The sequence below is a fragment of the Lampris incognitus genome, chromosome 8 (genome assembly GCF_029633865.1).
Source record: "Lampris incognitus isolate fLamInc1 chromosome 8, fLamInc1.hap2, whole genome shotgun sequence".
Taxonomy (NCBI): domain Eukaryota; kingdom Metazoa; phylum Chordata; class Actinopteri; order Lampriformes; family Lampridae; genus Lampris; species Lampris incognitus.
In genome coordinates this window covers 2,070,412-2,139,206 of record NC_079218.1, presented here as the reverse complement: position 1 = coordinate 2,139,206, position 68,795 = coordinate 2,070,412, and the positions used below count along the sequence as shown (strand labels likewise).

The 68,795-nt window shown below is 45.9% G+C and overlaps 2 protein-coding genes across 2 annotated transcripts; both read right to left on the bottom strand.

Annotated features, from left to right (window-relative positions):
• Nucleotides 1–8,675: 8,675 nt before the first annotated feature.
• On the bottom strand, nucleotides 8,676–33,778 carry vps11 (VPS11 core subunit of CORVET and HOPS complexes). The gene is made up of 16 exons (XM_056284862.1): nucleotides 33,621–33,778; nucleotides 30,474–30,622; nucleotides 30,026–30,161; nucleotides 29,742–29,905; nucleotides 29,118–29,365; nucleotides 27,197–27,398; nucleotides 26,875–27,026; nucleotides 25,002–25,188; nucleotides 24,480–24,623; nucleotides 21,368–21,565; nucleotides 16,844–17,005; nucleotides 15,545–15,678; nucleotides 12,243–12,445; nucleotides 11,809–11,980; nucleotides 11,180–11,402; nucleotides 8,676–9,349 (listed from the first exon to the last, which is right to left on the bottom strand). The coding sequence occupies exons 1-16, from the start codon at nucleotides 33,760–33,762 to the stop codon at nucleotides 9,185–9,187; spliced, it is 2,781 nt and encodes a 926-aa protein (XP_056140837.1). The 5' UTR covers nucleotides 33,763–33,778; the 3' UTR covers nucleotides 8,676–9,184.
• Nucleotides 33,779–41,102: 7,324 nt separating this feature from the next.
• LOC130116701 (HMG box transcription factor BBX) lies at nucleotides 41,103–56,596 on the bottom strand. The gene is made up of 14 exons (XM_056284706.1): nucleotides 56,417–56,596; nucleotides 55,986–56,234; nucleotides 55,003–55,207; nucleotides 54,828–54,895; nucleotides 53,560–53,637; nucleotides 53,123–53,200; nucleotides 52,439–52,504; nucleotides 51,446–52,313; nucleotides 50,346–50,478; nucleotides 45,531–45,682; nucleotides 45,236–45,325; nucleotides 44,025–44,222; nucleotides 43,699–43,891; nucleotides 41,103–41,829 (listed from the first exon to the last, which is right to left on the bottom strand). The coding sequence occupies exons 1-14, from the start codon at nucleotides 56,591–56,593 to the stop codon at nucleotides 41,751–41,753; spliced, it is 2,634 nt and encodes an 877-aa protein (XP_056140681.1). The 5' UTR covers nucleotides 56,594–56,596; the 3' UTR covers nucleotides 41,103–41,750.
• Nucleotides 56,597–68,795: the final 12,199 nt, after the last annotated feature.

Here is a 68,795-nt window from a genome sequence, read left to right as displayed (position 1 = left end):
TAGTAGCAGCAGTAGCAGTAGTAGCAGTAGCAGTAGTAGCAGCAGTGGTAGTAGCAGTAGCAGTAGTAGTAGCAGTAGCAGTAGTAGTAGTAGCAGTAGCAGTAGTAGCAGCAGTAGTAGTAGCAGTAGTAGCAGTAGCAGTAGTAGCAGCAGTAGCAGTAGTAGTAGTGGCAGTAGTAGTAGTAGCAGCAGTAGCAGTAGTAGCAGTAGCAGTAGTAGCAGCAGTGGTAGTAGCAGTAGCAGTAGTAGTAGCAGTAGCAGTAGTAGTAGTAGCAGTAGCAGTAGTAGCAGCAGTAGTAGTAGCAGTAGTAGCAGTAGCAGTAGTAGCAGCAGTAGCAGTAGCAGTAGTAGCAGTAGCAGTAGTAGCAGCAGTAGCAGTAGTAGTAGTTGTTGTAGGGTAATGTTATGCAGCCAACAGCGCCCCCTGGGGGCACTGATTGATGTATACTTGCCTTGTGTAACATGCCTCAGTTGCGTTATGGGCACAGCCGGTGAATACATGTTACTAAGCGACACAGCCCGACTCTGTCTGTTATTTATAAGCACCTACACCTGCAACATGGTGTCAGAAGCTGTATTGGAACCCAACGTGAGTTTTACGTTGCCTGTTGCTTGAACAGCGAGCGTTTATTTGTTTTACTAAGCGTAGCTAGAGTTTTAGTTAGCCTGCTAGCATTAGCATCGAGCCAAGACAATGGCTTCCAATATTCCGCCGCCGGAGCCCATGAAGATGACTGGGGATCTTCACAGCAACGGGGCTAGCTTTCCATCAGAGTCTGAGGATTATGTGCTTGCGACCGGGATCGACAAGGCAGAGAAGCCGGTGCAGGCAGCGACGCTCCGGAGGCTAATGGGGAAGGAAGCCTCCATGTTTACCTGCACAACCTGGGACTCACAGCGGAAGAGCAGAAAGATGCTGGAGCGATACTCGACAAACTGGGGGAATAATACCTCACACCTACCAAAAACCTCATCTTTGAGAGGTATGTTTTTGGCAACCTTAAACAAGAGGAAGGAGAACCTGTGGATGCTTTTGTCACGAGACTGAGAGAAAAGGCTGCCACGTGTGAATATGGAGCTATAAGAGACGAGCTTATAAGGGACAGGCTTGTTCTTGGAACAACTGATGAGGGCGCCAGATGACGCATGCTAAGAGAAAAGGAGGTGAAGTTGGAGGGAGCTATTGACATTTGCCGTGCAGCGGAGGTGTTGGACAATAAGTTAAAATCCATGTCACTTAGCAGCTCTGTGCCTGGGGAGAGCATCAATGTAGCACATGGACAGCGACCAGGACGGAGACCTACCAGCAGGCCATCCGAGCCCACCAACACATCTGCACAGCCACACAGAGGCACAGGTGAATGCAAGTACTGTGGCACACCGCACAGACGGGGGCGAGACCTGTGCCCCGCATTTGGAAAGTCATGTCGCTTGTGTGGCACTGCTAATCACTTTGCCAAAGTATGCATGAAAAGAGGCCAGCAAGCACGTCAGTTGAACGCTGTGGATGACCCGCCGCTAGGGGGAGCCGGAGGACAGCGACCGCGATGAGAGGGATGTGTACACGGCTGAGAGCGTGGGGGCTGTGAACACTCAAATGAAAAAGTGGTTTGTAAAGCTGCCACTGCACAGAGGGGTCCAGAGGTGCCAGCTTGACTCTGGAGCCACCTGCAACGTGATGAGCTTGAAAGACAAGATGAGACTCTGGCGCCTAGAGTGCCTCTTCAGAAAAGTCTCACCAGGCTGAGACTCTACAACAGTGAGTGGATGAGCTCAATGGGCGTGTACAGCACACAGTGTGTCATCAGGGGCAAGACGCACAGACTGGACTTTGAGGTCGTGCGCACCAGCCAGAAGCCCTTGCTTTCAGGGGAGACATGCGAGAGACTTGGCTTGATACGCTTCACCATTCCCGAAGAGCTGAATAAAGTGGAGCACTGCAAGACAGGTGAGCTAACCAAAGGCTGTCTCATTAACACTTACAATGACGTGTTCACCAGCCCAGTCGAGTCACTGCCGGGTGATGTTCACTTCGAGTTGGATAGCACTGTGGCCCCTGTCCAGTGCGCACCAAGAAATGTCCCGGTGGCCCTCAAGGCAGCTGTTAAGGCGCAGCTGGACCAATATGAAAAGGATGGACACTTAACCACAGTCACTCAGCCCACAGACTGGATTAGCAATCTGGTCATAGTGAAGAAGCCGGACAAATTGAGGCTTTGCATCGACCACAAGCCCCTTAGATGATGTGCTGTACAAGCTGCCTAAGGCACATATCTTAACCCTGGTGGATGCGCGCGACGCATTCTTGCAGTGCCGCCTGGATGAGGAGAGCAGCCTGATGACAACTTTCTGGACGCCGTGGGGTAGGAAGCGATGGCTGAAGCTCCCTTTCGGCGTGTCAGTTGCACCAGAGCTGTACCAGAGGAAACAACATGAGCTGCTGGCCGGTTTGAAAGGAATTGAGCCCATAGCCGATGACATCCTCATAGTCGGCTGAGGGGACACGGAGGAGGAGGCCGTTCGCAACCACGACGCAAACCTCATTGCTCTGATGGACAGATGCAGGGAAGTGAAGCTGAGGCTGAGCATAAAAAGCTACAGTTTCGTGTGAGGGAGGTCCGCTTCCATGGCCACATACTGTCGGCAGAGGGCCTCAAAGCTGATCCCGAGAAGGTCAGGGCAGTCCTGGACATGCCAAACCCCACGGATGCAAAAGGCGTTCAGCGGTGTGTTGGCTTCATTAACTGTTTATCGAGGTTTATGCCCCGCTTGTCAGAGGTGTGTGAACCGCTGAGAAGGTTGCTGGACAAAGATGTGCTGTGGCACTGGTTGCCCAAACATGATGCTGCTATGAAGGAAATCAAGATGCTGGTCATGGCGCTGCCAGTACTACGTTACTATGATGTCAGCAAGCCAGTCACCATACAGAGCGACTCCAGTCAGACCGGTTTGGGCTGCTGCCTGCTTCAGGGGGGACAGCCGGTCACGTTCGCCTCCCGTGCGCTGAACCCGATGGAGCAAAACTATGCACAGATTGAGAAGGAGTGCCTGAGCATCGTATTCGCTTGTCAATGCTTCCACTACTACCTATATGGGAGGGTGATGTGACTTTGGAGACCGACCACCGCCCGCTGGTGTTAATCTTCACTAAGCCCCTTCTCAGTGCACCAAAGCGCCTTCAAAGCATGCTCCTCACACTTCAGAACTACTGCCTCACGGTGATGTACAAGCCAGGCCCTGAAATGTACATCAGTGACACGCTTAGCAGAGCCACCACCCCGCCACAGAGAACGGACACTCAGTACAGACGTGAAATGGTCTGCAGCATGCAGCAGGTGCAGTACGACACGGCAGCCATTCAGCAAGCAGACTATCTAAACGTCACCAGCCAACGCCTCGCACAGATTCGAAAACACACAGAGGAGGATGTGTGTCTTCAAACACTCAAGTCGGTCGTGCTGGAGGGATGGCCAGAACGTAAAGAGGAGAGCCCCATAGCCGTCAGAGAATACTGGGCCATCAGAGATGAAATAAGCCCACAGGACGATGTGCTTTTTAGGAGCCAGCGTGTCATCATTCCGAAAGCTATGCGTCCTGAGATGCTGAAACGGATCCACTACAACCACGGGGAGGGGGGGGGGTGAGGCTTGTTATAGACAGGCCCGGGATACTCTCTACTGGCCAAATATGCAGGGGGGAATCAAAGACTATGTGCAGCAGTGCTCAGTGTGTAACGAGTATGCACACGAGCAACAGAAAGAGACTATGATGTCACACCCGCTCCCCACACGTCCCTGGCAGCTGGTGAGCATGGACTTGTTCAGCTACGCAAGGCAGGACTTCCTGCTCATGGTGTTTCACTATTCAGACTTCTGGGAGATTGATCTACTCCCAGACCTGTCGGCAGAAACGACCATCCGAAGGTGCAAGGCGCAGTTTGCACAGTACGGTATCCCTGACCGGGTCATTTCCGACTGCGGAGATCAGTTTGATTGTGGAGAGTTTCGGGCATTTGCGAGGGAGTGGGGCTTCGAACATGTCATGTCCTCCCCGAGACACCCAAAAGCTAACGGCAAAGCAGAGTCTGCAGTGAAGATTGTGAAAGGCCTATGCAGAAAAGCAGACCGGGCCGACGAGGACCCCTGGAAGGCTTTTCTACACTGGAGAAACACGCCCACTGAGGACATGCGCTGCAGCCCAGCACAACGGCTGATGTCACGGAGGCTGAGAACTCTTCTCCCTGTGGCCGACCAGCTGCTAGCACCTCGGATCATCACTGGGGTCACAGACAAGCTGAGGGTGAAGCATCAGGCAGCGAAGCTGACATATGACAGAACTGCGAGGGATCTGCCAGAGCTAAACGTCGGCCAGCCTGTCAGGATGAAACCAATCCCAGGTGACAGGACGGGCCGATGGAGGAGAGGTGTCTGCCTGCAGCAGGTGGGACCGCGGTCCTATCTCGTCAACGTGGAGGGAATCACGTACCGTCGTAACAGGGTTGATCTGCGACCAGCAGAGGGCGCCCCTCCACAGCCGTCAGCCCACACGGAACGGCCACCGGAGCAGCCTGTGGGCGCGTGTGCAGCTGAAGGGGGCCATGTGGGCGGGGGCAGCATGGAGGAAGTCGTCAGCAGCCCTGTAATGTCTCCAAGGTCGTCAGCCCCGAGGTCGCCGCCATCTCCCCCACAGGCTGTGACCACACCATGCCGTGAGTTAGAGGGCCGGGCCTTCTCCCGGAGCGGGAGGCAAATTAAGCCTCCAGAAAGACTTGACCTCTAGGTCATACACTGTACTGAGATTGACACACACACGCTCACACGCACACACACACACACACACACACACACACACACACTGGACTGTGGACATAAAAAAAAAAAAAAAAAAAAAAACTGTGAGTCCGCGGTGGCGTAGCGGTCTAAGCATCGGCTTGGTGTCGATGCAGTTGCCCACTGGGGACTGGGGTTCGCGCCCCGGTCTCGTCAGATCCGACTATGGCCGGACTCGATGAAGCAGCAATCATTGGCAACGCTGTCTTCGGGAGGGGGGGCGGAGTCGGCTTGTGTTCGTCATGTGAATGCGTCTCTGTGTATGTCGGAAAAACAGTGGTTCGGCTTGGATTCGCCTTGTCACGAAAGTGGGGAGGCGTCTCCTTCGAGACTGCCGGCCGGAGAGACGCAGTTGGCGAACGCATGCAGTGCGAGGGTGGGTGTTTGAATTAAAATAGGGATCAATTGGCCACTAAATTGGGAGAAAAAAGGGAAAAAATCAGAAATAAAAAAAAAAAAAAAAACTGTGATGTTCACTTCTAATGTTCTTCTTCAGTGGTCTTGTGGATGTTCTGATGCTGCCATTTTGTTGTTATTGTTCTGCAAAGGTTCTGGTTGATATTGACTTGCTGTTCCTTCTTGATGCACTATTTCCATTGCACTATTTTAATATTGGGATATGAGCACTAATGTTCTAATGGCTAATGCTATCCATTATATTGTTTGGTATTGTATTCTACGAAAGGAAGGGAGATGTTGAAGGGTAATGTTATGCAGCCAACAGCTCCCCCTGGGGGCACTGACTGATGTATACTTGCCCTGTGTAACATGCCTCAGTTGCGTCATGGGCACAGCCGGTGAATACACGTTACTAAGAGACACAGCCCGACTCTGTCTGCTATTTATATGCACCTACACTTGCAACAGTAGTAGCAGTAGCAGTAGTAGTAGTAGCAGTAGCAGTAGCAGTAGTAGCAGTAGTAGTAGTAGCAGTAGCAGTAGTAGCAGTAGTAGCAGTAGCAGCAGTAGCAGTAGTAGTAGCAGCAGTAGTAGTAGCAGCAGTAGCAGTAGTAGCAGTAGCAGCAGTAGCAGCAGCAGTAGCAGTAGCAGCAGTAGCAGCAGTAGCAGTAGTAGCAGTAGCAGTAGTAGTAGCAGTAGTAGCAGTAGTAGCAGTAGCAGCAGTAGCAGTAGCAGTAGTAGCAGTAGTAGCAGTAGCAGTAGTAGTAGCAGTAGCAGCAGTAGCAGCAGTAGCAGCAGTAGCAGTAGTAGTAGTAGCAGTAGCAGCAGTAGTAGCAGTAGTAGCAGCAGTAGCAGTAGCAGTAGTAGCAGTAGCAGTAGTAGCAGTAGTAGTAGAAGTAGTAGCAGTAGTAGTAGCAGTAGTAGCAGCAGTAGCAGTAGTAGCAGTAGTAGTAGTAGCAGTAGTAGCAGTAGTAGTAGCAGTAGTATTAGTAGCAGTAATTGTAGCAGTAGTAGCAGTAGTAGCAATTAGTAGTAGTAGCAGTAGCAGCAGTAGCAGTAGTAGTAGCAGTAGCAGCAGTAGTAGTAGTAGTAGTAGTAGTAGTAGCAGTAGTAGTAGTAGCAGCAGTAGCAGTAGCAGCAGTAGTAGTAGCAGCAGTAGCAGCAGTAGCAGCAGTAGTAGTAGCAGTAGCAGTAGCAGTAGCAGTAGCAGTAGTAGCAGCAGTAGCAGTAGCAGCAGTAACAGTAGCAGTAGTAGTAGTAGCAGTAACAGCAGCAGTAGTAGTAGTAGCAGTAGTAGTAGCAGTAGTAGTAGCAGTAGCAGTAGCAGTAGCAGCAGTAGCAGTAGCAGTAGAAGCAGTAGCAGTAGTAGTAGCAGTAGCAGTAGTGAAAATGAATCTGGTAAGTAAATATAAATTAAGAAAGGAAAATGAAATAGAGGGGTGTCTGTTTTTATAACCCAGCATTTTCCAGTCATCTATGTTTTTTAGGTGTTTGCAGTCGTCTTCATATACACCACAGTAAGAATTTATATACACAACCGCCCTCGTCTAGTGAGGATGCAAAAAGACAGTTGCTCGCTTGTCTTGAGCCTGCCTGCTTGTGTACGACCACAGCAGTCTTGTGGTGCAGTAACTTGGAGCAGACAGCTCTGTGTCAGCGGCTTTATCATCGGTGTGGACAGTTTAGATAGGAGCCGGCACATGGCTTACTGCCAGGCCATCTCCACCTGCAGCCCACCCATGTGCTTGCAATGTACTCACACAACTCTTTCACCTTAAATGAGGCTCAGAGGTTTTTGTTGTGTGTAGTGACCTCTTCAGTCTGAACTGACTGCAGGTATCCCCACCCTTGTAAACGATACAGTTCGGGTGTCATGCAACTGTATTGTTACACATGCGAGCACTAAAAGTCTTCAGATGGTTCAGAATGCCGCAGCTAGAATCCTAACTAAAACTAGAAAGTTTGACCCAATTACACCAATTCTTGCCTCCCTTCATCGTCTTCCTATCCATGTTATTTCAGACTTCAAGGTGCTTCTGCTGACTCGTAAAATGGGCTGGTCCCATCTTACCTGTCTGAGCTCCTTAAACCGTACATCCCATCTCCAGCTCTTCGCTCTCAAAATCCAGGGCTCCTGTGTGAACCCAAAGTTAAAGAGAAGTCAGCTGGTGGCAGCAGGGCCTTTTCCTATCGGGCCCCGTTCTTGTGGAATAACCTGCCTGCTGCCATCAGACCGTCAGAGTCTGTTGAGTCCTTTAAATCCAAACTTAATACTCACCTTTTTGTCTCAGCTTACAATTAGTTGCCTTTAAGTTGAGTGCTTCACAACCTGGACTGCATGGTGGGTTGGTTTCTGTCTCAATGAATTTACCAACCACTGTTCTGCCGATGAGATGATAGAGCATAGATGATAGAGTATACATTATAGAGTGTAGATGATAGAGTATACATTATAGAGCGTAGATGATAGAGTATACATTATAGAGTGTAGATGATAGAGTATACATTATAGAGTATAGGTGATAGAGTATAGATGATAGAGTATACATTACAGAGTATAGGTGATAGAGTATAGATTATAGAGTATCGATTATGACTATTGCAGACTGTTCTCTTCTCTCACGTCTTTTCTCTCTCTCTCTGAATTTCTTCTCCTTTCTCTTCTTGTGTGTGTGAATGGTGTGATGGGAGTCACCCTTGTGTGCAGGTAGTCTGTCCTCCTCCCAGGTCTCTGTGGTCACCACCTGGACACTGCTTGGTATCCCCCTCATCACATTCTTTATGTCTTATAAATCCATATCATTTTGTTATCCTGTTTCAACATTGTGTCCTTCTGTCACTCTGACGTGTGACTAATGTCTTTTCTCGTCTCTTCTCCCGTGTTTACGAGGGTCTAAGGACAGGACGTTGTGTTGCTGTAAAGCCCACTGAGACAAATTTTTAATTTGTAATATTGGGCTATACAAATAAAACTGACTTGACTTGAATTACTGAACTTTTGTAAAATACAAATGGTGCAAGGACCCAAAATGTGTGTCCATCTCCCCTGCTTGCACTGCCATCCTCACCGCCGGTTCCTACAACTCAGCTAAATGATAAGAAACTAGTTGATGTCAGGGTTAGAAGAGCGCATTTCATTTAAATAACGCCAGTTTGGGGATTTAGTCACTCACAGTCACTCTTGTGGTTACAAGAGGAATAAATCAGCAATCGGCACAGAAAGCTACCGTGCAGGTCACCTGCGGCCACGACACGGGGGCTTTCTTTAACCAACTCCCAAATGATTTCTCTCATCTCACTGCATTCCCATTTTACTTTATCTTTAAGGGGCCCAATCATTTTTACTGTATTAACGTATACTTTCTTTGGGAGACTTGTTAGATGTTTAAATATGAAATAATGTACATTTTCAAGTATATTTAATCATGAAGACACCGTGTTTTTATCTTGAGACAATGCTCACAATAACAAAAATCTGCCACTCGTGAACAGAGAAAGATTGAAGTTATGACAAATTTATTCCACAAATTAGTTTGACAGGCAGTGAACAGTAATTGTTGCACTGTGATAACTTTGGAGTTTTTAAAGGCTTGTAATGCAGGTGTATTACATGACGAGAGCACAGAGGAATCAGAGCAGTATGAAGTCAAACACGCTGAACCAAAACTTCTTAAAAGGCTGGATTTCTTTCCAGGCTCGTGGACATAATATACATGTCAATACTAAGTACATTTCACACAAGCCCCAAATGACCCTGTGCTTGCAACAGGAACATTACAGGAAACTGTGTGACCAAGTCCATCACAGGTTCTGCAGCAAGCAACTGTGTTCTCTGCTGAATAAGGTGACGTCCTGTGCCGAAAACCTCACAGCCAAAGCTAACTCAACTGGGTGAAGCTAAACAAAACAGCTGGCCAGTGAGGATTCTGACCATACTCCGTGTACAACCAGAGTTTCTAGCTGTTTCTCTTGGTGTGGATGAGAAGGTCTCTCTGGAGGTCTGATTCAAGACTCCCGACATTCTTGCTCCCCGGGGGGTCTGTGACCAGAGTCAGCTTGTTGAACACTCCTCGACCAAAGTAATCAGCCACCACTGAGAACCCGTCATTGGAGCTGCGTAACTGAAACCAAAACAAGAGATTTTGAAATTGTTCAAATATTATTTTTTCTTTGGTACTGTAATGCTATTATCCTGTCAGAAACCAATAAAGAGCAAAGCAAATTTAACTAACTAGCAGCAAGGAAAATAATCTGTGGACAACCTGAGTTAAATATTCAGCAACAGAAGCATATGCATCATATTTGTAGTAATTCCATCATTGCATGCTTTTTTACAGCCTAATTTCATCGATTCATTGAATAATAAAACTTGTTTTCAAGTTCAAATTTATGTTTCAATTACCTCTCCACCGCCAGGAGATGTCGACAACATGCAAATTTATGGATTGCACGTTTAAAGCTGAAATCCGCAATTTTTCTCCATCCATCCATCCATTATCCAAGCTGCTTATCTGAATTCGCGTCGCGGGGATGCTGGAGCCTATCCCAGCAGTCACTAGGCAGCAAGCGGGCAGACACCCTGGACAGGCCGCCAGGCCATCACAGGGCTCACCCATTCACACCTAGGGACAATTTAGTACGGCCGATTCACCTGACCTACGTCTTTGGACTGTGAGAGGAAACCGGAGCACCCAGAGGAAAACCACGCAGACACGGGGAGAACATGCAAACTCCACACAGAGGACGACCTGGGACGACCCCCACAGTTGGACAACCCCAGTGTTCGAACCCAGGACCTTCTTGCTGTGAGGCGACCGCGCTAACCACTGCACCACCGTGCTGCTGTGAGGCGACTGCACTAACCACTGCGCCAGTATTTTGGGGCGTCTGGGTGGTGTAGCGGTCTATTCCATTGCGTACCACCACGGGGATCACCAGTTCAAATCCCCGTGTTACCTCCAGCTTGGTCGGGCGTCCCTACAGACACAATTAGCTGTGTCTGTGGGTGGGAAGCCGGATGTGGGTATGTGTCCTGGTCACTGTACTAGCGCCTCCTCTGGTCAGTCGGGGCGCCTGTTCGGGGGGAGGGGGGACTGGGGGGAATAGCGTGATCCTCCCATGCGCTATGTGCCCCTGGTGAAACTCCTCACTGTCAGGTGAAAAGAAGCGGCTGGTGACTCCACATGTATGGAGGAGACATGTGGTAGTCAGCAGCCCTCCCCGGATCGGCAGAGGGGGTGGAGCAGAGACCGGGACGGCTTGGAAGAGTGGGATAATTGGCTGGAAACAATTTCGGAGAAAAGGGGGGAAATTCCGGGGGAAAAAATTGTTATTTTACCCACCTGGCCCACGGTTAGATGAGTAAGTCAGGTTACATGATAATGAACTGGCGTCTTTACCACGGTCGGAGACACTCTCCAGTCTCCGTATACCGCTGGTTACCTTTTTTTACTGGGTCGCACAAACACTGGTGCAATGGCACACATGTTGCTTATCTGTTAGAAAAAACTGCCAACAGGGAAAAAAGACTGAAACATGATGCCGATGTGGTGATGCTTCTGTCGGACAGACGATCGATATTACTGTAGAACAGTGTTGCGATATAGTTTGATGGAGTGTGTAGTACATTCAGCTATGTGACAATGGCTGCAACACCTTGTTTGTAGTTTGAAAAATCAGTTGCAACAGGTCCATTTCTCGCCATCTCCAACACTAAACAATATGGGACCAGTGTTCTACTGTAATATGAATGAATGCTTGTCCAACAGAATCTCCACTCATGTCTCAGATGGATACAGTAATGACTTATAATGGAGAAAAATCGCAGATTTCAGCTTTAATGTCCATGCCAACCTCTGACTGCTGCAGAAATCCAGTCAGGGGGTGATGAATGAAACTGTGATAATTTTTGTGTTTCATTTACTTGCTTGTCCTCAGAGCAGCTTGGTTACCTGTCTGGTAAAGTGGTCGTGCAGGTCACGTTTCTGGTCCTGGGCACGCAGCATATCCATAACTTTGCGGTTCTCCGGGGTACAGGTGGGACACTCCGCCTCACTCTCGGCGTAGCTCTCGAAACAGTGCTGGTGGAACGAGTGACTGCACAGGAAATGGACGGAGGGCAGCTCGAGGGGGCTGTTGCACATATTACACTTGGTCTTCTGGAAAATCTTGGCACTGTGGGCAAATATGGGGGTAGAAAATTAGGCCGACCAACCACAGCACTTGTTCTCCGACTGGGAATGCCATGACCAGTTTGGGTGGATTTGTAAACTACAATTTACTTTAATGAAATGCTGCATGTGAGTATGCCTTGTAAAAAAACAATACACTTGCATCCTTTCTTTCTAGTATTTTTATTCCCTCATTCATCACCCCAGAAATGGTGCAATTATACCTAGAGAGAACAAGATTTACACTACTGTTTGGGGGCTTGAGTTTTATAATTCTCGGGACTGGGTGCTTGTGAAAAGATGGGGGGGGGGGTAGTCCCTGATTTAGCAATGACTGTGAGGTTTGTGGTTAAATCTCACATATATATAAAAATGTAAATGCCTGAAAATCCAATTCCAGTGTTACCCACTTGCTCCTGAGCTCCTGGATCTCGGCACGGAGGTGGGCTGTTTCTTCACGGTACTGGCGGATCTTGCGCTCATCGTCCTCGATCTGCTGGCTCTCCCTCTGCAGCTTGTTGATTAGGTAGTCCTTGATGACAGACAGCGTAGCCGTCGAGTTGTGTGCCAGAGTCTGCACCACTGTGGCCGTAAAACAGACATGTCCACAGCACGCAGTGCCTTTTATTCACACGCTGGCAGTGCCCCACATCAGCTTAGTACGTTGGGTACAGTTAAACCAAGTAATCGTCAGTATGAAGAGCATAAACAGTGCAAGTGGTGTCTGATATAAACAAAATAAGAGCTTTAATTTATAACACACGGTGTATAAGAAACAAACAACTGAACATTAGAAGAAAAACCACGGGGAATATGGAGATGAAATAAAGGACCACAAACTCACCAAGTAAAGGAGGCATCAGGTTGTTCTGGTCAATGTGCTGCAGGACTTGGCTGATATAAGCCTTGCAGTCCTCTTCTTTCCTGGCGAAGTACCCCAGAGCCTGCTCCCAGAGACACACCTCCTGGTCTCCGTAGCGCTTACAGGCCTCCACCACTTTGCCATACTCCTCGTTCTGCATGTGGTAGTGCATAATCTGCTGGTACCTCCAGATATTCAGAAAGAGATATCTAGTTTACAACTATACTCAAATCAGGGTATTCTAAATAAAATAAATATAAATAAATTGACTTAAAACTATGATAAAACTGCTAACCCTAGGAATCAATTTTGTCAAATAATAAATGTGATTATACATTTTTCGGTTTGTAGATTTTGGCCTGGATTAGTGGGATAATCTTATGACAAAAAGATAAATTTCCATCGTCAGACCTTGTATCTTATGAATCTCTTCATATCACTGACACACCAGGGGGGCCTTGAAATACGGTACTGTGAAATCAGTCTATCAAGTAAAATGTTTCTGAGAAAACAACCAAATCACGGGCCTTTACAACAGCAGCTGAATAATACTTGCTAGCACTTGTGCTCTGATGTGCTATCTCTGTGCAAAATATTTACCAATCAGCATTCGGTTCATTTCAGTTACATGTAAACATCAGGTGCTCCGTTTACACACAGCGTACAATACTCATCCATCCATCCATCCGTTATCCTAACCGCTTATCCTGCTCTCAGGGTCGCTGGGATGCTGGAGCCTATCCCAGCAGTCATTGGCCCGCACACACACACACACACACACACACACACACACACACACACACACACACACACACACACACACAGGGCAATTCAGTACAGCTGATTCACCTGACCTATATGTCTTTGGACTGTGGGAGGAAACCGGAGCCCCCGGAGGAAACCCACACAGACACAGGGAGAACATGCAAATTCCACACAGAGGATGACCCGGGATGATCCCCAAGGTCTGACTACCCCGGGGCTCGAACCCAGGACCTTCTTGCTGTGAGGCAACCGTGCTAACCACTGTGTCACCGTGTAGAATCTTTTTTTTCTTGGGGGGATTTTTGTCCATCCATTTTTCTCCCCAATTGTACTTGGCCAATTACCCCCCTCTTCTGAGCCGTCCAGGTCTCTGCTTCACCCCCTCTGCTGATCCGGGGAGGGCTGCAGACTACCACATGCCTCCTCCCATACATGTGGAGTCACCAGCCGCTTCTTTTCACCTGACAGTGAGGAGTTTCACCAGGGGGATGTAGCGCATGGGAGGGTCACACTATTCCCCCCAGTTCCCCCTTCCCCCTGAACAGATGCCCCGACCGACCAGAGGAGGCGGTAGTGCAGCGACCAGGACACATACCCACATCCAGCTTCCCACCCGCAGACACGGCCAATTGTGTCTGTAGGGACGCCCGACCAAGCCAGAGGTAACACGGGGATTCGAACTGGCGATCCCCATGTTGGTAGGCAACGTAATATACCGCTATGCCACCCGGACGCCCTGTAGAATAAGTCTTTATCATTACGTGCTTAACCTACAAAGTCAACAGAAATACCACTAAAACCCACTTGCCGAGTATTGTGCCAGCGTGTTCGAGGTGCATCAGAACACATGCACTTTCTCGTCTACAGCATCTGCAACAATACAAAGGAGCAATATACAGTATACTGCACTTAGAAAAGCAGCTCATGTCCGACAGTGGCAGTAATGCAATGCCACAGTGGCTTACATGCCACTCTTGTACCACCATTCAATCATCCTCCTGTTTTTGTGTGTGACCGTCAAAGACCATAACAGTAATGCACTCAGATTAGTAGTACTGACCCACAGACACACACAGGAGACTCTCAAGACACACACTGTGAAAATAAAATATGTATGAGATTACCTTGATCGAGAGAATGAGGCCTTTTATCTGCCCACAAAAAGAATACGGCACTGACCATCGCTCACAATTACCCCCAAAACCTGCTCTAAGACAGGACAAACCCATCCTGACTCTTGAGAAAGTCAAAATGAAATCAAATCGTGACCTCAACTGGATGCCAAGTCACGCTATGAGTCGTAAGTCTGATTTAACCGATGGTATGTTGAAAGTGGACCAGTGACACAGGGGTTAAAGTAAAAAAAAAAAATCCTGAGCCTGAACTTTTCCTGTGTGTGTGTGTGTGTGTGTGTGTGTGTGTGGGGGGGGGGGTGTTGTCGTCCTGTGGCGTGGACACATTCGCAGGGTAAAAAAAACAACAACATTATATGGAAATGAACGATTGCAGATTACGGTGGGCCTTTTGAAACTGCAATAACAAGAAAGGTCAGTAGGTAGCAACAGTACTCCACCTCACTACTTTGTCCATGTTCTGGTCGGTGGCTTCGTCGACATTTAAGGAAAACATGCCGTTTGTTAGCTTTTCCGAAATATGTCTTTTAAACTCTGGTGTTATGCCGTGTGTGTTCAAATAGCTGGCATGCTGATTAGATATTGACAGTTTTGTCAAAGCAATTTTGTCTTCAGCTATTTTTTTGAATAAATTCGCCGGGGGTTGGGCGAGCTTGAAAGACAGATGGTGCTCTGCGATGAACGCGCACACGGGTATTTTCAAGTCCCACACACGGTCAGTTATTGAGGCCGGTACATCAGCTGTGGTTGTTGCTCCCGGTAACCGTGTTGTGGAGCACGAGCAGCTGCTCTATGAGCGGGGTCTGACTCATGACGCGGTAGCACTTTCCCCCCGCTAGTTGCATATGCTAGCTTTGTCGAGCACAAAGTGCAGAAGCGAGCATCTGCTTCTCTTAACTTCTTAACCCAGCTACCAAAAGGCTTACCACCGTCCTTCCCTCTCTCTTCTATCCACGGCCAGCGCCATTTATTTCTTAATCCTTGATCAACTAGGAGGGCATCTTCCCCAGGATTCATGAACTTACTCTCCATCCTACTCTCCTTCGACGTGACGTCTCTCTACTCGGGCATCTATGCAGCATAGGACTCGGTTGAAGCACATTTTTCCAAGACCCGCCCCGTTCTACTTCCGATTGGCTAATAATGTTAGTTTGAGAGCGGGAGAGTTGTGCTCCTCTCATATCATTGGCAGACGAACTCATAAACTCGAAAGTGATGGTGATGATATCAAGACGTTTTTTTTCCCGTAGTGAAACGCCGCACGCCGGAAATCCGGCACGGTGCCGGAATACTTTAAGCCCTGAGTGACATCATTAAACACCTCAAAAACAACTTGTAATGTTCTTTAAAATCGTATTAAAGTGATGCTGAATGAAGCATACTCACAGTTTGCCCTTCTCATAGAGATAGAGGACCCCCTCTTTGAAGTTGTGCATCTGGCAGAGAACTAGGGCCTTATCGAAGACCGTGTTATCGCTCCTCAACAGCGACAGCGCTGCCCCCTGCAGGACCTTCTTTCTCTGCCAAACAAACAAGAATGAGCTCCCTTAGGACTAAAGATGATAAAACAATATGTCCATCCATCCATCCATAATCCAAACCGCTTATCCTGCTCTCAGGGTCACGGGGATGCTGGAGCCTATCCCAGCAGTCACTGGGCGGCAGGTGGGGAGACACCCTAGACAGGCCACCAGGCCATCACAGGGCCCACACACACACACACACACACACACACACACACACACACACACACACACACACACACACACACACACATACACACCTAGGGACAATTTAGTACGGCCCAGTCACCTGACCTACATGTGTTTGGACTGTGGGAGGAAACCGGAGCCCCCGGAGGAAACCCACGCACACACAGGGAGAACATGCAAACTCCACACAGAGGACGACCCGGGACGACCCCCAAGGTTGGACAAACCCCAGGGCTCGAACCCAGAACCTTCTTACTGTGAGGCGACCGCGCTAACCACTGCGCCACCGTGCTCCCCATAAAAATATATGTAAAGTAATATATACACAATAAAATTAAAGCACAAAACATCAGTCTCCCAATTAAATATCTTGGACAAATAGTTTTATGAGACAAACTTTGCAGTAAAAATCATAAGGCTATGATAAATACAAGAACTCTAGCCCCACTGAATACCCTGGGGCATGCTAATACTGTGTGGCTGGATGTAGTGATGATATCGCTAAGTCTTTGTATTATCAAACTCTTTCAAACTGTAGTTAGCTGATCCTACAGAGAAAGACACAGTGTGACTGGCAGACTTGGAGCAAAGGGAAGAATTGGATCCAGGCACAACACACAGAAGCAGCCAGGACAGATCAGGGGTGGGTCAACACTTCGTCCTAGAGCTCCTGCCTGTTCTTCCTGAACTCTCCTGTCCCTCCAGCTCCAGAGATATTACAAGTTACTTTAGCCAAGGGACAGGGAACCTCTTTCTGATACACAATGTACATCTTTAACTGTGATGCTCTGTTGATTGATTGATTGATTGGTTGGTTGACTGATTGATTCGCTTGTCCATAGGCTGAAAGAGGGTGGGCTCTCTATTTGACTTTATGGCCAAACAGCATTACGCCATGTTGTGTTCTACATGGAGTCAAGACATGGTTCAGCACTGTGTTGGGGGGGGGGGTTGTGCAGCATGTTGTACCAACCTCAGGGTTCTGCTCATGTGCCCAGTCCTGCAGCCGAAGTTCCAGCAGTGTGTCGTAAACACCCTGAGGAGAGATGGGATCCACCTCGATCATGTGCTCCAGGAATGCCTTTAGCTCTCGGGGGTTGTTGGCAAATATAGGGATGAACTCCTCAGAGTTGGCCTGAAATCAAAGGGGATATTGACAGATCATTAATTCCCCCTATAGAGGGGAAACCAGAGGTGATTTCACACGGTGCTGCCACTGATTAAAAAGGAAATTGGATATTAAGCAACTTGTTCCACTGCCCTGCTGACAATACTGACCAGTGACAGCACTAGTTTAGAGTATCTGAGGAGGAGACAGTTTTAAAAATGCATATTAATGAAATCAGATCACAGTCCTGCAATGACTCATCTTGTACTCTTTTGTTGAAGTAAATCACCAAATCCAATCTGCGCTACCTCAACGCCAATGCACGACCTCAAGATCATCGAGACACGTGAGACACCACTAAGCGCAGCTTGACTGAGGTACCGTTTACTAGTTATTTACAAGTACATTACAGTTTTGAGCACAAATCATGTAATTAGTAAAATCACTTTCATTGTCCCTTTTGAAAAGGTCCCATTCAAGTGCTCTTGAACTTACGAAAGAAATCAATATACTGACGAGTTACACTTGTACAGCAGCATCCTAACAATGAAAAAAAATGTGTGTGTGTGTATATATATATATGCCAATGCTTTGCTGATTCTTTGTTGTACCACATTAGCAGCTGATCAGTGCGTGACGCACGAAACAGGCCTGTACTGCAATGTATTAAACTTTTTTTTCCTGCATCAGTATTGATATTCCACTCCTTATTAGCTGAGCACTTATAACAACACCATTGATGGTTTTGGAAAAAAACGCTATATATATACACACACACACACAATATATGTATATACATAATATATATATATGTGTATATATATTATATGTATATATATGTGTCTGTATATGTATAATCCAGTGAGTCAAGTAAATTGTGTATGAGACAGTACAAGCCGGTGTCCTGCCATAAGCATCCTCAGCATCAGTAAAGCTACTGGGTAAAGAACACACCATCTACTGCCTCGTCATGCACATCACATGCACAACGTCCAGTGGGGAAGGGAGAGGCGCCACATTCAAAAACATGTGATCGCTAACGATCCAATGGGGGGGGGGTATTTGTCTATTGTCATGATTTAGTTATAATTACAAAATAGGTGTTTCTGTGTGCAGCTGCGGGCCAGTTCATTCTGTTATTCAGTGTGGACATGTCCGGTCTGCAGATGATCAAGTATGTGTCAGGTAGACACAGCTTACACATTTTACTGCTGGCTGAATATGTTTTGTTCGTTGAGAGGATTTTCCAGGTGGTTGAATAATTAATGTTTCCGTCCACCACTGACCAAATATAAGGGCTTAAACATGTGACATTCTTTAAACGGTTGTTTCTAAAGCTACACGTGTGTGCATTAAGCCTCTTTTTGAATGTTCCCTCTATTAGACCAACGTATGTCTCTAGTTTGTCGTTGTCCTCTCTCGTCACCGTAGCTTGGTAGATACCTCCCTTCGTCTGACATTTTCCCTTGAGGGGGCGTGAGTCCTTCACACGGCAGTTGCAGTTGGGGGTCCGGTTGTGATGAAGGTGTCATTGATTTGTCGATGATTCTTAGGTTGTAGGGCAACATTATGTGTTGAATGTTAGACATGCAGCTATAACTAGTTCTGATGGTGTTGCTATTGAATATCTTCCTCAGTTGATGGTCTGGGGTGAAGCACTTATCCATAGTTCAAAAAACTGCTTAGCCATGTTTGTGGCCACGGTGTCACTGTAGGGTGGTTGTACCACGGTATCACTGTAGGGTGGTTGTACCACGGTGTCACTGTAGGGTGGTTGTACCACGGTATCGCTGTAGGGTGGGTTGTACCACGGTGTCGCTGTAGGGTGGTTGTACCACGGTGTCACTGTAGGGTGGTTGTACCACAGTATCACTGTAGGGTGGTTGTACCACGGTATCACTGTAGGGTGGTTGTACCACGGTATCACTGTAGGGTGGTTGTACCACGGTATCACTGTAGGGTGGTTGTACCACGGTGTCACTGTAGGGTGGTTGTACCACGGTGTCACTGTAGGGTGGTTGTACCACGGTATCACTGTAGGGTGGTTGTACCACGGTATCACTGTAGGGTGGTTGTACCACGGTGTCACTGTAGGGTGGTTGTACCACGGTGTCACTGTAGGGTGGTTGTACCACGGTGTCACTGTAGGTTGGTTGTACCACGGTGTCACTGTAGGTTGGTTGTACCACGGTATCACTGTAGGGTGGTTGTACCACGGTGTCACTGTAGGTTGGTTGTACCACGGTGTCACTGTAGGGTGGTTGTACCACTGTATCACTGTAGGGTGGTTGTACCACGGTATCACTGTAGGGTGGTTGTACCACGGTGTCACTGTAGGTTGGTTGTACCACGGTGTCACTGTAGGTTGGTTGTACCACGGTATCACTGTAGGGTGGTTGTACCACGGTGTCACTGTAGGGGTGGTTGTACCACGGTATCACTGTAGGGTGGTTGTACCACTGTATCACTGTAGGGTGGTTGTACCACGGTGTCACTGTAGGGTGGGTTGTGCCACAGTGTCACTGTAGGGTGGTTGTACCACGGTGTCACTGTAGGGTGGTTGTACCACTGTATCACTGTAGGGTGGTTGTACCACGGTATCACTGTAGGGTGGTTGTACCACGGTGTCACTGTAGGTTGGTTGTACCACGGTGTCACTGTAGGTTGGTTGTACCACGGTATCACTGTAGGGTGGTTGTACCACGGTGTCACTGTAGGGGTGGTTGTACCACGGTATCACTGTAGGGTGGTTGTACCACGGTATCACTGTAGGGTGGTTGTACCACGGTGTCACTGTAGGGTGGGTTGTGCCACAGTGTCACTGTAGGGTGGTTGTACCACGGTGTCACTGTAGGGTGGTTGTACCACGGTATCACTGTAGGGTGGTTGTACCACGGTGTCACTGTAGGGTGGTTGTACCAGCTGATGTTTCGTCTTCTGCTGCGTTTGTTGGTTTGCGGTCAGTCAGTGTGTAATGGTGGGTTGTACTTGAGCCGCTCTTTTGCAATCCATCTTGGTATGGGGGTGCAGCTTCATTGAAGATGGACTCATTAGATTATAATTTTGACAGTCTTCTATTAATGCTTTCTGGGATGTTCTTCAAACCACAAATGTCCGCATTGAAAAACAGGAATGAATTGAGCAGCAGTTGCAGACACAGATATATAAGCACCTATTTTGTAATTTTAAATAAATCATGGCAATAGACAAATACTAACCCACCCCACTGGACCGTTTAGTGATCACGTGTTTTCGAATTTTTGAATGTCGCACCACTCCCTTCCCCATTGGATGTTGTGCACATGATGTGCATGATGAGGCAGTAAATGGTATGTTCCTGTAGCTTTACTGACAGCTGATGATGCTTATGGCATGAAACAGGCTTGTACTGTCTCATACACAATTTACTTGACTCACTGGATTATTTTGCTCCTTATTTGTGGAGCACTTTCCCTACCGTTGAGTGTTTCTTTTAACACTCAACATATATATATATCTATATAAAAATGACTGGTGGAACCTATCCCAGCAGTCACTGGGCAGCAGGCGAGGAGACACCCTGGACAGGCTGCCAGGCAATTACAGGGCTGACACACACACCCACACCCACACACACCCACACACACACACATTCCTAGGAACAATTTAGTACAGCCAATTCACCTGACCTACATGTCTTTGGACTGTGGGAGGAAACCGGAGTCCCCGGAGGAAACCCATGCAGACACGGGGAGAACATGCAAACTCCACACAGAGGACGACCCGGGACGACCATGTTGCCATATTATATATATAGTAGCGAATTCGGGGGGCAGCCCAGGAGACCGACAATGTTAACCAGTCGACTAAAGGGTCCGACCCTTTAGTCGACTGGTTAATGTTATCGCTTGTGGAGTGGGAGACACGGGTTCACGTCCCAGCTGTGGCAACGGTCTCCCAGACTGCCCCCCGAATTCGCTACATTGGTGTCAGGAGTGGGATGGTGAGACCGTAAGGCCATCTGAAGCGTATGCACCCAGAGGCGTGAAGGAGCTGATATGCTTAAGCGCGGGGACGCACTTCCCGAAGGAGGGGGGTAGTGTAACGTGCATGGATAAGTAGACACGCTGGCCACTGGCTGACGGGTCGGACCCTTTAGTCGATTCCTTAACGTTGTCGGTCGCTTGCGGAGTGGGAACATGGGTTCGCGTCCCGGCTGTTGCGACGGTCTCCCAGACTGCCCCCCGAATTCGCTACAATATACATACAGATATATATATATATATATATATATATATATATATATATATATATCTGATAAATGCAGCAGACAGGTGAGATGGAGGAAATGCACGACATTCCGTCACTAGTAAAGAACCTGGTTAAAGTAGAGCAGCATGGCAGCCAGACCTTGTTTGTAAGACCTCTTTCGAGGCTGTCTCTGTCGGTGGAGTCTCTGTTAGGCTGATAGTTGGTGCACAAGCCCTTCAGAAGCAGAGTCGTGCCCTCAGGGACGTGGTGCATCAGAGTCTTGCCGTAACGCTTCATGTTGCTCTCAGCCTGTTCGAAAGGAAGCCGTCCAATGTAGCGGAGAGCTTCCTGGTAGTTCTGAAGAGCAAAGAGGGAAGAGTGTCGATAGTGTGTTGAATGCGGTCCTCTCTGACAAGCACTCTTGTTAAGTTTATTGGTTTATAGAAAATCATCTTCACTTTTTGTTGCGGTTACTTTTTGTGAGCTATGAAATAATATGGACCTTTAAAACAGCAAATCTTACTGGATTACCATGATAATAAAGGCTTTGTTTTTTCTGTAGCTATGAAACATCTACTTTTTTACTGACAAAGAACTAAAATCTAAATGCTAAATGAGTAATTATAAACCCAAATTTATGATCAACTGCATTGAGGAAGTAATTTCAACAGAAATTAATTCAAAACTTATCCCACTATGACACAAATACTATTCTGTTAAAAGAAGCATTTTGTAAGTTTTCCATGTGGATGGAGAGATCAGGCTAAATCATGTAGTTGCATTTTAGATCACAATCAGCCCTGTGCCCTTCTTGAAACCCTGTGGGAGTAGTGGAAATAACTAACTGAAGAGTAGATTTTAATGCTACCACAAATGGATGTTTACATTAACTTGTCTTCTAAGCACAGAACAGAACCCAAATTCTTGTAACTGTGCAGCAGAAACACTTCCACACCAAAGTAAGCTGTAAGGAAAGGTTTTGCAGGTAAAACAACAAACATTTACAGTGGTGCTTGAAAGTTTGTGAACCCTTTAGAACTTTCTATATTTCTGCATAAATATGACCTGAACCATCATCAGATTTTCACATAAGTCCTAAAACTAGATAAAGAGAACCCAATTAAACAAATGAGACAAAAAATATTATACTTGGTTATTTATTTATTGAGGAAAATGATCCAATATTACATGTCTGTGAGTGGCAAAAGTATGTGAACCTTTGCTTTCAGTATCTGGTGTGACCCCCCCCTCCCCCTTGTGCAGCAATAACTGCAACTAAACGTTTCTGGTAGCTGTTGATCAGTCCTGCACATCGGCTTGGAGGAATTTCAGCCCATTCCTCCGTACAGAACAGCTTCAACTCTGGGATGTTGGTGGGTTTCCTCACATGAACTGCTTGCTTCAGGTCCTTCCACAACATTTTGATTGGATTAAGGTCAGGACTTTGACTTGGCCATTCCAAAACATTAACTTTACTCTTCTTTAACCATTCTTTGGTAGAACAACTTGTGTGCTTAGGGTCGTTGTCTTGCTGCATGACCCACGTTCTCTTGAGATTCAGTTCACGGACAGATGTCCTGACATTTTCCTTAAGAATTTGCTGGTATAATTCAGAATTCATTGTTCCATCAATGATGGCAAGCCATACTGGCCCAGATGCAGCAAAACAGGCCCAAACCATGATACTACCACCACCAGGTTTCACAGATGGAGTAAGGTTCTTATGCTGGAATGCAGTGTTTTCCTTTCTCCAAACATAACGATTCTCATTTAAACCAAAAAGTTCTATTTTGCTCTCATCCGTCCACAAATCATTTTTCCAATAGCCTTCTGGCTTGTCCACATGATCTTTAGCAAACTGCAGACAGGCAGCAATCTTCTTTTTGGAGAGCAGTGGCTTTCTCCTTGCAACCCTGTCATGCACACCATTGTTGTTCAGTGTTCTCCTGTTGGTGCACTCATGAACATGAACATTAGCCAATGTGAGAGAGGCCTTTAGCTGCTTATAAGTTACCCTGGGCTCCTTTGTGACCTGCCCGACTATTACACGCCTTGCTCTTGAAGTGATCTTTGATGGTCCACCACTCCTGGGGAGGGTAACAATGGTCTTGAATTTCCCCCATTTGTACACAATCTGTCTGACTGTGGATTGGTGGACTCCAAACTCTTTAGAGATGGTTTTGTAACCTTTTCCAGCCCGATGAGCATCTACAATGCTTTTGCTGAGGTCCTCAGAAATCTCCTTTGTTCTTGCCTTGATACACTTCTACAAACATGTGTTGTAAAGATCAGACTTTGCTAGATCCCTGTTCTTTAAATAAAACAGGGCGCCCACTCCACTCACACCTGATTGTCATCCCATTGATTGAAAACACCCGATTCTGATTTCACCTTCAAATTAACTGCTAATCCTACAGGTTCACATACTTTGGCCACTCACAGATATGTAATATTGGATCATTTTCCTCAATAAATACATGACCAAGTATAACATTTTTGTCTCATTTGTTTAATTGGGTTCTCTTCATCTACTTTTAGGACTTGTGTGAAAATCTGATGATGTTTTAGGTCGTTTATGCAGAAATATAGAAAATTCTAAAGGGTTCACAAACTTTCCAGCACCACTGTACCTCTTGTTGCCACTGAAAATACCAATAAGTGAAATAAAATATATATAAAGCTTTAGGTGACCTGGTAACATCCACCTGATGAGTGGGCCTTGACAAAGTACTTCCCACCCAAGTGATGTGGTGATCGTAAAACATGAACTCGGGGCGTCTGGGTAGTGTAGTGGTCTAATCCGTTGCCTACCAACACTGAGATCATCGGTTCAAATCCCTGTGTTACTTCCGGCTTGGTTGGGTGCCCCTACAGACATAATTGGCTGTGTCTGCAGGTGGGAAGCCGAATGTGGGTATGTGTCCTGGTGGCTGCACTAGCGCCTCCTCTGGTCAGTCGGGGCGCCTGTTCGGGGGGAACTGGGGGGAATAGCGTGATCCTCCCATGCGCTATGTCCCCCTGGTGAAACTCCTCACTGTCAGGTGAAAAGAAGCGGCTGGTGACTCCACATGTATGGGAGGAAGCATGTGGTAGTGTGCAGCCCTGCCCGGATCAGCAGAGGGGGTGGAGCAGAGACCGGGACGGCTCGGAAGAGTGGGGTAATTGGCCAAGTACAATTGGGAAGAAAAAGGGGGAAACATTTTTTTTAAAAAACCATGAACTCATTTTGATTTTTGTGCACATCTGTGAGCCGCTTCCAATGTTTTCTAACCTTGAGGTCTTCAAGCTGGATCTTCAGGTACCACTCATGGTGCATGTGTTTCTCAGCCAGGAAAACAGCGTGGCTGTGGTATCCAGCCTGGCGCAGGACCTTGATTGCAATCTCTACGTCAAAGTGGACCTCACCCTCGCTGCTCTGTGGAAATATGTGAAAAGAGAGCAGAATAGTTAATGTGGTGGGCTGAAGTGCAATATTTAGTGAGGGCTGAAAACAAAGTTGGGTGTTCTGTCACTGAAAAGTATGACGTAAAGCTACAAAACCTCATGATGTGGACTGCAATTTCATTTTAAAAAACATATGTTTGTAAATAATGTCACCAAATAAAAAGAACCTCTGTTCCAAATCCCAGTCCTCCTAATATTTACTTTCTGACGCTAATCAGGTTCTCATTCAAACATCCAAATCAGAAATCTTGGGTTTGACTGTGCATTTCACAGTCTTTCAAATAATTTTCTTGGCCTATGGGTGGCATCAAACCTGCCCTAAATACTGACTCTTCCTAATCCCCCATACCTTTATGAACTCCTCCAGTTTGGAGCTGTCTTTCAGCTTGGTGTAACAGTTGAGCAGCAGTGTGGTGTGGTCTGCATTGGCCAGCGACTGCCTGTGCAGAGCTTGCAGGTACGCCGTCAGGTTGTGGATCCTCTGGGCGTCCAAGAATTTCCTGATCACATAGGAGGGCTCCAGCTTTCCTATGGTGCTGTGACAAAACAAGGTTGGAGTTTCAGCAGTGGTCTGCAGAACCCGCTCCAGAAGCTGTTTCAAAGAACAGCTGGGCACTGTTGGAGTCTTGAATACACCTGCTACGTTACCGCTCTGTGTTCCAGCCAGCAACCCCCCCCCCCCCCCCAACAGGCACTGCACATCGGATGGCATACTGGTGCAGTCTGCTTCCATCAGATATAGGGCAGCAAAACCGTTTTCTGGTTTTGTTTTTTTTAATTGTGTTTATTGTTGTTTTATTTTATTGTTTATTTATTCATTGCACAAAAATCTGAAGAGGTTTCACCAATCTGGAAACACATCTCATCCAAGCTAAATATTTTCAGAAATGTTGTTGGCCCAGGGGTGGGCCTTGTTAGACCGGTGGTGCACCAGGCCAATACAGCTGTTCAGGAAAAACTGCTGTAGTGATCAGACAACCTTTCTCTGCTCACGATTGTTTTAAGTTGTATCGTTTCCATTTGCCTAGCTTCCACTGCTAACTAAGCCTGCATATGAGAATGTGACGCACTTTTCAGTGATGACAAGGAAGCTCTTGATCATCTCAGTGTCCCTGGCAGTGCAGGCAGGCACCCTTTCATGTGTGGCTACTGTATGTGAAAAGAAACTGAAACTCTAACAGCAATTTCCCAGACTAAAACTAAAGCCTTTTTTTTCCCCCTCCCCCCCTTTCCCCCTAATTGTCAATTGTATCTGTCCAATTACCCCACTCTTCTGAACTGTCCCCGTCGCTGCTCCGCCCCCTCTGCTGATCCGGGGAGGGCTGCAGACTACCACATGCCTCCTCCCATACATGTGGAGTCACCAGCCGCTTCTTTTCACCTGACAGTGAAGAGTTTCACCAGGGGGACGTAGCGCGTGGGAGGATCACGCTATTCCCCCCAGTTCCCCCTCCCCCTGAACAGGCGCCCCGATCAACCAGAGGAGGCGCTAGTGCAGTGACCAGGACACATACCCACATCGGGCTTCCCACCTGCAGACACGGCCAATTGTGTCTGTAGGGACACCCGACCAAGCTGGAGGTAATGCGGGGATTCGAACTAGCGAGCCCCGTGTTGGTAGGCAACAGAATAGACCGCTACACTATCTGGATGCCCAGAAGTGACTGCAGGATCATCTGTGGCTTTCCTCACCAGCCCACGTCTTGCTCGGACACTTTGCTGTGAGGGACGGCCTGTCTTACAAAGCGTCTGGGTGGTGTGATGCAGCTTCCACTTCCTGACAATGAATCCAACAGTGTTCCATGGGACATCCAAACATTTGGATATCGTTTTGTGTCCCTTTCCCACCTTCTGCATTTCAATCACTTTGTCTCTTACTTCAGTATTATGCTCCTTTGTCTTCATTTTCTGATGGAGTTCACACCCGGCTAATGAAATTTACACAGAGTGCTTCTTATACCCATTAACCAGACCGGTACTTTACAGAGCTGTTCACTGATGTGCACTGTTCATGTTACTGTAAATAGCGAATCAGCGCCGAAAACTACCAACAAACAGTTACCACTGAGCTCATACAACCCTCACTGCCAGTTTCCAATGATAAACCAGTGAGATTCATGCTTTGAGGGACGCCATATTAGGCAAACATTAGAACTCGAGTGGACTCTAACTGTCTGCCAGTTAAGATGCCAACAATGGCTGATGTCTTTTTAAGCAGTTACCGAATATACTGCTGGATGGCGCCATCATGATCTCCCTTGAGGTAGAGGTGGTCACCGTACTGCCTGAAGATCTCTGACAGTCCGTCACTATCCAGGTGTTGGCTCTTAGCCAGATTTATGGCCATCACAAACAGGTTCTTCTTAAAAAGCATCTGAATGGATAAGAAAGTGATGTTATATCTACAGTAAATATAAAGTCAGTGAACTGGCTTGGAATGAACCCACTCTGCATTACTGCTCATTTTGAATCCTCCTGAAAAGTTACTTTATTTTACACTGTTCTAAACATGCTGCTCAAGAGAGGTGTAGGTTTTGGACTCACCTCTAGTTTCGTCTGGGTGTCTTTCTCCTGGAGAACAAACATCTTGCCATCTCTAGTCAGAATGTAGAAGGAGCCCCACTCCGCCAGCACATCGATGACATCATCAAAAGCAGCACTGTAGGCAATGAACTTGTTGTCCAAATCATAGATGGTCAGGATGTGTTTTTCTGAAGGGGAGGACTCTCTGCTGCTGAACCCGGTCCTGAGGACAATAAGAGCAGTAAAGACCCTTTACAGTCAGAGGCTTCCATGTCAGGGTTTGCATTGGTGGCTAATTGCTAGACTCCATAGCATCTTCATATGAACAGGCTTTTGCAAGATAGGCTGTCTCCTTTTTTGGCTAAGGGTCAATTAGTGCATCAATGTGCAAAAACAACCTGAACATGTTTGTTTAATTTCAATTTCACTGACTCAATACAAATGTACTGCTGGTTTCCTGATAGCTACGCAGAAACAAGTCAGGTCTTCATTTTAACATGAATGTCACAGGAGCAGTAGGTTTATGGATCTATTGCAATAAAAACTAGTGCAGTAGGATACATAAGTTAATATGTATATAGTATATAGTATATAATAAAATAATCTATCTATCTATCTATCTATAACAAGTGCAGTAGGTTTATTCCTCAAAAAAATTGTCCTTGTGGTCATAATCAATTTCCTGACTGCTCACAAATGTAGAGACCCTTCTCTACCCAGTCAGCTATGCCATCATCCAAACCGTTTATCCTGCTGTCAGGGTCACGGGGATGCTGGAGCCTATCCCAGCAGTCACTGGGTGGCAGGCGGGGAGACACCCTGGACAGGCTGCCAGGCCATCACAGGGCTCTCACACACATGCACACACACACACACACACACACACACACACACACACACACACACACACACACACACACACACACACACACACACACACACACACACACACACACACACACACACACACACACACACACTCATTCCTAGGGACAATTTAGTATGGCCGATTCACCTGACCTATATGTCTTTGGACTGTGGGAGGAAACTGGCGCCCCAGAGGAAACCCACACAGACACGGGGAGAACATGCAAACTCCACACAGAGACGACCCGGGACGACCCCCAAGGTTGGACTACCCCGGGGCTCAAACCCAGGACCTTCTTGCTGTGAGGCGACCACATATATAATCATGTATGATCATGTTCATCCTAAATATAAGCAATGATAATGGCAACACTTGCCACTGAGTGTGAACGGGCTAAACAGATGGATTTTAAAGACATTATAAAGGATTTTGCATCCAGTAAGATAAGGAATAATTATGAAATTTGTGGTGTAAGTGTAGCAGATCATTGTTGACCTTGGTGTGTTTATGTGTGTTAAAGATGGTGTGTGTGTGTGTGTGTGTATGCCTAGCCTATGTAGCCCCTGTTACTGAGAAAGTCTCTCTCAGTTTACATGTATGTGTTTAGTAGAAGAAAGAGAGCATGTGCATGCATTGATATGAGTAAAGCAGATTTGGGGAGGGAGGCACTCACTGGACCTTTTCAGGGGCCCAGCCATGTCTGTGGGTGGGCCTGCATATGAACACCTGGACTGGGAAGACTTTTTAGAATTGACTTAATTCTTGCAATTATGTAAACTAGACAATCGTAGTCCAGACTCTATCATGAACAAAAACACAACTACACTGGAGAGTCACCTGACTCTAAACTGAATGTGAAGTGTAGATATTGTGTAGCACCACTGTATAGTATGGATGGATTCAGTACAGATAGAAAAAACAGATTGGCGTTGTTTGCTTCACCGGCCATCAAAGCAATATACCCTAAACAGCTATGCTTTGAAACCAAAGAAATAACTTTTGGACATATCAATGCTTCTGAAACTGGATGCAGAAAAACACTGCAGTGTACCTTCAAATCAAACTGTTCCTTACTTGTTGGGTGACTTTGTGTCCATAATGAGTAACAGCAGGTAGCCTCTGTGCCAGTGGGCCAGCAGCTTGGGTCCATCGAAAGCGAAGCAGGGCCCTCGTTCATCAGGCTGGTACAGGTACACACATTCATCACCAGCAACAATGAACTGAGAATCCTGGGAGGGATCAGCAAGGGCGGAGCAGCGCAGCGCACAACCGTGGGTATCCAGCTCTACTTTAGGGTACTCCTTTATTGACAAGGTGTAGCACTGACCGTAACAAGAAAATGATGACAAAAATGCAATGTCAAGTTATGGATGGTTAAAAATAATTAAAGGAATTTCAACACAGAACCTAATATGGATCAATTTATAAAACAAACGTGTACCGATGGCTGCACTTACCCAACAAACACTGAACAATGTCAGAGATATTTCACCATATTATAGATTAATTTTGATACCCATGTAATGACCGGAAGTGTTTGAAGGCCTTCAATCTAAATGTGTTCTGAATATGTGAAAGCACTGTGTGATAACACAAGGGAAATACTTGGCTTAATGCACTAAAAATTCAAATACACAAGTTACAGGAAGCAAAGTGTTGTCTTCAAAACAAGCACGAAACATTGTCCAAATGACTTACATGGACTTTCTCTAGAGTCGCAACAAATAGATGTGTGACCTTGCCCATCTGGCGGAAGGCAAGGCCTGTAACTGGGCAGGTGCCCTCATGCAGGGTCAGAGTTTTGCTGTGCCTGTCTCTGGTGATGTCACCCTTGGTCAACACCACACTGCCATCTGTGAAGCCTGTTGAGGGATACAGTCAGTACCATCTTTGCACAAACTGGAAAACAAATAACCAAAGGTTCCTACATAGCTGACAAAAAGACCAAACAGAACTTATCTGCTGTGGTGAGGCAGGCTTACCAATGGCCATGAAGTTCAGATTCTCATGCACACTGAGGCAGGACACTTCCGTAGGTTTGTTTCCTGGAATGGCAGGAAAAATCCTGGTGCACAGGGGATTCCCGCTGTCTCGCTTGTCCAGATTCCAAACCTTCACCTGTTCAACGGATACCACATTATTTGATTTGATATACTTCCCTAATATGCATGTCTTTTTGATGGTGGGGGAAACTGGAGCACCCGCAGAAAACCCACCACAGACACGGGGAGAACATGCCAACTCCACACACAGGACGACCTGGGATGACCCCCAAGGTTGGACAACCCCAGGGTTCGAACCCAGGACCTTCTTGCTGTGAGGCGATGGCGTCAAACACTAGGCCACCGTGCCGCCTCATGTTTATTTTGGTGATGGGCTATCAGACACGTGGGCTATGTGTTGTGTCACTCTAGAAAGCTATGCACTTACTAGGGGGTTGATTCCATGTTCATCTTGCCCCACTGATACAAGGATGCTGTGCTGCTTGAGTTGATAGAGATGTGTCACCCGCAGCTTGTAGGCCTGAAAGGAGGTTAACTGCAGGGATCGTGTCAGCAGTGAGATCTGGCCGTCCATATGTAATATTAAGACGGTTAAGGTGAAATATACATACCTAGTGTTGTGACATTTACTCAGAAGTGGTATGACTCTGTATACAATATTGCAATTGGTTATTTGGAAGCACAAGTACGGTCAGGGTATGCCTTGGTTCGTACCCTGATTAATCAATCAAATCTGAAATCTTGATTCAGACACAGATGGGTCCATATTAAAGAGAAAAATACAACACAGGACAGCAACACAAAATATAGCTAAGAGCAGTCCACAATGATTAAAAGCTATACAGACATTTGTTCCAATGTTTCCAGAAACAGGAGTACCTTGAGTCACTTTGTCGGCTCAGTTAAGAGCATTATCATTACATTCCTCGAATCAATTAATCGACACACAAATTTGTACATAAAATTCCTCAACACAGCGTGAAAAGTGGGAACATTACTAGTCACAGACACATGACTTGCACTTGTCCATCTTGGAGGCTTGAGCAAGACTCTGAACGCATCATTATACTATGCTACCTGCAGCGTTTTCATTGTTGCTTTGCTGTAACTGCACCACAAGTGGGCAGTATAGAGTGGAGTACAGTAGGCCCTAAGAAGAGCAGTGTTAGCATCATCTGTACACATATGACATTTGCATGCCAGCATATTGGCTTGTGCGTACAGTTTGCAACACTGGCGCTGCACATCAACGTCATCACATAAATCTTTCCTGATGATGTGACCCAGACATCTTACTTTGTTCGCCGCTTGGTCTGCCATTACTGCATTCTACTACATTACTCGTTGTGTTTTTCCAGATTCTGGAAAAGATTTATTGCGAACATATGTTGGTACTAATCTTGCAACGATACTAACCAACTGAAATTGGTGGGTTCAGCCGTTACTCTCCATTTCATTTCACTGAATCACTGTCGACTTCTACAACAACTTGCAGCATCACGTTACCTCTGTTTTACTGTGGACCTCTGCACCCAGATCTGCCACACCGATACCCCCTTTACTGTGGACCCCGGCACACAGATCTGCCACACCTTTACCCCCTTTACTGTGGACCTCTGCACACAGATCTGCCACACCGATGCCCCCTTTACTGTGGACCCCGGCACACAGATCTGCCACACCTTTACCCCCTTTACTGTGGACCTCTGCACACAGATCTGCCACACCGATACCCCCTTTACTGTGGACCCCGGCACACAGATCTGCCACACCTTTACCCCCTTTAATGTGGACCTCTGCACCCAGATCTGCCACACCGATACCCCCTTTACTGTGAACCCCGGCACACAGATCTGCCACACCTTTACCCCCTTTACTGTGGACCTCTGCACACAGATCTGCCACACCGATACCCCCTTTACTGTGGACCCTGGCACACAGATCTGCCACACCGATACCCCCTTTACTGTGGACCCCGGCACACAGATCTGCCACACCGATACCCCCTTTAGTGTGGACCCCGGCACACAGATCTGCCACACCGACACCCCCTTTACTGTGGACCTCTGCACACAGATCTGCCACACCGTTACCCCCTTTACTGTGGACATCTGCACACAGATCTGCCACACCGTTACCCCCTTTACTGTGGACATCTGCACACAGATCTGCCACACCGTTACCCCCTTTACTGTGGCCCTCTGTACACAGATCTGCCACACCGATACCCCCTTGACTGTGGACCCCGGCACACAGATCTGCCACACCTTTACCCCCTTTACTGTGGACCTCTGTACACAGATCTGCCACACCGATACCCTCTTTACTGTGGACCTCTGCACACAGATCTGCCACACCTTTACTGTGGACCTCTGCACACAGATCTGCCACACCGTTACCCCCTTTACTGTGGACATCTGCACACAGATCTGCCACACCGTTACCCCCTTTACTGTGGCCCTCTGTACACAGATCTGCCACACCGATACCCCCTTTACTGTGGACCTCTGCACACAGATCTGCCACACCTTTACCACCTTTACTGTGGACCCCGGCACACAGATCTGCCACACCTTTACCCCCTTTACTGTGGCCCTCTGTACACAGATCTGCCACACCGATACCCCCTTTACTGTGGCCCTCTGTACACAGATCTGCCACACCTTTACCCCCTTTACTGTGGACATCTGCACACAGATCTGCCACACCGTTACCCCCTTTACTGTGGCCCTCTGTACACAGATCTGCCACACCGATACCCCCTTTACTGTGGACCTCTGCACACAGATCTGCCACACCTTTACCACCTTTACTGTGGACCCCGGCACACAGATCTGCCACACCTTTACCCCCTTTACTGTGGCCCTCTGTACACAGATCTGCCACACCTTTACCCCCTTTACTGTGGCCCTCTGTACACAGATCTGCCACACCGATACCTCCTTTACTGTGGCCCTCTGTACACAGATCTGCCACACCACCGTTACCCCCTTTACTGTGGACCTCTGTACACAGATCTGCCACACCGATACCCCCTTTACTGTGGACATCTGCACACAGATCTGCCACACCTTTACCCCCTTTACTGTGGCCCTCTGTACACAGATCTGCCACACCGATACCCCCTTTACTGTGGCCCTCTGTACACAGATCTGCCACACCTTTACCCCCTTTACTGTGGACCTCTGTACACAGATCTGCCACACCGATACCCCCTTTACTGTGGCCCTCTGTACACAGATCTGCCACACCGATACCCCCTTTACTGTGGCCCTCTGTACACAGATCTGCCACACCTTTACCCCCTTTACTGTGGCCCTCTGTACACAGATCTGCCACACCGATACCCCCTTTACTGTGGCCCTCTGTATACAGATCTGCCACACCACCGTTACCCCCTTTACTGTGGCCCTCTGTACACAGATCAGCCACACCACCGATACCCCGACCCCGCTAAGGACCAGATAGCCCCAGCTGATATAGCTTAAGGTGCTAACTGCCTAGTGTGGACTGGATACGCCTTACCAGCTGTATCACGGCTCGTCTTTAGCTCCGCGCAAATTACGAAGGATATCTCCGAGAACAATGTGGCCCCGGCCGGAGTCACAAGCCGAGATGCCGCTCGGAAGGACGAAGTTCTTGCCATTGTCCACGGGATCCTTCACCGTGTCTTTATCGAAGAAGACAAATTTCCTCCACTGCAGGAACGCTGCCATTTTGTCAGCACGGCCCAAGCTAAACTCGCGTCAGGAAGCGCTCATGTGACACAGGACAAGTCACGTGAGCGTGCCGGAAGCGGAAATGAGAGCGCTGGTAAACGCAGCAGGTGCAGTACCGCTAGACACCGGGCCGCGAGCGACTTTACCCGCGCGATGACGTCTTTCGGATGTTCTTGAAAGACTTCCGGTACCTTCTGGATGATGGATGGCGTTAAAACAAAATGATACAGATTCATCACTCGTTGTCATGCACGCGTGCCATGCTGACGGTTGGCTAGCAACGGAGGCAGGGGGTATCCCATTTCTATTAGCGAGTACATTTTGAAAAAAGTATTTGATTATAAGCTGATAAAAACAAGGGCGGTCTTTGTTTTGACTGTCCAGAAAGTTCCTGTCAAGCTCTAATGTGTACTCTTGAGTGTACTCTGATCCGTCTAGGATGTAAGAACTTCCTCCAAGTCACAGAAGCCCTGCAGCCTCTTACCCAAGCGCAGGTGTTTGGTCAATGGAAACAGCTTGTGTATGCATGGAAATAGCTTGTGTATGCATGGAAATAGCATGTGTATGCATGGAAATAGCATGTGTATGAATGGAAATAGCTTGTGTATGCATGGAAATAGCATGTGTATGCATGGAAATAGCATGTGTATGCATGGAAATAGCAAGTGTATGAATGGAAATAGCATGTGTATGCATGGAAATAGCATGTGTATGCATGGAAACAGCATGTGTATGAATGGAAATAGCTTGTGTATGAATGGAAATAGCATGTGTATGAATGGAAATAGCATGTGTATGCATGGAAATAGCATGTGTATGCATGGAAATAGCTTGTGTATGAATGGAAATAGCATGTGTATGAATGGAAATAGCATGTGTATGAATGGAAATAGCAAGTGTATGAATGGAAATAGCTTGTGTATGCATGGAAATAGCATGTGTATGCATGGAAATAGCATGTGTATGCATGGAAATAGCATGTGTATGCATGGAAATAGCAAGTGTATGAATGGAAATAGCATGTGTATGCATGGAAATAGCATGTGTATGCATGGAAATAGCATGTGTATGCATGGAAACAGCATGTGTATGAATGGAAATAGCTTGTGTATGAATGGAAATAGCATGTGTATGAATGGAAATAGCATGTGTATGCATGGAAATAGCTTGTGTATGAATGGAAATAGCTTGTGTATGAATGGAAATAGCATGTGTATTCATGGAAATAGCATGTGTATGCATGGAAATAGCATGTGTATGCATGGAAATAGCATGTGTATGCATGGAAACAGCATGTGTATGAATGGAAATAGCTTGTGTATGAATGGAAATAGCATGTGTATGAATGGAAATAGCATGTGTATGCATGGAAATAGCTTGTGTATGAATGGAAATAGCATGTGTATGAATGGAAATAGCATGTGTATGAATGGAAATAGCATGTGTATTCATGGAAATAGCATGTGTATGAATGGAAATAGCATGTGTATGCATGGAAATAGCATGTGTATGAATGGAAATAGCATGTGTATGAATGGAAATAGCTTGTGTATGAATGGAAATAGCATGTGTATGCATGGAAATAGCTTGTGTATGAATGGAAATAGCATGTGTATGCATGGAAATAGCATGTGTATGAATGGAAATAGCTTGTGTATGAATGGAAATAGCTTGTGTTTGAATGGAAATAGCATGTGTATGAATGGAAATAGCATGTGTGAAACAGCATGTGTATGAATGGAAATAGCTTGTGTATGAATGGAAATAGCTTGTGTATGAATGGAAATAGCATGTGTATGAATGGAAATAGCATGTGTATGAATGGAAATAGCATGTGTATGAATGGAAATAGCTTGTGTATGAATGGAAATAGCTTGTGTATGAATGGAAATAGCTTGCGTATGCATGGAAACAGCATGTGTATGAATGGAAATAGCATGTGTATGAATGGAAATAGCTTGTGTATGAATGGAAACAGTCGTCCAAGCCATATTTTCTCAATATGACCTTAATCTTAGCCTGTTTCTAGCCTCTACAGAATATTTAGTACATGTGGGCCTATTGTACATCTGCCATTTAGCAATTTGTGTCTTCCATGCTTTCACATTGAAGATACTCCCATGCCAATTCCGCAGTTGAGTTTATTCTGTCCTTTACCTTCTTTTATTGTTACCCACTCTTCTGTACACTGTCAACTGATGTAAAGTGCAATGTGCTATATAAATAAAGATGGATGGATGGATGTTGAAGCCACCATATCTAGTCATCCTTTGGTAACAAGATGCTTTGGATTGGATCAGGGTGTAGCCTAGAGAGCAAACCTGGTCAAAGGGAACTGGGTCAAGTCTGCACAGGCTTTATAGTTTAGATGATTTTCTGCTGACTACATCAAAGTCACAAAGGTTGAGCTTTTTCTCTGCACTGTAGCTGGTTAGACAAAGAAAGACAGACTAATCTCTCGTTTTAATTTTCCACTTTGCAAATGCGATCAATTATAATTTAATGGGGGTTCTCCATTGAATTTTGCTAGTTACTACATTTTAATGGCAGTGTAAGAACAGTGTATATCAAGTCTACCTAAAAAAGATAGTACCCAAAAAAAGAAAAAAAGGGCTGATTTGAGTGTGTGTGTTGTTTCAGGAGCCGCTTACACCTCGAGCCCGAGCAACTTGTGAAGAGTTTCCCTCAGGGTTATTGTGGAGGGAGTTCACTGTGCCAGATTTACTTTCCACATGTAATTCACTAACACTCACACGTACTCTGCCATTGGGCCGGTCCAAAAGGGCCAGACTGTGAGAAAGGCAATGTGGCATGAACACGAGAACCGTTACCCATTCTCACCGATATGTCCGAAAAGATTTCTACACATCCAGACACATATTTAATATGTTATTTTAATAGGTGTTCTTGAAGTAATAGTTGCGTCAGCAGAAAGTGTAAAAGGAATAATAGTTGCATCAGCAAACAGTGTTATGACATAGAAGTTTGGGGGGGGGGGGTATTGGCTGAGGAAGGTGGCAAAGGGATCCCTCACTAAGCAGGGGTTCCAAGTAAGGCAAGACTGCATTTATAACAACCGGGCTGTAACAATCAAAAGAGCATGTCATGATGAGACCGTCAACATAAATTAGACTGAGCATACGTATGTTGTACAAACTATGAGAGGAACAGACTTAAAAGATCTGGCATAACCGCTTCTTCACAGAAACAAACAAAACAAAACAAGAAAGCCATGATCTACATTCCAGTAAAGGGTCGATAATGTCACACAGATGTATGTATAAATGGATGCATATTCCGTTGTATTTCTCATTTCTTGTATATTTCATCTCTTATTTAGACTAAACCTAGAAAAAGGAATTGTAATAAATAAGTTGAAAACCAAGCATTCAGTTGTTGTATGTGATTGCAGGAATGTCCCCGTTTTATTGTCCTGTTCAGAGTCTCAACTTTACTGCAAAGAAAAGGAAAACAGACATAACTGAGGGGAACTATAGTCCCGCCATTGAAAATGCGATAATCTCTCTATCATCAGTCTAATGGATGCTCACAAAGTACAGTCCTTTGGACTTTAACCTCTGCAAATTCCAGAGTTCGCAGCACAGCAGCTGTCTTGTTTTGACAACTGTCGGTTGTGACGAACTGCGCACCTATAGGAACAGTATACCATCGCATACATACAGTACAATCAAGACTGAATTGGAATTAGAAAAATACAGGTACAAAATGATTACATTCAAGAAGACAGTACTAGCACAAAAGGGTATTATTTATAGTCATTAGGTAACTAATATAGGAATTTCAACTTTATAGAGGCATTTTCTATATAGAAAAAGTGAGGGTAGTGGGACATGGTAGTATTATGGCTATTTTGTTGATGTGTGGGTTGTCATTGACATGATTCTAGCAGTTATATATATTCATATAATAGTTAAAATGCATAATTTCATAGACTGGGTAAAAATGATATATATTTCTTAAGATCATGGTCATTTTGGTTTGGGTCATAAGGTGCAAATACTGTATATTAAAAGAGGCATTGAGTGGTGCCCTTTTCTTGCACACCGTTCCAACTCTGGGTCCAAACAACAAGAAAGAAAAAAACATTAGATACACAGGATTAGTTGTGCTGATATCATGTTACCTGAAGATTTATACACCTAGAAAACGCAGTGCAACTGTCATGCTAAGTTTCTTTTTTATAGGATTTTCATTTGAAGACAACTTTCCCTTTTCTTTGGCAAATGTCAATAAACTCACTTGCTATAAGCAAATATATCTCTCATTTGGGGGGGAAGACAAGTTCTTCGTCTTTGCAAAGAACTAGACTGTATCAGTGGAAGAACTGTACAGTTTATGTCATGGATGATGTCACTCTGGATGTAACGTTCTCTCAGTTTAAAAAATAGACACGTAAGAAAAGACTTTCTTAATGAAAGCACTCGGTTTCCCTAAAGCTCACCTGGGAAACACGGCTTGTGGTTAGTCAGTCAGCTTTAACTTCAGCTTCAGGGAGGAACTATGCGACACCTGTCTGTCTGTGTGTGTGTGTGTGTGTGTGTGTGTGTGTGTGTGTGTGTGTGTGTGTGTGTGTGTCAGCGAGAAACCGTGTAAGCAGGACACTTCACTAGTAACAATGCCTTGGTTGAGGATAAATACTACCATTTGGAGAGGCAAATTTTTTTCTTTTTCTCAGACCCATATCTTAACTTGTCATGTCTCATTGCCAAGTCCACAAAGCACACTTCACACATAACCCAGAGACGGGAATGCAGTCGCAGTCAGACACACACTTCCAGAGGTAAAGCAAACAAGCTCGGCATGTCCAGGCGCTGCCCTGTGTCTCAGGGCCCGTCTGCGGGGCGGGTAAGCAGAGACAGACGCGCTGGTTTGGGTCTGAGCTTGTTCCTTTCTTTTTGACAACAGTCTTCATCCTAGTAAACTTGACCTCAGGAAAGACCACTGAAGTTAACAAAGAGGAAATCTGAACTCGTTAAAAAAAAGCGCATCATAAATGCACACAACACCTTAACAGAAAAAAGAATCAAATATAAAAGCAAATGAGCTAAAAATAAAAACTACAAAGTTGAATCTAAGATTCCTGGTAAATCAAGCATGGACTAACAGAAGGTTATCTGGAGCAGGATGGTGACTGGCTGAAGAGGGTCCTGTCAGGGACCGCATGTCAGGGACCGGATGTCAGGGACCGGATGTGCACTAAGAAGCTTCTGATACACGTCTGCCAGTCACAGCTTCAGTTAAGCGTGTCAGCAGCACTTCCAGCACATTCAGAGCCGTAGGAAGACGACGAGCTGGTAGACTAATGGTCTACGCTTCAGTTCTACCTGTCCTCACCTGTCCTGTCCTCACCGCTGCAGCTCACACACGTTACAACACAGGTACGGACTACAGGAAGATGCGAAAACGGAATGACTTGGACCACAAAGTGGGAAAACCTAACTAAAAGCCAGCGCAACGTGTGTTCATCTCTATTCATGGGTTCCACGTCATTTGAGTGGTGCGTCACACCGCCATCTTGACGACCAACGGATGCCAAGATCTGCTGTGCTGTGTTGTGGCTTGTCACCACAGAAAGTCACAAACAAATGGATTACAATTTCACAGAATCCCTAAAAACCATGATCGTCGAAATAAATGGATCGCAGCGATCAAAAGGGACCCCTGGATTCCCACAGAACACTCCTGGCTATGCAGCGAGCACTTCGTTTCGGGTAAGTAGCTGACGTTTGCTAACGTCAGCTAGCTGGCTACCGCGTTAGCCTCATAGCCTTGTAACAAGACAGTCTTGTTGCAAGGCTAGCTAGCTTCATAGATGTGTCCTGTGCACTGATGCTAACATGACATTTATCAACAGACTGTCACTTACCCTTCCTGTAAAGACGAGCAGTCTTTTCGGTTTTACATGATTCATTTTGACGTCCTTCACCCATCCTGCGGTGACGTAGCGGTAGGCTTCAGTGCTTCTGAAGGCTTTCAGGGCTTCACCTGAGTATGGCGAGGGATTGTGGACGAGGTACACGTAAACGTCGTGAAACGTAAAATTAGGAAGCTCTATAGCAGACTGAAGTGGGGTTAACTGGTCTTTGGATAGACGATAAGGATCCAATTCTAAAAACTCGATTTTTTGCAGATACGCTGCTTCTCCTCCGTGGTTAAGTGGGCGATTCTGGACAGTCTTTCAGACTTCCCGGGGACCGCCGTCCTCAAGATGGCGGTCATAGCCAACAAAAACCACGTGACTGAACCACATGAATATAGAAATATTTTTAAAAAGAAAAAAAACAAACTTTCGTATGATGATGATATCTCAAAAGGCCAATAGGAAACAAAGGTGGAAGCTGTTCGACTCGCCCTGCCAGTGTGCCGGGGCGAGCCCCCCCGGTGTGGTGCCGGGGCGAGCCCCCCCGGTGTGGTACCACGGCTTGCATCTTCCATTAGTTATGGATCTGGACCATCTGTAAAACCGAACGTGACACAGACTGTTTCCGGAAGGTACGGGAAACGGCCTGGCTGGACTCGCTAACCATGTATTTTGTTATATTTAGTTTGTGGCCTGCGTTGACCAGGTCGGGTCCTACTATGACTCAGCTGTGGTCCAACCTGGCATGGCCAGGGCCTTAAAACGGCGCGGACGCCGTCCTCTAGCAGACCGGGCTAAGCGAGGACACCGTTAACTGTTACCCTGTGAGACTTCCCCATAATTCAGCTACACATCAGTGTGGCGGTTGTATTGGAGGACAAAACAAAAAATCCACATGAACACGAAAATACGTTGCATCGGCTTTTCTAGAGAGTTCCGTGATAAGACCACGTGTAGACACACACTGCATTTGGAGGTTAAAGAATTGGGGTATGCCGTTGGGCGAGAAGCTAGCTGAGGGCGTTTCAGTGGGAGGAAGGTTTCGATGGGAGGGTTAAGGCTATAGAGAACCGTCGTCTCACCCACAACAGTACTTTCTATCACAAGTAGAGGTTTTAACGTGGACCAACCACCTGGTAAAACTTACAAGGACACTGCCAACAAACTACTGAGAAATTATAATAATTATAATTAAAACAAAATACCCTTAGCCACAGTCCGCTCTGACTCAAATGCAGGAGGGTACGCAGGCCTACTTTTATGCCTTCAGTCTAAACACTGTCGCTACCATATATATTATGTACAGTAGCACTCTCTACAGGTAGGAGCATGTCAAGGTAAATATCAAATACTTAACCTTGGTTTCTAAAGAGGTTGAGCACACGAAGCATGTGTACCACATGAACACAACCGAGCAAGAGCCGGCTGGTGGAAGCCTGCGTGTGGCGACGGTTACCCTGGTTACATCGCTTTAGGTTGCAGCTGATAGGAGTGCAGAGGAGCCACACGGTAAGAGCTGTACAAATAGAGGTATTCTACTCGAGGCGGAGGGAACTCTTTCAGTAGGTGTGTGTAAGGTAAAAAGGTGAAAGAAAGCTGTGTTTGCGTTGCAACACAAACGCCGTGTCGGGTTGTTTTCCCTACCAAGGATGCAAAATCTTTGCTTGCGAGAGTTGACCTTAAAAACGGCCCCTACGAGACGGAAAAAAATCTAAACCGTAAACCCCTGACAGCCATCTCTACACGGGAAGCCATGCATCAGGGGGAAAGCTTGGTTCTTCTGCAGGTTCTACCGGAGCACCTAGGGGATGAAAGGACATCGGGAAGGCGTCCTCCTCCTACCAAAGGAAGGCTTCAGGAGAACACAGATGTCGGGGGGAAGGCAGGGAGGGGGAGGCTCTCTTTCTCTCTCTCTCCCCCCCTCAAGGACCACCGCTCAAGCTAATTAATCACATGGGGGAGGAAGGGGATCGAGTCTGTCCAAAGATTCCTGCCGGTCTCCCTTCAGCAAAGGGTTCTAACATTGCGAAACGTGATTCTCAAGTGCTAGTCGTGTCCATGTTGTGGCTCCTCACGTACTGAGCTCAGCAGTCTTTTCAGAGTCTCACTGGTCAGCGCAGGAGATGAGCACTGGAGTCTGGGCCAGGTCCTTCTTCTGGCCCTCAGCCAGGCCCCGCTGGCTTCTGAAACACAGGACAAGGCCACATTCAACTTCATGGTCAACTTCAACTTCAGGTTTATTTATTTTTAACAGCTAAGTGGATTTGCAAATATTAGACACCTGCCCTCGCGAGATGGTCAACATTATTACACAAGGTCATGAACAAAATGTTTTGGTTTTTTTTTGGGGGGGGGGGGTTCCCTGTTTATCTCCCCAATTGTACCCATCCAATTACCCCACTCTTCCGAGCTGTCCCGGTCTCTGCTCCACCCCCTCTGCTGATCCGGGGAGGGCTGCAGACTACCACATGCCTCCTCCCATACATGTGGAGTCACCAGCCGCTTCTTTTCACCCGACAGTGAAGAGTTTCACCAGGGGGACGTAGCATGTGGGAGGGTCACGCTATTCCCCCAGTTCCCCCTCTCCCCCAAACAGACACCCCGACCGACCAGAGGAGGCGCTAGTGCAGCGACCAGGACACATACCCACATCCGGCTTCCCACCCACAGACACAGCCAATTGTGTCTGCGGGGACACCTGACTGAGCCAGAAGTAACACGGAGATTCGAACTGGCGATCCCTGTGTTGGTAGGCAACAGAATAGACCTCCACGCTACCCGGACGCCCAACGAACAAAATGTTTTGAAAGAGGCATCAGGTGACTTTTTGTATTTCGGCGACGTCTTTTACGGCGCTGTCACAAAGACAACCGAGGAACGTTTTCTTTCTTTCACAGCAAGACAAGTGCGTTTGATTCTCAGTCACATCTTATCAGACTGTTGGGGAGGCAGGGGACCTATGTTTACAGATGGTTGGTGCCACTTTAAGTAAAAGATTAAAAAAAAATAAAAAAGAGACCGTCTTGTCATTATTCATAAAATAAATCGTCTATGTACCTAACTGACTGTGTGAACATGTGAACTGCGGGTAAGAAGACTAGGCGTGACTGAACCTGGGTTTTAGCTGATGTTGTATGTGTTGGTAAAAGTCTTCGATGATCCTGGTTTGCCTTATATATTTTTTTAGTCAAAACAATTTTACTACTTCTTTACTCTTGCTGCAACACGCAACTGGGATGTTCATGCATTAGCTATAGGGGGAGAAAATGATAGAGTCACCCTCTGCTGGTAGGGTTCCTACTTCAGGGTGAAATGACTTGAATTCTCCATTAGGCATTTTATAATAGAACTATAACTCAGGTTGCATTGCAATATTAGGGCAGTAATGCCACTTAGATATGAGCTGAGTCAACCATTCCGAGTATCTCTGTGCAGTCACATACAAAATAAACTTATATAACATATATGTTATATATCTATATCTATATGTGTGTGTGTGTGTGTCCACAGGATGTTGCAATGAAACATTGAAACATCCTGATGAGTTGCAATATTTTAAGGATACCTGCCTCTTTTAAGTATATTTAAAAGATGAGTGCATCGAGCACGAAACAAGCTTGTTCTGCCATTTAACAACTTTGAGCTATAAATATATATATATATATATAATTTAAACTTGTATATAAGTTGTATAACATATGTGATAAACATAAAACATTAAAATATAATTTTGATATATATTTTTTCATGACATTTCATAGTTCACTGCTGTATGTAATCCCAAAAGTCTGTGGTTCCAGTGACAGCTGGTCTGGATCTGTAAACGTTTTTTGAAGGTTGGTCAATGGAGAAGAAATGGATGAAGATTCTTTACTGGAAGGAACACAACCACTAGAGGGCGAAGCTTTTCACTTTCCCTCAATACTGTCTTGGACATGGCAGCGACAGAAATGACCAAAGAGGACAAGTGTGTGCATCTAAGTCTTGATGACTGCAGGTTTTAACCAGGGTAATATACATCTGCCCATGTGCCCATGTGCAGAGCTGTCTACCTGTGAACATTTTCCATGGCTGCCACCTCAGCCAGTGCAGCCAAGCTAAAGAAAGCAGGAAGCTCTTGTGGCACGGCGCTCCGGTCCGCCTCATCTGGTCTCGGGGTACTGTAGCACCCTTTTTCATTGCATAAATTTTGTTGGGGCAATGGCTTCTCATCCTGTTCCTGGTTCAGTTCTCTGGATTTGTCCTCTGTAATAAAAACAAAAAGCACAAGCCTCAACACGAGCAGTAAAACATAATGAACTGGTATTGAGGTATGAGCTTTAAAATATGTCCAAAAGACGCGTTGTCTGACAGAGGCCAAAGCATTCCAGACCCTCACCCTCTGCGGGGGACACACTGCCATCGGCTGTTCTCACTAGGTGGGTGATCTTGTTCTTCCTTGCCTTTCTTTTCTGGCTGCCCACTAACATCTCCATACTGGTAGTGCCCTGGGTGTCTGGGCATGTTGCGGGGATGGGGGCGCACGACTTGCCTCTGGAAGGGGAATCCGGCATGGTGGAATCACTCTGCACCACCACTGTGGAGAAAAGGGTTTTAAAATACTGGTCTGGCTCAAGAGGATTTGGAACATGTTGTCCTCTGCACTTACAAAGCAATGAAAATTAACAATAAATTAAGTAGTCATTATTTTTCCAATTTCCTAAACTGTCTGAGTACAACAATTTATAGCAAACAGCCAACAAGTCTGTATTTGTAATACTGAAGTATGATTAATCCACCTAAAAAGATCTTATACACACCATGGCCTGTGGAAGCCTTAAAACACAACATATCGCCTTCCTTATGGTCAAAGAAAGTCTAAAATGTTAGTTCTGAGTTGAACAATGTGTGGGTGAGTAGTGATGTAAACAAACTACATCTACACAATCGATTTAAATGTCATGTCTTTTCATCAGATAATCAGTGAAGGAAAAAGACACCTCTTTCTGACATTTACACACATTACTCGCTCCAAACACCTGAAATTATACCAGAGCATTTATTTATTTATTTATTCACACACACACACACACACACCTTTTTCTCCCCAATTGTACCCAGCCAATCGCCCCACTCTTCCGAGCCATCCTGGTCTCTGCTCCACCCGCTCTGCTGATCCGGGGAGGGCTGCAGACTACCACATGTCTCCTCCCATACATGTGGAGTCACCAGCTGCTTCTTTTCACCTGACAGTGAGGAGTTTCACCAGGGGGACGTAGTACGTGGGAGGATCACGCTATTCCCCCCAGTTCCCCCTCCCCCCTGAACAGGTGCGCCGACTGACCAGAGGAGGCGCTAGTGCAGCGACCAGGACACATCCCCACATCCGGCTTCCCCCCCGCAGACACGGCCAATTGTGTCTGTAGGGACGCCCGACCAAGCCGGAGGTAACACGGGGATTCAAATCGGCGATCCCCATGTTGGTAGCTAACGGAACAGACCGCCACGCCACCCGGACGCCCCTCATGAGAGCATTTAGAGCAACCACATACTGACGACTACCGTGTTCAACACTGACGGTTATGCACAAACACCAACACTCCAGTTCACCTTTTTCCACAGCACTCGGTTTCTCCTTTTTATGTTTGTGCTTCCTAACAATCTTGTGGAATGAAGTCTTTTTCTGAGATGGAGATGAGCCTGATGTAACAGAAAGAAGGAACAACCAAGAAATAAAGAACATGGGAATGACATGTTATGAAACGTTTAATTTAACAAAGATTACGTCCTGAACAGAGACTGCGGGGAAAACAACAATACAACCAGTGCAGAACGGGCCACGGGTGGGATGAGGTATTTACTTGTTGAAGCCGTGAGGAAATGATCCAGTCATGGTTCTGCTCACCTTTGCCGGCTTTGAGCGCTTCCTCTTGTGCAGTGGAGCCGTCGGGTTTCTTCTTCTTGGTGACAGCGGTGCTCTTCTTGTCAAACGTCATGGGGCTGTACTGGGGCAGGCTGTTGAACTTCTTCTCGAACTCCTCCTCCAGTTTCCCTAAGCTACACAGTGGCGGCCATGACAGTTTATTCATTTGAAAAATTAACACTGTGTTACAACACAAACAACAACAGATGCTGAAGTTAAAACATTTTTTAAAAATGGTGCACAAGCATTTCATACTCTGCAAGCAAAATGAGTTCAAAACTAAATAATGGACTGAATCATACCACCCCACAATAAATAATGGACCGGGTCACGCCAGCCCAGAATAAATAACGGACTGGGTCACGCCAGCCCAGAATAAATAATGGACTGAATCACACCAGCCCAGAAGTATTCCATGACAGTCGTACAGTTTGCAAGGGATGGATGGTGTGGTTCTTTAAACATCTCAGCCATGGGTGGTTTGATAGAAGACACATGACAGGTCAGCTTGGTACGAGCACACAGCTTACTGAAAGTACTGTTACACACCTCCACACATCACTGACATAACTAAACAAAAAAAAAAGTAACACGGAAAAACCCGTTACCTTTAAATTGTACGCTTCGTTTCCAGAGGCGAGCTCGCTGCTGAGAACAGAGTCATTATTTAACTGCGTGCTGTCAGCGGGTGAATGTATTGGACGTTTTCCACCATTGTTTATGATCTGCACTGTTTTCTGTGCTGGCTGGGCAAACCGAACCTCCCAGGACAACGAGCGGCATTGTTACGAGCACTTGGGCACCACTGTTACACACAGTGAAACGGCAAGACAACAACTACTCACAGGAAGGCCTGGCAATGCCTGCTGGTCCTGAGACGACTGACAGAGTCCATTGGGTGTCAGGGTGGCCTTGTGGCTAGAAATACTGCCCTTCAACTCAAGGACCTACGTTTGAACCCTGTGTCAACAACCATGAGCACCGTTTGAAGTGCTCTTCAGCAAAAAAAAACAAAAACGGTTCCTACAAGCACCAGCGATGCTGTTCTGACACCTCTGACTCTGCTAAAGAGGGAAAGTGGGAAGAGAGTTTCCCTACAGGAATCAACAGGGGTATGTCATATTATGTAGGCCCAACCGCCTGCTCTCCGATACCATACGGTACGCATACGCTCTTCAGGAGGACACTCATCTCAGGGTTCCTACTAGAGGTCTGCACAGACCTGTATTTTTAAGACCCCCTACCACCTGCTGCTTTTCCGATGCACAGCTGATTCTGCCAAGACCATCTGCTCGCCCACAATCTGAGGTCATTTTCAGCAGAGTTAACTTCATCATCGTCATCATCTATTGAGACTGTTTTAAATAGATTTAACATCATCGTCTCTGGCCCTGTGATGGACTGGAGGCCTGTCCAGGGTGTCTCCCCGCCTGCCGCCCAGTGACTGCCTAGATAGGCTCCAGCACCCCCGCGACCCTGAGCAGGATAAGCGGTTTGGATAATGGTTGGATCATCATCTCCATCACAGCTCTCCGTAGTCTCCATGCTGTCAAACAGTCACATGTGTTCTATGGCGCACAAACAGTAGCATCACATTATGGAACCCTCACCGTGACCACACATTCCAATATGTCCGCCTGCGGCCGCCCACATCATTATAAATAAAGCCTGCGCCACCAACATCTGTTGTGGGTCTTGCAAGACCTGCAGGCCAGCACATATCCATCCTTATTTTTGACTTGACTTGACTTGACTTGATAAACTGACTAACTTGAGGATTTTCAGTCCTTGGGGTAAATATGATGTATGTTGACCATGGCAGGGCAAGATGACTCTTAGCACTTGCCGTCATCACTCCAGTGCTAAATATCTTTCATCAAAACAATATTGCAAGATGTGAAATGACAGTGGGCCTACGATAACACACAATGTTTGTTATCTGTACATATGGGCTAAACCAATCCCCCCCCCCCCACACACACACACACCTATTCTCAAACTCCAAAGCCTTCACAAAGCCTGGATACTACTTTCAGTACTTTCTCAGATTTTACAGACCTTAACTGCAGTCCTGTTGGATGCAACTCCCCATCATTATCTGATTATTTCTACTGCCAGCAGATATGCGATGAAGAGAGCTACTGACCTCATCTACCCAGCGCACTGCATTCGCCACAGACGTATCTGAAAAACACAGCTGCTCTGTCAGAAATGAAGACCACCTGGCGCCACAGTGGCCTCCGCCATCCTCCACTGATGTAGATGGAAGATGGAGGATGCCCCACCATTCACATCGAAACATACTATGTACACCAACCCCTCTGGACACACACACACACACACACACACACACACACACACACACACACACCTTACCCATTCATCTGCTCTGAGTAATGCTGGTAAATGAAAATTGAATTTCAAGCCTCTACATCACTTTCAGTCAGTTGTCATAACACAACCAGTGATGTTTTCAGGAGATGTGTTGTCATTAATAACTCGTTTAGTTATTTCATATTACTTGAACCACACAGTTCACAGATCCACTGATGCTTGACATTTATCTGCTTTGACTGACACTTGCAAATGGTAAGTGAACTTTGGTCTTTTGTGTCATTTTCAGTCAGTTGTTATACTACAACCAACAATATTTTCAATATGATGCTTTGTCATAGATTACTCGTTTAGTTAATTTCACACTACTCAATTTACATATGTTACAGATACAATGATGCTTGACATTTAGTACTTGAACAGGCAGTGGACATAATTACTAGTGCTTTGGACAGCACCATTTATCCCTGTCTCGTGGGGGATCATTGTGATGAAGACTACATGTTGGTCTCCGTGTACATTCTAGTAACTTGCCTTGAAGGTCCTGTCCAACTAAGTAAAGTGTCAAATGTTTGGTGTTTCCATTCAAGGCCGTCGCAAGGAGGGTGTGAGGCCCTGTGTGAACTTGATGTACCAGGCTCACTGACATGCATGCAGCTAGTCTAGTTGTACTGCATGTGTAATCTCAGTGCGATATATTTTTAACGAGTAGAATAACACAGCATCATCACTGACACAGTCTCAGCTAAGACTTTTTGCGATTATAGTCTTTCTTTTTTTGGATTTTTTTCCCCCACCTTTTTCTCTCCAATTGCACTTGGCCAATTACCCCACTCTTCCGAGCTGTCCTGGTCTCTGCTCCACCCCCTCTGCCAATCCAGGGAGGGCTGCAGACTAGACTACCACATGCCTCCTCTGATACAAGTGGAGTCACCAGCCGCTTCTTTTCACCTGACAGTGAGGAGTTTCACCAGGGGGGACGTAGCGCGTGGGAGGATCACGCTATTCCCCCCAGTTCCCCCTCCCCCCCGAACAGGCGCCCCGACCGACCAGAGGAGGCGCTAGTGCGGTGACCAGGACACATACCCACATCTGGCTTTCCAGCCGCAGACACGGCCAATTGTGTCTGTAGGGACGCCCGACCAAGCCAGAGGTAACACGGGGATTCAAACCGGTGATCCCTGTGTTGGTAGGCAATGGAATAGACTGCCACGCCACCTGGGCACCCTCTCTATTATAGTCTTTCAAAGGAAAAAAAATCAACTGTAAAACTAGCAGCTTTACATCATGAAGTCAGTTCAACTGTCACTTTATTCTGGCATGTTGGGGTATGACAGTATGCTCCAAGTCAGTGTTTCAGGTGTACAGCCTACAGGTGATTCAGATTTTAGATCATTTTTCAGACCGGTCATTACTCGTAGCCTACAGTCACACACAGCCGCCAGCTGTGGACACCTGCTCAGCCACCACATCTCTGGAAGTGCTGACAGATTTATCCAGAGATCCTCGCAGTGACTCATGAAATTCTTCCCTCTTTTAATTTTTCTCCTTTTCTCAGCACCCGACTCTTGTCTACGAAATCAGTTGCACTCTCGTGCAGCAAACATCGTTTGCCCTTCTCCTCCTTCCTCACAGTGAGCAGCAAGATGGAGCACGCGCTGCGTAATGATGCAATATCGAAAATGAAAAACCTGAATAATTTGTTGGATATTTTCATGTGGCCTTGACGATGCATAATGGAACTGACAGGAATTTCATTTTAGAAGCATGTTGGGTAAAGAACAGTCATTAAAAAAATGATCTATATCAAAATAAATAAATAACTAAAAATAAAAAACAAAACTGCGGGACTGCGGGGCAGGCGCACGGCCCTGTGCGGTCGCACACATCGTATGGCCCATGTGACGGTTCTGTCTGTGTTATGTGTGCTGTATGCAGCATGTCAAGTTCCTTGTACGTTTTATTTTAATAACACGCCAAACTGCTCAGACTGTGATGCTACGAAGGCCATTTCCTCCAGCAAACGCACTGTAAAGGAGCGCCAACGGGAACCGACTCGTTCAGCTAAAGCTCCTCACGGTATTGTGGAACAACTGGTAAAACATTAACTTGGTACCAACTGTAAAGGCATGCTGGGTACACAGCCCATTTCAACTGCCATCAGAACGCTGTCTTCTGAGTGGATGACTACGCACAGGTTAAAATAAAAATGAGGCCCTGATGAAGACCGGTCGCAATGCACTGGTCATTTCTGCCATGTAGGATGAAGCAGTTTAACCTTTTTCTAACACAACAGTATGCCTTTTTAAGGACACTTAATTTTTTAATCCTAACCAAGAACACTGAACTCTGACTGGACCTGCCAATATACTGGTGTTGTGATGACATTTGCCGACTGTGTCCAAATTAACAACCAGCCCGACCGCAAGGCTGAAGGTGAGAACACAAAGATGAGTTACTAACCCCTGTGAAGAGTCATCTTTGGACTTGGACTTTTTCAGCTTCTTGGGGTTATTGGGTCCCATCTGGGAAACAGCCCAGCTGTCATCAGCCCAGTTTGCATCATGGTCAGATGCACGGAAAGCACCTCTCTTACCTACAGAGACACACCGCCATGTTAGACACACCGCACTTGTATCATAAACAAACAATCTGACTGAAAAGTTGGTTTTTTTTGGGGGGGGGGGATTTCCCCCCCTTTTTCTCCCCAGTTTCATCCGGCCAATCACCCCACTCTTCCGAGTCGTCCCGGTCGCTGCTCCACCCTCTCTGCCAATTTGGAGGGCTGCAGACTACCACATGCCTCCTCCCATACATGTGGAGTTTCACCAGGGGGGCGTAGCGCGTGGAAGGATCACGCTATTCCCCCCCTGTTCCCCCTCCCCCCTGAACAGGCACCCCGACCAACCAGAGGAGGCGCTAGTGCAGCGACCAGGACACATACCCACATCCAGCTTCCCACCCGCAGACACGGCCAATTGTGTCTGTAGGGACACCCGACCAAGTTGGAGGTAACAAGGGGATTCGAACAGGCAATCCCTGTGTTGGTAGGCAACAGAATAGACCGCTACGCTACCCGGACACCTTAAGTTTTTTATAAAAGGTTTAACTTTTAGGGGTACAGCAGCACCAGGTAACTTGTTGGATTTCAGCAATGTGTTTTATGTCAACTGCTGCAAAGACAACAGAAGGTTATCTAATTTTCCATTTTTCTTCAAAGCAACAAGATATGTGCATTTCTGTACGAGCCACAGCCAGAAGGCTATTGTGGAAGTACAGCAGCTATGTTCACAGATCACATGAGGTAAAGTAAACCAGCTATACTTGTGATATGTGTGCTGGAAAGCAGCCCCTATATTTGCCAGGCTGGGGGGTGGGGTCTGCCCAGTGTCAGACAAAATTAATAGTGAAAACAAGGCTTCCTGGGAAATGATTTGAACAGCGACTGTGTCATTCTGCCATTGCCATCACAATGTGCGACCAAAAAGACGTTAACGGAGAAATGTTAAATAAAAAAAGGTACATGGTGCCACTTTAATTTGGACTCAGTTCTACACGGATACCTCGGTCAATGTTTGCTCTCAGAGAAGTAAGCATTCCTTCAGACACCAGGGTCTTATATAATGCCCCTTTGCAGCTCCTCTCCGACTTCCTGGAACCGCGGCTCTCCGTGTTTGACTCGGCCTCGTTCTGCCGCTCCTTCGCCCTCTCCTCATCTTTGAGTTTAGTGTGTGGGGGGCTGCAGGGAGGGTGATGAAGCTCTGTTGCACTGCCCTTTAACTCTGCATTACTGCTGCCAGCTTCCTCTTCCTCCTTCTTAGGGCTGACAAGCACCGTCTCCTCCTTCTTTGCCACCTCGGAGGAGCCATTCTGCCCGCAGTCCTCCTCCTTCACCACCATCTCATCCTCTTTCTCTCTGAGAGGGGACTTGACTTTGGGCTTGCTCTTCTTTTTGGGCAAGCCGGAGTTCCCACCAACAGGGCTGCTGTGGGTCTTCCTGGGCTTTTCTTCGGTGTCCTTCCAGGCCCCTTTGGCCACCGCCTCAATCGTACACAAGACGCTGTCCAGGTCAGTTTCTGAATGGCCACACTTCTTGGCGATCTTCTTGGCTGAACAAGGGCTACCGTCTTTGTCACTAGACCCGGCCATCTCTTTCAGCCCTTCTCTCTTCTTGCTCTTCTTTTTGACACATGCGTTTTGGCTGCTGAGTTGAGGAGGAATGGCATCATTGGAGGTAGAAGAGGAAGAGGAGGATGAAGAAGCGGGTAAGAGGGGCGATATGTGAGAGGGAGGGGGTTGGTCGTGGATGTTTCCCATCTCCTCCTTGACCTCTGCCTTGACTGTGGCTTGTAGGACAGAGACTGTGGAGGTGCTGTCCTGTATTTGAGGGGCTGCTGTCTTCATCTTCCCAGCTTCAGAGGCTAAGCACATCTTAACAGACACAATTCAAAAGCCATGTCAAACAAGTAAATACAAAAGTGGATGCAGATTAAATATACCTCTATCAAAGGGAAACAATTAAGATTTTCAACATTCTCTCTCTCTTGTGTCATTACCTCAGCAAGCTGGAAGAGAGCCGACTGTCTGCATGGCTTTCCCTCTGGTGCCATGGGTGGAGGTGACTGTGAAGAGATCCGATGCATTACAAAACAGACGGAGGTTGTTGAATGCCCTTGAATTTCAACCCTAAAATAGGTTTTGTCTTTGTCCTTAGACAGTTCAATTTGCACCAATTTATATTTACTGCTGCACGCTACAGACACTAACAAAACAAAGGAGACTGTCGTACCCGGTCACGTGTGAGATTAACTCTGATAGGCAGCCTTGTAAAGAATTAATTGGGTAAGGTGGCATAAGGGACTTGAACACCACCAAAGCAGCTCCTCTGGCAATAGGTGTGCGTCATTGCTTAATTGGTTATCACTGCTATAAAATGAAGCTGATCTAGGTCAAAATGATAAATAAATTCTTATATCAATTATCTTATTGTACTTATATTCACACTGCAAGTCAGTTTCCTTTATAGACACTGGAAGAACTCCATTCCTGATATTGCAATTCTGCGGGTCAACAATACTATTTACCTACAACTGTTTATAAAAACATTTTCAAGCCTGGAACAAGCCATTCATTCTGCTGTGTTATGATGCTAGAGTTATTGATTGATCTGTAAACCTGTTTGTAACCAAACTAAAATAATCATTGCTGATTTGAAGCCTGAATTCCTGTTGTTATCCTACCTCTGCAGGTGAAAGGGGGGATGTGACCCTGCTTTCGGTAATGTCAGGCACTCTCTTCGGCGTGGCTCCAGACGATATCTAACGAGTGACATTGAAAAGAGCAGTTTTGCAGACTCTTGAGATGCAGTTGTAAGCTTTAAAATCTATGCATGACAAAAATTAAGTATTCATCCAGTATATTCAGCCAGTTATCCTTGAACTGACTGATCTTAACTAGAAAGAACAAAAAAGGAGACAAAATCTGTTGCAATAAACCTGTAAAAAGCAATTAATGCATTAAAAAATTACTGGAATGCAAATCAGGCTAAAACACATGACAGGCTTCCATGGTTTTGCTATGGATGTTAATTTTCCCATCAGAAGCGCCATATAGACAAATGTTTGAGAAATGTTTGCAGAGCCCGCAGGCAAAGGATTAATATGGTCTGAGAACAAACCTCAACCTTGTCCCCTGGGAAGGGCTTCCCCTCGCTGGCTGGGTCAGGCAAACTGGCTTTAGGAGGACTGGAAGAGACCTAAAGAAAGACATATAACAATGGGATAGTTAGCCACTGTCATCAGAATTGAATTTCAGGTCCCATAGACTTTTGTGTGCAGCATTTATGAACAATCCATGCAATTACATTTTGTCTTTTACAAGAAAACCAAAAGCATAGTACATATAATTAATAAACAACTCAAAGTAGTTCTCCATAGATATGTATCTATCTATTCATCTATTTGTCTGTCTCAGAATAATGTACTTGATTTCTTTTAGTGTCACAGATCAAACCAATAACTACCCACACTAAAAAGCCCCTCTTGTTAGTGTACATAACACTACCTTGGCATATTCAGTACATTCAACAGCCAAGTTAAATATATAAATCTCGACTTTGCCTTAGTTTACAATTAGTTGCCTTTAAGTTGAGTGCTTCACAACCTGTACTGGATGGCGAGTTGGTTTTCTGTCTCAATGAATTTACAAACCACTGTTCTGCCGACGAGATTATCGAGTATAGATTATGACGAATTGATGACTTAATTGATTATGGCTAATGACTATTGCAAACTGTTCTCTTCTCTAACATGTCTTTTCTCTCTCTCTGAATGATGTCTTCTCCTTTCTCTTTTTCTGTGTTTGAATGGTGCCATGTGAGTCTCTGTTGTAAGCATGTGCAATCGGTTCTCCTCCCAGGTCTCCGTGGTGATGGTGGCTGCCATTTGGATGCTGCCTGCCCTTCCACTCCTCACATAAGTTTTTCTTTTACTACATGATGATGCTGGTCGCGTGGCTTGGGTCCTGGACTGCTCCGTTGGCACAGGGACACTGCTTGGCATCCTGTGCATCATGTTCTTCATAAATGTTATGTCCATTATAATTCTCTTATCCTCTTTCAATGTTGTATTATGTAAATTGCGTGAACACAAGATCCATTGCACGCTGTCCGTCTTGGGAGACAGATCCTCCTCTGTTGCTCTCCCTGAGGTTTCTTCCTAGTTTTTCTCCCTGTTAAAGGGGTTTTTAGGGAGTTGTTCCTTATCCGATGAGAGGGTCTACGGACAGGATGTTGTGTTGCTGTTAAGCCCACTGAGGCAAATTTGTAATTTGTGATACTGGGCTATACAAATAAAATTGATTTGATTTGACTCATAAGCCTTCGAGGCCACCTGCAGGAGATCTTAGGTATTACACGTCAGGACGTGTGCCTGACAGCTGACCTACCTCTCTTGCAGTGAGGGCATGTTCACCAGCCAATAGCAGCATGCTAAGGCCTCCCATCTTCGTCGGATCTGATGATCAACAACACAAGTTACAAAAAGGCAGAACACGGTCAGGTCATCTTAAACACAACACGCCACGCACAAAGCAATCTATCCAGATACTTGCTGCTACACACCTGCCATGGCAAAGTTTAACTGTGGCATGTCGTCGGTTTTGGGCACTTTCTTGGCAGTGGCAGAGTCCTTGGAGGAGTTGGAAGGGAAGGGCCAAACTTTTTTGCGGGGGTTGTTGACTGGTTGGCAGGATGGGCTCTTCACTGGTTTGTTGGTTGTGGGGCACCATTTGTAGCCCGGGTTTGCCTTCATAAAAGCATCCTTGTACTAAAAAGATTGTGTAGAAGCGACAAGATGAAGGAAACTGTTAAACCTGTACGTAATTGCTAGCTGTCACTTAATTTGGTCAACTAATTCAAGGTACTCGTCTTTGGTGCAAGTTTCAGCTTCACTTCTTTTTCTCTACCTGTATTGCTCCAGCCAGCGCTATGAAAAAATGCAACATTAAATAAATCAAAATATCATGTTGGCATCCGAGCAAAAGGCAGTGGACAACCAGGATTTTTCACGGGGGAGATTCCCCCCCCCCCGCTTTTTCTCCCCAACTGTACATGGCCAATCACCCCACTCTCTGAGCCGTCCTGGTCTCTGCTCCACCCCCTCTGCTGATCCGGGGAGGGCTGCAGACTACCACATGCCTCCTCCCATACATATGGAGTCACCAGCCGCTTCTTTTCACCTGACAGTGAGGAGTTTCACCAGGGGGACGTAGCACGTGGGAGGATCATGCTACACCCCCCCCCCCAGTTCCCCCCTGATCATACACTTCAACTGATTAGAGGAGGCGCTAGTGCAGCGACCAGGACACATACCCACATCCGGCTTCCCGCCCGCAGACACAGCCAATTGTGTTTGTAGGGACGCCCGACCAAGCCGCAGGTAATACGGGAATTCGAACCGGCGATCCCAGAGTTGGTAGGCAACGGAGTAGATTGCTACGCTACCCGGACGCCCTAGTATTTTATGATAAATACATAAATAAAATAAAAAACAACAATAAAAAATAAAAAATAACTGGAACTTCTAATCAAGGAGCAGTGCTCACCTCCTTGGCCATGTCAGTGTACTTCTGCTTCTCCTTGGGCTCCAGCACGGCCCACCAGTCAGCCAGGATCTTGGTGGCCCCGCGGTTGTCCAGGCGGGGATGCTCCTGCCGCACCAGGGAACGGTGGCGTTTGCAGAACAGGAGGAAGGCATTCATGGGCCGCCGAGCCCGCTGCTCGGTGGAGTCCTCCTCTACTTCCTCCGGCTGCCCTCCACATGGCACCTCTGATCCCTGGTCTTGGCTACACAGCTCGGACTGTTGACAGATTCATGAGCCTTTAGACACGATGCTGAAACATGTCCTCTGCACCACATCTCTGAACTGATTTAAATTGCAAATCTTATCAATTACAATTTCTTATAAAATCACAGTTTTAGAGTTTTTTTTGTTCAATTAATGAGCTGCATTCATGCATGAATGACCGGTCAAACCAGGATGAGGATACTCGCCTTCTCCAACTCCTCTTCATCTTCCTCCTCTTCCTCCTCGGAAAAATCTAGGGCCTTTTTGGAGAGGAGCGGGTGCCACTGCAGACACTTGCGCTTGGGGCGCTTGCCACTAACCTCTCCAGCAACAGGTGGCTCCTTACCCCTTCCTCCACCCTTCATGGTACTACCACGCCTGGGAATGGAAGACACATGCACAGTCTCATCCGTTTACAAGCCAATAACGTCAATAAGGAAACAGCAGAAAGCTCCCTCTGACCATGTGCTTCAAGCCATATTTCAATTATAACTTAATAAAAACTTTGGTTCAGCTTTTCAACCCCAATGTGATTAAGTCTTCAGCCTTCAGGAATAAAAGCTTAAACCAGGTTATGGCTTGTGATTTCCTCAAAACTGCAGTATTGTTTTTTTTTTTTGTTACATTGACAATCATATTTTCTCTTCTAATAAACATAATTCTATAGAAGTCAGTGAGTGAACCTCTAGAGAAATGTAGTCAGCACAGTATTTATATTTTGAACACTACGGCACAGACTAACAAGGAGACGTTCATCTGGGTAACAGGATTATTCATCCTGTGTCCTTTAGCACACCGTTCAAGATATGATCAATCCTGTTTGCATTTACTGACGTTGTGATCAACTGTATGTATGCCTACATGCAAGCAGTGACACCACGTTTCCAGAGCGACTAATGATGGAGGGAGGGAGGGAGGCTCCTGAATTCCTACTGACTCATGCATCACTTTGAAATCGGATGCATGTTAAGGACTTCTTTATACACTCATTTTCTTGCCTTTTTTTTTTTTGATCGAAATAAAAGGAGATATGGTCATTCGGGTTTGGTTCAACACTTCAGGATCTAAAACCAAACACACACACACACACACACACACACACACACACACACACACACACACACACAAATCATCATGATGCTGATGAAAAGTGGTTGCTAAAAAAATTATACAGAAAATCAATGCCAGTAATTAATATGCGTGTTGCTGTAAATTATGCTACCATTAAAAAAAAATCCTTTCCACCTCAGATAACCACACAGTGTGAGCTTGTGTACCGACTTCTAGGTATTTCAAGGGACGTACCGGGGGTTGAAGCCCGACTGTTATGCCACACTTCATATTTCTTTTTGCTGTGGGTTAGCAAATAGAACTACAGGAACAAAAGGGTCACTTATTTCCATTCAAAAGACTTCCCCTGTCCAGCAGAACCTATCATCATCAACAAATCTGAGTGAACTTCACGTTATTTGTCACTGGGCTCCCGTTTCATTGCAAAATCAATCTTTCCACCAACATTTTTCACATTTTTCATTCCACGCTGCAAGACCACTTGACATTCTTACAATGGACCGTACTCATTATGTATTTCTCCTCACATCTCTACGACAGCCAGCCGCCACTACATCGACCACCAGCAACTTGAGTTTCACCCATGCCTCGTCACAATCTTTTTTTTTTGGGGGGGGGGATTTCCCCCCCTTTTTTACTCCCCAATTGTATCTGGCCAATCACCCCACTTTTCCGAGTCGTCCGGGTCTCTGCTCCACCCCCTTTGCTGATCCGGGGAGGGCTGCAGACTACCACATGCCTCCTCCCATACGTGTGGAGTCACCAGCCATTTCTTTTCACCTGACAGTGAGGAGTTTCACCAGGGGGACATAATGTGTGGGAGGATCACGCTATTCCCCCCAGTTCCCCCTCCCCCCTGAACATGCACCCCGACCGACCAGAGGAGGCGCTAGTGCAGCGACCCGGACACATACAATTGGCCGTGTTTGCAGGAGGGAAGTCGGATGTGAGTGTCTGTAGGGACATCCGACCAAGCCGGTGGTAACATGGGGATTCTAACCACCATCTCCATGTTGGTAGGCAATGGAATAGACCGCTATACCACCCGGACACCCTCTCATCACAATCTTTTACCTGCAACAGACTTCCCTTCCCTTTCTAACGCCTACAAAGAGACTCGTAAACTCTTCCAGTGAGCACACTTTGTCTGTGTGAACTTTTGTCAGGGCAAGCCACTCGCCGGCGTCGGTCACTGGCTTAAGATCCTCTCGTGAAATTCAAATTTCAATATGAGAATATTCCTCTAAGATCTGAGCCTGACTTGTCCTTCCTCTGCAATGTGTAAGTATAGACAGATCCCAGGTCAGCTTTAAAAGGATCCTGCAGCCTGATCAGATAGATATGTCCCTTCTTGACAGTGTAAATGCCATAGGTTGAAGGGACGTAAAAAAAAAAAGATAGATGAGGAAGTAAATGTTAGTGACATCTGTGCAATAATTTGACATTGTTGTATAGCCTTGAACTCTGGATTTCTCGCTCGTGGATATTTTTATATCATCTGTTTTTTGATATGGTTGTAATTACTGAGGGTAAAACACTAAAAGCCATATCTCTCCAATATTTGTCAGACGGACATGTATGTATCTTTATACGCAGAAATAATTCACCTGGCTGTGATGTGATGAAAAGTCCTCCAATTACAATCTGGCAAATAGTCTGCAAATAGTCAAATTAATTTTGGTTTGTTTTTTTGTTTGTTTTGGGCCAACCTAGACCCAACCTGGTAAATAGCACTAATCTGTGATACAGACCTGGATCTGGAATATTCCATGACAGCATGGCCACCAATGACCTCTAGAATCACTGCACATCTGTGTAGTTTTTTTTTTTTTTTTTAGTTAAACTAAGAGACAATTTCTCTCAATATTTCATAAACTTAAAGAAAAGAATTTAATAAATGAACAATGAATGAATATACAGAATTTAATTTGAGAGTAATGTTGGTTTCCCATTGACTTGCACTAGAGTTGCAATAAATAGACAGCAGAGAGCTACTGACAGTTTTAAAAATAAAACCCTAAAGTAAGGCATGGCAGCTTTAATGGTTCTGATTAGTCATGTATGGTGATGGGTTTAAAGGGAGCGCTCAAGACCTAACAATGAACCTTCCACCTACATTTGGTTTAATACAGCAGAAACAATAAGGTAACCAAAGGAATCAAACTCCTCCCCCAGCTGACTGATTTCATCAGCCTCTGTTTAGTATGCTAATTTCTCACTTAACTTCTTGTATGCCAATTTCTCACTTACTATATGTATATAAAGTAACGTCTTTTTTAGCCGTTTAATATTTATCTCAGCACTCCTTGCACTCCTCACTTCTTTACACTACTTGTTTCCTGTTTACAAGTCCCAGACAGTTCACCTGTATGTGGTCCTTCCTTGTATACCCTCCAGAAGATTGTTGTGTTGTTCTGCTGTGTAAGCCAATGACGTGTAGTCAGGGTAGGCAGTACCTACCCTGTGATAATTTAATCAAAATAATCACACAACAAATTCATAACAAATATCGAAATCTCACCCTAGTTCCCAGTATGCTGTGCTATAATGTATTTTAACGATGTTTTATGTCCTTGTCCTTTTTAAGTCCTTACACTTCTAAGAGCGACCTAACTTAAAACGATCAACCTAACTTAAACGATCAACCTAACTGAAGCAATCAACCTAGCTTTAAATGATCAACCTAACTTAAACGATCAACCCAGCTTTAAACGATCAACCTAACTTAAACGATCAACCTAACTTAAACGATCAACCTAGCTTTAAACGATCAACCTAACGTAAACGATCAAAATAGCTTTAAACGATCAACCTAACTTAAACGATCAAAATAGCTTTAAACGATCAACCTAACTTAAACGATCAACCTAACTTAAACGATCAACCTAGCTTTAAACGATCAACCTAACTTAAACGATCAACCTAACTTAAACAATCGACCTAGCTTAAACAATCAACCTAGCTTAAACGATCAACCTAACCTTAAACGATCAACCTAACTTAAACGATCCAAATAGCTTTAAACGATCAACCTAACTTAAACGATCAACCTAGCTTAAACTATCAACCTAACTTAAATGATCAACCTAACTTAAACGATCAACCTAACTTAAACGATCAACCTAACGTTAAACGATCAACCTAGCTTAAACGATCGACCTAACTTAAACGATCAACCTAGCTTAAACGATCAACCTAGCTTAAACGATCAACCTAACTTTAAACGATCAAAATAGCTTTAAACGATCAACCTAGCTTAAACGATCAACCTAGCTTAAACGATCAACCTAACTTTAAACGATCAACCTAACTTAAACGATCCAAATAGCTTTAAACGATCAACCTAACTTAAACGATCAACCTAGCTTAAACGATCAACCTAACTAAACGATCAACCTAGCTTAGACGATCAACCTAGCTTAAACGATCGAAATAGCTTTAAACGATCAACCTAGCTTAAACGATCAACCTAGCTTAAACGATCAACCTAGCTTAAACGATCAAAATAGCTTTAAACGATCAACCTAATTTAAACGATCAACCTAGCTTAAACGATCAACCTAACTTAAACGATCAACCTAACTTTAAACGATCAACCTAGCTTTAAACGATCAACCTAACTTAAACGATCAACCTAACTTAAACGATCCAAATAGCTTTAAACGATCAACCTAACTGAAACGATCAACCTAGCTCTAAACGATCAACCTAACTAAACGATCAACCTAACGTTAAACGAGCAACCTAGCTTAAACGATCAACCTAACTTAAACGATCAACCTAGCTTTAGACGATCAACCTAACGTTAAACGATCAACCTAGCTTAAACGGTCCAAATAGCTTTAAACGATCAACCTAACTTTAAACGATCAACCTAGTTTTAAACGATCAACCTAACTTAAACGATCAACCTAGCTTAAACGATCAACTTAACTTAAACGATCAACCTAGCTCTAAACGATCAACCTAGCTTAAACGATCAACTTAACTTAAACGATCAACCTAACTTAAACGATCAACCTAGCTTAAACGATCAACCTAGCTTTAAACGATCAACCTAACTTAAACGATCAACCTAACTTAAAACGATCAACCTAACTTAAAACGATCAACCTAACTTAAAACGATCAACCTAACTTAAACGATCAACCTAGCTTAAACGATCAACCTAGCTTTAAACGATCAACCTAACTTAAACGATCAACCTAGCTTTAAACGACCAACCTAACTTAAACGATCAACCTAGCTTAGACGATCAACCTAGCTTTAAACGATCAACCTAGCTTAAACGATCAACCTAACTAACTTCGATCAACCTAGCTTAAACGATCAACTTAACTTAAACGATCAACCTAACTTAAACGATCAACCTAGCTTAAACGATCAGCCTAGCTTTAAACGATCAACCTAGCTTTAAACGATCAACCTAACTTAAACGATCAACCTAACTAACTTCGATTAACCTAGCTTAAACGATCAACCTAACTTAAACGATCAACCTAACTTAAACGATCAACCTAACTTAAAACGATCAATCTAGCTTAAACGATCAACCTAGCTTAAACGATCAACCTAACTTAAACGATCAACCTAGCTTTAAACGATCAACCTAACTTAAACGATCAACCTAGCTTTAAACGATCAACCTAACTTAAAACGATCAACCTAGGTTAAAAGATCAACCTAGCTTAAACGATAAACCTAGCTTTAAACGAGGTTAACAAACAGCAAGCCCCCACGCACAGGGCGAAGGTGAGGGCGAATGGTGAGATTGGGAAGGCCTAGATCAGTGATACCAGGGAAACAGGAATTAGCCTTCAGGGGAAACAAGTAAAGCACCGCCTCATCGAACCGAGGACACTATGTGGAGCTCTTAAACCTCCTTGCGGAGAAAGAGCAGCGGTTGGCGACGCATCTTGAAGTTTCCTCAGTGTTTTCCGGAACATCGAACTGTACTGAAATCAACCTTATCCTGGCAGTAAGGGACTGACTCTCTTCGACACAACATTCAAGATGAGGTAAACGCGGCCGGCCCCTTTCGTGTCCGTACAGGTTGGTGACACCACTGACACAACCAACAATGCGCAGCTATCTGTTGTTATTGCGGTATGTCTGGAGTTACAGGGGCATTTTTGGGACTTAGTGACGTCAGCAAGGACCGGAGAGCTGCTGCGGTGGCAGAGCATGTCTTGGGCATTTTAGATGCTTAGAACTGCAAGGAAAAGCTAGTTGCACGGGCGTATGATGGGGCCGCAGTGATGGCATCAGAGCTGAATGGAGTTCAGGCGGAAATTAGAGAAGTCCTCGGGGCACTGTTCATCCATTAATGTGTACGTACGTACGTACGTATATACATACATACATATGGTTTGGGAGCTCTAAGGAAAGGCAGTGGTGTTACTTAGTCCTTTCACAGCTATCAAAAACCACATAAAACAAGAAAAAAGTACTTCATATATACTTTGACAATATTTTTGTTTAGGTTTTCATTTGGAATGTAGTTCAGCCAAAAGGCACAATATTCTAGAGTTCTGTGGCAGTTGGAAGAATGAAGAAGGAACAGGATTGTTGTAAAACATTAGCGAGCACAAAAGGATGTAATTTGGATTTGTGAATGACCATTGCCTACCCAGCCACTGACCTCACCGCACGACACTGGTATAAGTACATTGACAACCATTAAACCGGAGTCAAATTCCTTGGACGTGCAAACGTACTTGGCCAATAAAGACAATTCTGATTCTGATTTCCCTTTGAGGATCACAGTTATTATTGAACCTTTGTGTAACATCAAACAGCTGCAAAAGGACAAAATATTTGGTGGTTAATTTACAAAGGATTTTCACATTGAGGGCTCTAGTTTCTGGATCATAGTGCAGTCAAAGGCACTGGCGCAAGTCAACCTAATTCAATTCAATTTATTGTCATTAAAAACAATGTGCAGGCACATGTTAAAAATGAAATGAGGGGTGTGGCCAATGCTTTTTTGCTAATTTCGGGACATGCTGCGCTGGCAGTAATCGGGCACAATGGAGGCGCAGTTGTAAAAGGGTTGGATTAGAGGAAATAAAAAATGATCAATATGAGTAGTGGGGGCGGTCTTCAATTACAGCCAATCAGCTCCTCTCGTTCCCTTTAAAAGCAGCGTGCGTTCTGTCATGGCAAACTGCCAATTTCGTGATGGACGGCAGAAGTCCAGACCGGTGAAGGCAGAACATCTTCTCTGAGGAAGAAACTGATGTCCTTGTTCAGGAGGTGCAGAGTCGCCAAGTGCGCTCACAACAGACATTACATCAATTCCAATGTGATATGAGACAACACGCAAACACAAATATTTGACAGGCTACCGTTTAATGTATCTTCATTCTCACCAGCATCTCTTTCTCTTTCCTGTGCATTCTATTTTGTGTTGTGATTGAAAAGGTTTAGGACAGAAGTCGTTAGTTAAATTATTCACAAAATAGGCCAACATAGTTAACACAAAAGTGGTATGTGTGATTTTGAATAAGTCTATGCTTAGTGCATCTCCGCTTAAAGCACGGAAACTACCACACTGCGCCTGCGCTAAGACGTGGTCAGACCAGGTGGAGACGCGGGCATGATATTTGGTTTTATTAGACACCAAACTAGCACTGCACCACCTCATTTTGACTGACACACCCTCTACTGCCTATCTTCGTTCCAGCCCTCACCTATGGTCATGAGTTTTGGGTAGCTACCGAAAGGGTGAGATCGTGGATACAAGCGGCTGAAATGGGTTTCCTCCGTAGGGTGTCTGGGCCTTAGAGATAGGGTGAGGAGCTCGGAGTAGAGCCCCTGCTCCTTCACGTCGAAAGGAGCCAGTTGAGGTGGTTCGGGCATCTGATCAGGATGCCTCCTGGGTGCCTTCCTTTGGAGGTTTTCCGGGTACGTCCAACTGGGAGGAGACCCCGGGGTGGACCCAGAACTCGCTGGAGGGACTACATGTCCAATCTGGCCTGGGAACGCCTTGGGATCCCCAGGAGGAGCTGGAGGGTGTTGCTGGGGAGAGGGACGTCTGGGGTGCCCTACTTAGCTTGCTGCCACCGCGACCCCACCCCGGAGAAGCAGCTGATGATGAGATGAGATGACACCCTCTACTGCAGCCCCATGCCCATTTCTATGCGAGTAACATCCTGGCAAGTGCGGAAATTAGCAATTAGCAAACGCGCTCAGGCGAGAGAAAAACCAGCAAACGCTCAATTAAATTGTCACTACGTATGCATTAGGTAGGGTGATGCCACTAATGTTCTTTTTCAATCCAATACCAAGTAATACTAAGGCTAGTATACCGATACCGATTCTGAAACTTTAAAGTCTTCTTTTGTACACAAAAGTAGGAAATATTTGTAATTTCTAGAGTGAAAATTGGTAAACGCAGACACCACAAAGTTATATTTGAAAGCCTTAGTATTAAATAACTACCAAAGATCAGACTTCTCTACTAACTGGCAGGCTGTGGCAGAAAGCATCTGTTTCTCTGCATGTAGTGCCACTGCCTTTCTATAAATTATGGGGGGCAGAGCGAGAAGGCGGAAGGAAAAGTAGTCCCTATCCTAAACAACAATTTAAAAAAAAAATTTTTTAAAGTATATATTATATATCACAAGTTAAAGACAGTACCTGGTATTGATATTCTAATGTGAGGACTGATTCCCAAAACCTAACCCTCAGAATCGGAATACCGATACTTTGGTATCAATCTGCCCATCTCTAGTCAGCGTTAGTGCTACCACCGGTGTTGCTTTAGCCCTGAGTTTGTTGCCAAGACAAGAATGATAACATACTAGTATACCAGGGAACTGTATTACCACTACTACTGCCAATATGTTACCGCGACTGACAGAACCGCAGAATAACACCGGATCAATCTTTCTATGACTTCTTGTGCATGTGGTGTGATGATAATTTAGGATTAGCGGGACATTTTGCTAATTGACCTTTTTGAAAACCATTTGGAGATAAAGAACATTCACAATACTGAGCATCTAACTGTCACAGGTGGTGAACACTGTCTGCTAACATATTCTCTTCAGCTTGATTCAGGTGCTTGACTATAACGAACTGTTTTAACACTGGTTTTCTCTTGGCATAAGATTGCTTTCAAAAAATAAAGTTCATCTTTGCATCCACAACAGCTGGAAAAGCTTTTCAAAATGGTTTCCTCCATCTCTGACATTATCACGCGAGATGGCAATGTGGACGTGTATGAAAGTAATGCAACAGTTCAACTCATAACTAATTTGACCTGGACGGTACAAAATGACAGGATATCTGGCTGCAAATGTCATGGCTTTCTTTTCGTATGTGATGTTTTATCATCACTGAAAAGCACATCTTAACCACAGAAGAATGGCGTATTTAGGTTTGATGAAGTGATTTCCTTCTACTAAGCCTGGCAAGAATCCCACCAAATTTGATGATTTAAGCAAATGAACACCAAACTCTGGACTGTTTTACCTTGTTTTGACAGTAAAAATAAGTTTGCTGAGAAATTAGACACCCCTATACCAATGCTACAGCTGGGTTTAAACGGAAAGTACAGTTGTGGTCTTACTGTTTTGAATGTCAAATAGGGACCACAACTATACATGGGGTCACAAACTGTGAGAAAAAATAAATCAAAGAAAAAAGTGTCATAATATTTATGTGAGTGAATTAGTGAGGAAAAGGTGTTAAGCCGTCATGTTGCTTTGCAAACACTGTTCACCAGTGGGCTTGAAGCTAAGTTGCAAAAGTTCATTACGGGACTCTATACAGTCTTGGGGCCTTCGTGAGAAGGTTTCCACTTTAGAAAAGATATCAAACAGAAACTAAGTGACTAAAAAAGGTCATTCTACTTGTTGACATCAATCCCAGGCGCGGGCTGCCATTTAAATATGTATCTTAACCGAATTTCAAATGTAAATCTCTCCCTGATTCTGTCATGTCGCCAGTCTGCTATCAGGAAAGAGGAGGGTGATGCATTCATTATTTATTTCTTGATCAAAAAGTCCTACATAGATATTATACGCAAGTATTTCAATTGATTTATTTTCTATGTTCTGTGGCTTTGACCAGTGCATTGTCTATTCTCTGTGGTTTGTAATGTTGGCAGTCTGTTGAGCTGATTCTACTGTTAGGCCCATTGTGAACAAGATTTCGACTCACCTGAATAAATATTGTCAGCCGATTGTCTTGAATGTGAATTCATCAGGGGAAAAAACACATATTCAACCTCGCCTCACTTCAGCTTAATGCATGTTGCATTCAACGTTACTCTTCAAGTCCCTGCTGAGGTGATTATGGGGAGCCCCGGTATTACGCAAACATGCAGACAAAACACTTACGTTGTTAAGTTATAATGACCCAAACTTTCACATTCTGCTTATATGTCAGTGAAAAAGCTGCGAAACAGTTATGCATATCAACAAACTGAAAGTAACAACAATCATGTATGACACTGAGGTATGCTTATGTGGGTGCATCGCTTACATTTTGGTCGACACTTTCCCACCCAGTGAGATATGGCAAGTAAACACAGAGCAAATCAAATTAACAAATAATCAATGAATGAATGAATGATGTCTAATTATGCGACTGTAACAAGCTATGGAATTATTGCTCTGGACTACATCCAAACCGGAGCAAGGAGGCAAGAGTAGGAGTCTGCATTTATGAGTGCGAGTGGAAAACGGATACTTACTGAGGAACAAACTATGGAAATGCTGTATGAGTGATGAAGATGAATCTGCCCCAGCCTTTATCATGCAATGACGGCGACCTACAAAACACAAGACACTGCTTTCAGTCGAGCGTCACGTTTGCATGGCTGCAACAGTGGTCCTCCAACATGGACCCGGAGTCTCCAGCGAGATGTGCGCGGCGCAGCAACTTCACATAACACAGAGTGACACCGCACAGCACACACTGCAAGTACGCTGGGACATTTTGTCGATCACTGACCATTTCAGTCGTGCGGTCGATCCGCCCTGCTCGCCAGAGGGAAATCAAACGACGAAACAAAGCGGGGAGCACCAAATGCACGACCCCGCCGCCGGGCAACACGATGCACGACCCGCACGGCGCTGCGGAGCTCGGCAGCGCGGCTCCGCTGCTCCGCCGCCGCTGCTCCGCCGCCGCTGCTCCTGGTGCCCCTGGTGCCGCTGCTGCCGCTGCTGCTGCTGCTGCGCAGAGCAGAGCAGAGCAGAGCAGGGCAGAGCAGAGCTCTCGTCCTTTTCAGGTGGACCTGCTGATGCCCGATCCCCCGTCTGTCACAGCCCACAAGCCAAGTCTCGGGCGAGCGGGTTGTGTTGAGCTTCTACGGTGGGCCAGCGAGCCCAGTATGCCGCGGGGTTTGCGGACTAAACGCAGCGTTTGCGCCTACCTCCGCGCTCCCACCGTGCGTGTCGTGGTGGGCTCACACACGTTCATCTCCGTGCAAAATGTCGATCTGGGGTCTGACAAGACAGGCGGGCGGGCGGGCGAGAGTCCATCTTGCTTCGGGAGAAACACCAAGTGTCGCCGCTGCTGCTGCATATCTCAGCCCTGTCAAAAGTGCCCGAGTGCGAGGTGGTCCCGTGCCTCCCCCACGCCCCACAAAGCCCCCGCGTTCATTAATTACAGTGGGGTTTGGTGTCGTCCGGGGCCGAGCGCTGGGCTCGGCCGGGCAGCTCCATTTCCTACAGCGAGACCAGCGGTACGAGTAGCTGCTAGTTAGCCCTGCTAGCACTCGGCTGCTGCTGCCTGCCGGACGGACGCGTCACGGCAGCCCCAACACGCGCCGCAGCCGCGCGCCACTAGCCCCCGGGCTCGCGGCTCGTCTCCACAGCAAGCCCCGGCCGCTACACACTCGCCCTCCGCGATGCTGCCCAAGCCACGGCTACTAGTTCAGACACGGTATCGCCATGCATTCGATGCGGATGACGGAGGAGGAGGAGGAGGAGGAGGAGGGGAGGAGGAGGGGGAGGGGGGCATACCACCTCACTGACAAACAGTGGCTTTGCCATATCGCGTATTTACCAAGCGACTTTAAAATGTCGGTGAATTAAAATGTGGACAAAGTCGAACACACATGACGGCGAGCGGCGCCGCCCGGCCGGCGACGTGTCGGCGGACGGGCGGCGTGAAACCCAACTCGGGGGCTTTTAAATAAAGAGAGCCGCACACGGACATCATGTCCAAGGCGGCGGTAACAGCCGTTTTCAGGGCGATTCGGCTGCGAGGCGGCGAAAAACAACGAGCGGGTGTCGATGAAGGGTGGAAATAAGACAAGTTCTCTGTCATGAAGGGCTCTTAATGTCACTACGTACCTCCGACTCGCAGAGCGGCTGCCGGCGGGGCCCTCTCATCCTCAGCCCACCGTCAACTTATGGACACATCGTAACACTTCAGCACCGGCCGGCCAGAATAGTTCTTCTTCGCCGGATGAACGCTATCGACAGCCAGGCACAACAGAAAACACACACACTACACACACACACACACTACACAACACAC

Coding starts and splice junctions, on each gene's coding strand:
- vps11 (XM_056284862.1), bottom strand. CDS start 33,762: ATGGCAGCGTTCCTGCAGTGGAGGAAATTTGTCTTCTTCGATAAAGAC. Junction 27,027..27,196: donor ACACCCAGACGAAACTAGAG/GTGAGTCCAAAA, acceptor TTATCCATTCAG/ATGCTTTTTAAGAAGAACCT. Junction 21,566..24,479: donor TCCAGCTTGAAGACCTCAAG/GTTAGAAAACAT, acceptor TTTGCTCTTCAG/AACTACCAGGAAGCTCTCCG.
- LOC130116701 (XM_056284706.1), bottom strand. CDS start 56,593: ATGAAGGGTGGAGGAAGGGGTAAGGAGCCACCTGTTGCTGGAGAGGTT. Junction 55,208..55,985: donor ACACTGACATGGCCAAGGAG/GTGAGCACTGCT, acceptor CAATCTTTTTAG/TACAAGGATGCTTTTATGAA. Junction 45,326..45,530: donor AGCGCTCAAAGCCGGCAAAG/GTGAGCAGAACC, acceptor CTGTTACATCAG/GCTCATCTCCATCTCAGAAA.